This window comes from Lactuca virosa, chromosome 3 (genome assembly GCF_052849685.1).
Source record: "Lactuca virosa cultivar CGN04683 chromosome 3, Lactuca_virosa_CGN04683_v6, whole genome shotgun sequence".
NCBI classification, from domain to species: Eukaryota; Viridiplantae; Streptophyta; class Magnoliopsida; order Asterales; family Asteraceae; genus Lactuca; species Lactuca virosa.
Genome location: NC_136428.1, coordinates 19,286,762 through 19,358,850, shown reverse-complemented (window position 1 = coordinate 19,358,850; position 72,089 = coordinate 19,286,762). Strand labels below are relative to the sequence as shown.

The following is a 72,089-nucleotide window of genomic DNA, read 5'->3' as shown; positions in this document are numbered from 1 at the left end:
GCCACTGGTACTCAATGTTTAATAGTTAAACTCTAGACATCTTTGTAAAATGGTCAAAATAAATATAGCAATGGTTTAATCGATCTAGATGAAATAAAATAATACAAATTCATAGAATTTAAGTGGAAAATAAATTATATCAAATTAAAATGCCACAAGAACATGGAACAAAACAATTACAAGGAGAGAAAAATAAAGTACAATCTCATAATTAGAACTCTCCATCAATAATCCACCGTTTTGTTAAAAAAAATAGTTTAGAAATAAGGATATTATTGTCCATTTTGGGCCAAAACACCAATGAAACAAAGGAATTCTAATTCTAATTAATTGACATCAACCAATGGACCATTTTTCCGAAGGAGAACCAGAAGCTACTAGCCTGCACTTCCGAGCAAACTTCCAAGAAACTTTTTTTCTCCTTTAGTCAACTAACTTTGGGTTTTCAAACATTAAACACAAAATGCAAATTATAAGTTTTAATGCATGAACTTTGAGAAGTTGAAGGGCGTGGAAGGAGATTGTTAAGGATGTGAATACCTGCATAAGGCCAAGGGCAAATTAGTAATTTAAGACATAAAATGAGAAATGAGAAAAACCTTGAAATGTGTAACGCCCGTAGATCCGGGCTAGTCAATTTAGGGACGATAAGCATCAAAAACGACTTTTTTATGGAAGATTATTTAGAAGGATTAATCTTAACCAAGTTGTAGTATATGTCTCAAGGTTTCCAGATATATAAAGAATGCCGAAATCCGAGTTATAACGAAGAAGTTATGACCTGTCGAAGTTTCGCGACAAACCGGCACAGTGCCGAATGTCGTAAAAAGTGAGTTTTTGATAAACTACTTTTTAGCCTTAGTAATCTAAACGAAACTCGTAGTATTCGTTAAACTGAGAAGTTCGATAAAAAGAACGCCCAAATCTGACTTCGTATGAGGAAGTTATGATTTTTCTAAGTTTCAGCTTAGCAGTAGACAGCTAAAAACTCGAATTTTAGATCGAGTGATTTTTAGCCGCCACGACCTAAACGAGAATCGAAGGTCTCGTCATTAGTAGCACAACGGTAAAAAGTCTGACGAAAACGGACGTCGGATGAAGAAGTTATGAATTTTTAACAGATTTCCTGTCCCGGTCTGTTAAAAATAATAATATAAAAGTTAAAGTCAAAATTAGCCGACGAAGTCTAAACGAAAGTTGTAGAGCGTAATTTTACCTACGCGTGCATATAAAGAACGTCAAAAACGGAGCTCGTATGCGAAAGTTATGGATTTTAGAAGTTTTTGCACAAAAATCGAGAAAATTCGCATAGTCACGTTTTTTCCACGTCACCCTCGCCCAAAATGTGCCACGTGTCCGAAATGGTCGAGTCATCCGAGCAGCTGGCAGTCGCGTGTCACCTCCGGATTCGACCGAAGTCTCGACCCTCACACATCCGACGCGTGTACAGTGACTCATCGCATCTGAAGCCTTCGCATGAGCCACGAGCCACCCACCTCGGATCCGAAGTTCGGTCCAATCAGAGCCCTCCAGCGAGGCCCTCGCATGCGCAACCCACGTGCGAGCAGGTGCTGCCTCCTTCGGATCTGCTGCCGCGTGGCTTCTCTCCTGGCCGTCCGATCAGCAGCTCGCATGCTATAAATAGGAGGGTGCGAACCCTCCCGGCTAGAATTTAGAAATTGGCAATTTTGGCCCCTTTTTCAATATTTTGGCTATTTTCACGTCCCCCGAAGCCCCGGTATCGATTATAACCCCCGGAACACGCCCCGAAGTGCCCGAAGACCCGGAAAATTTATCTTTTCGGTTTTGAAGCCCGACCTTTCGCAGAGCCCGGTTTCTCAATAAAACTCCCGGTTTTATTAGAAACGATCGTTTTAGGAAACGAATTGCTGCCCGATTTTCATTAAATCAGGTGAGTGTGTAGTCATACACATAGATATGAAGTATTTTATATAAAATACGTGATATGTGTATATATTATTTTATATAAAATACGTGATATGTGTATATATGTTGTTTGTTTATTTGAGATGGATGTTGAATGAATGTTTTATACATGTTTAAAATGATTTAAAATGTATATATATTTTATCTTCAAATATGTTGGGTAAAACATGGGTAGATAAAGTATGAGGGATAGAAGTACAGTATAGATGTACGTTGGTAGCTATGAATTTTGTACAGTATAGATGTACGTTGGTAGCTATGAATTTAGTACAGTATAGATGTACGTTGGTAGCTACGGATTTAGTATGTTGGCAGCTATGGACTTAGTGTCTGTTGTATAAACCTTGGCGACGATGTGACTTTGTGCCTATTAGATAAACCTTGGCGACGATGTGACTTCGTGCCTATTAGATAAACCTTGGCGACGATGTGACTTCGTGCCTATTAGATAAACCTTGGTGACGATGTGACTTCGTGCCTATTAGATAAACTCTAGCGACTATGAGACGTAGTCCCTATTAGATAAACCCTGGTGACGATGTGACTTCGTGCCTATTAGATAAACCCTGGCGACTATGAGACGTAGTGCCTATTGTATAAACCCTGGCGACTATGTGACGTAGTGCCTGTTGTATAAACCTTGGCGACGATGTGACTTCGTACCTATTTGACATAAATTGCTGAAGGAAAGCAATGTTGTCACCCCGGTGTTTGTTTTATTTGACATAAATTGCTGAGGAAAAGCAATGTTGTCACCCTTTTGACATAAATTGCTGATAGAAAAGCAATGTTGTCACCTCGATGTTTGTTTGACATAAATTGCTGAGGAAAGCAATGTTGTCACCATTTTTGTTGTTTATTTGACATAAATTGCTGAAGGAAAGCAATGTTGTCACCTTATTGGTTGTTTTATGTTAGGTTGTTTTGTTTGACATAAATTGCTGAGGGAAAGCAATGTTGTCACCCTGATGTTTGTCTTGTTTGACATAAATTGTTGAGGAAAACAATGTTGTCACCCCTAATGAAAATCCTTAGGCTAGGTCCCTTGTGATAGTCGTTTTAGGGACGTAAGGTGAGGATAACGGGAATGGGTAATTAGGGTTGTTTTTGGTTGATGAAATTAATAAATTATTTGTTGATTGATAAACTTAAAGAGTTTATTATTTATTGTGGGTTGAAAACCCTATATGCTCACCAGGCTTACAAGTCTGACCTACTCAGCTTTTTATATTACAGGTAGTGGACCCCGAGCATAGTCGGATGATGACAATGAGTGATTTTTGGATTATAGGCCAGTAGTTGTAAATAACTGATGTAAGGCTTATAATGTCTTGTTTATGCTTTTGATCTGTATCGGAACATGACATCCCGAGGTTTTGATATAAAAGGAAATTATATATTTCTTAAAGAAAGGTTTTGACAAACTTTTATCATGTTTTGTTTTGGGGACCAATTCCGCAACACTTTTAATCAAATGATTACTTTGAAATTATTTTAAAAGCATAAATTAAATCGGTCTTTTCTGGCCGTGAAATTGGGGATGTCACAAAATGGTAAATGGCAACTGAGATTTTTTTTTCTGCTTACCTAATCAAACCAAGAAAAATGACCACAATGGTCATTTTGACTAGCATTCCAAGTATGGACCTAAAGGGTCAAAATGACCAAAACGGTCGAATTGCGAAACTTCTTACGTGTAAAGAAATGTTTCAAATGACAAAAATTTTTACTATTTTGATTAACCTGATGAAAATAACATGTCAAAAATTGACTTAAATGGTCAAAATGACAAAACCAATCTCAAAGGGAAACTTTGTACCATTTGGTTATATAATGGATCTTACTAGCAGGAGTATGGAATTTATGTTTACTATATATAGTGGATCTTGAGGTGCTTAATTCGAACTCAAAGCAGTTGATATGAGGTTTATTACAGATCATATTCAAACAAAATCTAAAATCATCTATGAGCGTTTGACCACTAGTCACTAGAAGGAAAAAATAAAGATCCAATTCTACATAACCTACTAAGATCAATGTAAGACTCAACCTAAAACGAAAAACACAAAAATAATGAAAAATTGAGAATCATACCATGTAAGGGAATTTTTCTTTATATTGAGATACTGATCAACCGAATGAAGGGTTCCTCTTATCATCAAGACATTCTTCAATTCCATAGTCACATCTCTTCCCAACAAATAATTTTCACTTTTCTTGATCATCAACCTTGATTTAACCTTTTGTCTAGGATTCATCTTTTGTTGTAATGTGAGTAAACAAGAACACCAACCCTTTGCTAAATTGAACCCTAAAAACAAAACGATTGTAGATGAAAAAACACAGACACGACGGTGGAATCAAACTCCAGACGAACACACATACATGAAGGTAGAGGCGTTGATTTGTGTACCAAACATCATCTTCAGAATAACTTAAACAACAATTTCACTTACTTGCTGTAGAAGAACACACAGACAAGACGGAGCTACCAAACGCCGATGGAGGCGTCGATGGTGGATAGTGTTATAAATGGACGGGAGCGTCGACCTGTGGATGCCTTCGTTGGAGGGGATAGCTGATGGTGGTGACGAAACCAATCACTGGTGGTGGGTTGTGCACTGGCAAGAGATAATAGTAGCGAAATAGATAAAGTGATGGTGGCGAGAGACAAGAGCGACGAAGTAGAGAGATAGAGAGACTGAGTACTGGCGATCATGTTGATTGGCAGACCAAAGACAATGTGGTGGAGTATATCGATGAAGAAATAGATGAAGGAGAAAGAGGGGTCATGAATTATTTGGGAGAGATCGAGAGGGAACTCCTGATGGCGGGTTAATTTGGAGGTTGAAGAAACGAACCACAATTGTAGATAACGGGTCTTTGAAATTTTTTGGGTTGGGAAAAAATATTTTGGGGAAAACGAAAATCAAAGGGAGGGGGATATATATATATATATATATATATATATATATATATATATATAATCTTTAAATTTTGATTTACTAATTTCGAATTTAGGATGAAAATTTACATTTTTTTAAATATTTTTGTGTTTATATGTGTCATATACGAGTGGTGTGTCATGAAAATTATACTTGTGTTATATGTGTTTAGATGGGTAAATTCATGTCTTACTCGTGTAAGGCACACAACATGAATTTGAAATACGTGTCGACACAAACACACATGATTTATAGGTTATCCGTATAATTAAGGCTTATGGGTTATATCATTGGGCTCATGCCTTGTGGATTAGGGATTAGGATGTAGGATTCAGAGCTTAGGGCTTAAGGCTTATGCTTGTGGCTTCTAACTTATGGCTAAAGGCTTAAGGCTTATAAATCATGGTTTAATGTGTATGGCTTGGGGCTTTTGGCTTATGACATGTGGCTTGTGGTTTAGGGATACCACTTATGGCTTATGGTTTAGGGCTTACGAATTAACGAATAATATATATGCTTTTATTCCAATCATGATATTCAAATCTTATATTGTATATATATATATATATATATATATATATATATATATATATATATATATATATGTGTGTGTGTGTGTGTATTTATGTATATTTATGTATATGTGTATTTGAAAATGTATTTATATGTGTAATTGATGTGTATGTGTATGTATATATGTATCTATACATATATGCGTGTATATATATACACACACACATGTGTATGTGTGTGTATACGTATATGCATATATGTATGTGTGTCTTAAGAGAAAAGCCTTATGACCTACAAAATAAGCCCTAAGTCATAAGCACTAAGTGTCAACACATGCACTATGTAGTAAGCTCTACACCTTAAGCCTTAAGACCTGATCCACAAGGCGTGAGGAATAAGCCATATACCATAAGCCCTAACAAATAAGCCTTAAGTCGTAAAATTTAAGCCATAAGCTCTAAGCTCTAATCTATAATCTCCAATCCTTAGTCCCGAAACCATAATCCTTAAGCCTTATTGTTTATGTCTTTATGACTTATGAATTAATTCTTTTGGATATGGCTTATAAATTGAGCCTTAGGGCTTACATATTAAGTCTTATGGCTTATCCCTTATTACTTATTGCTTATGGCTTGTCTCTTAATTATACATTATGGCTTATGGATTATATCTTATATGTTAAGGCCTGGGGCTTAAGGCCTATAGGCTACATGTTAGGACTAAAGGCTTAAGTCTTACATATTATGGATCATGATTTAGTGGTTATTGCTTATGGCTTACGAATTTGGCTTATAGCTTAGGACTCAAGGCTTGGGGATTATGGCTAATGGCTTCCAACATGTGCCTTGTTAATTAGGGATTATAGTTTTGGACTTATTGAATTTTTCGTTAGGGTTTGGGTTTATGGCTTAGGGATTATGACTTAAGGCTTAGGGATTATGGCTTATTTCTTATGAATTAGAGCTTAAGGCTTAGGGTTTATGGATTATAGCTTATGATTTAAGGCTTAGGGCATATGACAAATAACTTAAGTCTTAAAGGCTTATGGCTTAAGGCTTAAGGTATATGCCAAATGGATTAGTTCATAAGCCTTAAGCCTTAAGCCATAAGCCATAAGCCATAAACCATAAGCCATAAGCCATAAGCCATAAACTATAAGCCATAACTACATACACCCTCATTCGCATACCTACACCCATACCCACCCCCACACACTTATACATATATACCCATTCCCACAAGACAACACTGATGCCTACACTACTCAACCTCCACGTTACCTCCACCTCCACATCCACCTTTACACCCTTACCCACCCACCCTACCAATACATACACCACCCACCCATCATCTCCCCACACCTACCTTGCCCAAATATACACCCCCACCCCTGCCCACCCATCCTCACGTTATAACCTACACCACCAACACACACCTACTCATACCCATCATGACCCATACCATCACACCCTACACCCACATGCTCACGTACACCACCCACCCATCATTAGGGTTTGCATGATCTTCCCGTACACCCTGCGTATGAGGTGTACGCCCAACATACTAAGGCACGCACGCCCTAGTACGCTTAGCGTACACACGTACGCTCAACATACTCCCGAAATTCAAAAATTACCAAAATGCCACTATGGGCCCGTTTGCACTCTTTTCTTTCACTTAGGGACCAAAATGCACTGCATTTATTTATAGGGTAAAACTTAGAAGTACCTCATCATTGGGATGTTACACACACCCACATGCATTATTCTCTAAATAGGGTTTAACTTTCATTGTAATATTTGACCATTCAAGTTTGGGTTTATTCTAATTTTGAGTTGTTTAGTTATTTCTATATTTTAAATGTTCTACGTGTTTCAAAGATATTTATAACTTCACACACTAACTCCATGCCCACACACCTACCCCCTACCCCACCTCACACCCACCTACACCCACGTTCTACCTACTCCTAGATATACACACGTTAGAGCTTATGATGTATCGCTTAAGGGTTAGCAATCACAAGTTATGACATATAAACCTTTGCTACGAAATGAAAATCCATAAACATTTTCTAAAATGGAATTATTTTAAAAAATGAAAGTATGGTATCTTAGAACATTTAAGAAAAAAAATTACTTTCATGGAAAACTAAATTGTAAAAAAAAAAGAATTACTTTTATGAAAAACCAAAATGTAAAATTTTCGTAATAAAATTAACAAAAACAAAATTACATTTTTTTCCGATATCCCTAAAATTTATGCAAAAAATTCAATTTTGTAAGTTTCCCTCTCCCCCCAAAATTTGGAATTTTAAGTTCCCTCTTGAACACGGAAAACAAATTGCCCCAACCCTAAGTTAGACCGAGAATCATAATCGAGATGCTGCGGAAATTGCTAATTTTCAGTCGAGGCCATCAGGTTCCTTCTTTCTCCGATCAGAATCATTTTCTAACTACTTTGTCACTTTTCCTTCATCATCTCTCTTTTTCCTCCAATTCCTCATGATTTGTCTAGTCTTTACACGTTTCTAAGCATTTGATGGTGTTGTCCGTTGTTTCTAAGTATCAATTTGCTATAGGGCTTGTTAGTTTGTACAGTCTATCATATATCCATTACTGTTTTGTTGGGTAGACTTGAGTACCAGAGAGAGAAAGTTTTGATGCTGCACTTCAATTTTTTTATGGACTGTTAGGGCGATTTGTAACAATAGCTTCTTTATTTCATGTCAGTTTTCATTATGTTCCTTTCTGTTTGCTTGTGTGAACTTATGAGTTGATGTAGTTTCAATGAAAACCAACTTGTTAGTGTCTTCATTTTACTCTGCTTGAAACGATGACCACCAAGTGTTTGATAAAAATTCTCAATGAGTTCTTATTCCCCCACAAAGTAAAGTCCCTTATATGTATTCCTTTGTGCCAACTCTGTTTCTTGGTCTTACAGATCCTAATGACCATTTGAAATACTGACTTGAGATTATTGTACAGGTAAAACATAGTGTCACACCCCGACCGACGGCGGAAATTGTCGGGGTTACGACGTCATAACAATTGGATCACAGTCAACCACATATATCGAACACTAAACATATTTAAATCAATATATTACAAACCTTAAAGTGTTGGAATTGAAATTACATATTCATAGTTTAAACACACAACAGTAAATAAAAACAGTTCAAGATTATTCCCAAAAGAAAGGAACTATAGTTTCCTTAGAACTGATGTCCTACCTCCGGCTCCTTAGTTACCTGAGAATACACATTTTTAAAATACGTCAACAAAAATTGTTGGTGAGTTCCACAGGTTTTGACTCCTTGAGTTTTATAAAAAGAAATCTTTATAAAACATGGAATGTTTAACAAAATAAGTTGTGCAAAACATGGTCAACAATGTTACCGATATGCTTCGTGTGAGACCCGATACTTGAAATCCGATACGACTATCCATGTAAAAATACTTATGATAAAAGTAAATATTAACATATTTTTGTGAAACAAAATATTTAGTATTTATGTAAATAAACACTACCAATCGGTTTAACATATTTTTGTGAAATCAAATATTTAGTATTTATGTAAATAAACACTACCAATCGGTTTAACATATTTTTGTGAAATAAAATATTTAGTATTTATATAAATAAACACTAACAATCAGTTTAACAATCTACAAACAATATTTATACTACCTCATCCTAGTGTGTATTAGTATATTTGTATCCAGGACTTTGTTATAATTCTTGATTGTTTGAGTTTGAAGACTTTTGGTTGTAATGCTTAATAATGTAAAGCTACCAAAGTTCTATCAGGACAACGGTCGTATGTGTCTTTATACGATCGGTACAACGGTCGTATGTGTCCCTATACGAGTTTAAACAGTTCGTCGACTGTAAGTGACCATATATATGTTTATACAGTACTCCGACTGTAAGTGAATAACAAAGTTTATACAGCACCCCGGCTGTGAGTGACCAAAATCGATGTAGTCCAAATCATCATATCTTATGAGGTTTTCAACATGATCATATTAGAAATACTTGTTATAATTTACACTTTTATAACTATTAAAGTATGTGTGAACTAAACAATATCATAATTGGTGTACTTCTTATTTACCACAACACTTTGTATATATATATTTGAAAACCAAACAGCAAGATAAATCAAAAGGGCAAATCTGTCCACGTTTTTAGAATAATTATAGAAAAATCATTTTAAGTCGGAATCTGGATCTGTAAACTCTCAGAGCAGAAAAAATGAGTCTACTTTGTCCATAATTTTTACCCTGAACTTAAGTGGTTCTTATCCAGAGTGAAAATGTTCATTTTTACCGACTGGTCCGAAAGTTCTGAAATGATAGGCAGTTTTATAAAAATCATTATAAATTGTAGAAAAATCGTATGAACGCGTGCGAGTAGTCCTTGGAAAGGTATTAACCTGAACTATTTCCATATTGTATAGTTTTGAAATCCATTTAGTTTAAGGAGGGCAAAACAGTCCGTGAACAGACCATAACTTTTCTGTGAAAAGCTGAAATTTAAGCTTATATATATTTAGTGATATAACTTGCATTTTTAGCTAGCAAAGCCTTTAAATCTTTCAACTATAATTTATTTAGTGTGAATTCTCCCCCAAAACTTGTAAAACATAAAAGAGGGGCCGTAGAAAACTCACTTTTGTCGCGTAGAGTTATTCGAGTTGAGAATGGTTCGTGCGGTTTACGGTTCCACTCAAGTTTGTGATTCGAGTATTCTTTTGGATGTCTTAACACATAAAGACATATATTTACATGTATGTTAGACTTTTATCATGTCTTAAATCATTTAAAATCAGTGGGTTTGATGATAAAAAGAAAGAGTATAAATCAAGAGTATAGATCAAAAGTATGTTGCCAAAAGGTGGTGGAATAACACAAGCTTTTAGAGAGGTAAAGGGTAACTTTCTCAGGGGTTTTAAGTGTTTGAAAGTAGCTACATATGGTGGAATTTAAATCTCGAAAATGGGCAGAAAGATGAAGAACTTTTGGATGTTTGTTTGATGCTCCAAAACAGCCACTGTTTTGGCTATGTTGCTGTCACGAAAACTTCAAAGCAAAAGGCTAAGAAAAAGGTAGTTTACTCACTGTTTTGAATCTATAATTTTGAGTAGCATAACAACTAACTTCCAGGGGTATTTGGTGGTGAAAATATCAAGCAAAATGGAGGTGTAGATGGATGAAATGGTGGCTGAAACACAAAAGGGACATCAACCCTTTAGTTCATGGTTTTGATGGCTTTGGAAGGAAGTTCTTGTGGCTAAAAATGAGATGAAGGTTGAGAGTATTTCCCTGGAGTATTGGCTGGTGAATTGAGGGTAAAATGAAGAGTAAATTTCGTGGTTATGATGGAGGAAAAAGTGGAAGAGGATAAGGGGACAAAACCTAGACTAGCTTGTGAGTGGATGTGAGTTTAAGTGATGTTATCTTGCCTAGCCACTTGCTTGAGTGGTTGCTTAGAGATAGGGTTAGTTAACTAACTAAATACTAGTTAGTTAGTTAACTAGGAGTTCTAGAAGGTCTTCTAGTTAGTTAAAGATAATAATACATATGTACAAATACATACATGTATACTTAGTATAAAATAACAATGCAGTTTTTGTGTATTTGAACTTAAATGTTTATGTTTTATTCTTTTTATTCAAAAACACTAAAATACATTCTAATTATGCCTTATAATAATTCATTTTATATTTTTATTTATTTAAATATAAAATTTATTGACAAGGTATAGTTTCGTGATATTTAACCGGTTAACGATATCGTTAAAAATGTTTCGTCACTTTGGTTCGTATATTTGTCAAATTTAGATTCTTCACAACTATTAAGCACAAGTTTTACATAGAACTTAACTTATTCATCAAGTGAAGACATGTTGATACCGAAATTAAGTTTGTTGCGTTTAAATTACGTTATATGCAAATTTTCACAAACCGGTCATGGTTCGTAGTTATACGTCGTAACGAAAATTATTATTAGTTACTTGTTTTATATTTCACAAGAACTTATCTAAATACAACAGGTTAAATTCCTTCAACCATTTTTGATAAAATATTCATAATACTTAAAAGTCAAAACATAGCATCGTACGATCGTTCCTGTTTTTACCAATTGTTACACATAGTTTTTAGCAGGGGCAGACCAACCCTTATAAGAATGGGGTCATATACCCCCAACGGATTTTTGAAAATTATCCGAACTCCTAATTTACACTCCCTTTGTTGTTATAACTCATAAGATGGTGGTGATGGATTTTAGTTATCTTTTGTTTGTAAATGTTTTTGCTGGTATGTCACTAGTTAACCCACCCTTATTAGTTATTTGGAATGATAGTTTGTGCCTTTCATTATGGCCTCATGCTTAATTATAAAAAATATGACATGTCTGTTCAAAGTGAAGGACCCTTGTACTCTAGGAGGAGGGTCAGATACAGTATTTGGCACGACAGTTAATCTGGGGAAATTGAATTCCCAGTTTGAGGTAGTGTTTTACTTTGAGCATTTGTAGAGTGGAAGTGAAAGTGATTGTGCATATGTATTGAACTGCAGGAAATAGGTCGATTAGTGTCAAGTCCTGTTGATGGGAAGATTGAGAAATCTGGTGATAGGATGGGATTAGCGGAGAGCGAACCATCAACTTCAACCATGTGTGTTAATGGGAAACCTGATTTCTCTAAGCTGAAAGGGGAGATTTGTCTGGACAAACTTTCAGTTAGAGAACTTCATGCAACTTTCAAGGCTACATTTGACAGGGAAACTCCTGTGAAGGATCTCCATAGGGCTGTCTAATTCTTGTGATGTTTTGACTACCACTTTCATAAACGAAAACAACATAATAACAAAGAAACCCAAAGTAGAAGAAGACTGTAACGATAAAAATAACCTTAATAATGAGAATGAGAAGGAGAAGGAGGATCCATTTGTTATATCAGTCAGTCAAAGTCAAAGTGAGGCCCTTAATGGTTGGGCTTGACCAACAACTAAACGAAAAAAAAAAGAGGCAAGTGGTAGATAATTGATCCTTAGATGATAATATTTTAACAATTATGTTTACTTTTACTATTGTATAACTATTAGTTATTATATATATATATATATATATATATATATATATATATATACACACACACACACACATAAGTAAATTAGGAGGTCTAATAATTATCAATCTGTAAAAGTAATAGTTTTGATCAAACCTATTAATTGGAACGACTGTTTGACAATGGTTCTACTTAATTTACTATTTATACACCAATTAAGGTCCTAATGTTAATTATATTTAGTGATCAATACGTGTAGTTGGCTCAATAAGAGCCGAAGCAAGAATTAGGTGCTTCATTCTATAATGTGATTGCAAATATCATGTGTTTCATTCTATAAACCAGTTATATTTTTGGTTGAACCTATTCGGTTAAACCTGATTTTCTCTTGAACCGGTTTGTTGAACCCGATTTCTTTTGATCCGGATCGGTTGAACCTAGTTAGGGAACCACATGGTTTTTTATTCTAAATTTTCCACTAGTTTCATCCAACCCACTTGTATTGACCATTTGACCTGATTCATTCATATAGTCTATTGGTGGTGCCCCCAACAAAGAATATTTCTAGATTCGTCACTGGTTTTTAGATTTATGTTTTAAGTTTTGTAGTTTTTCTTACTTTGTTGATTGTTTCTTGATTTTTCACAGAAAATCCGTATGTAAAAGATGGTGATACAGTAAGCGACTTCTCCATTGCTTCTTTTTAACTTTTCTTTCACAACTAGTTTACTAAATTGTAACAATTGCATTGGTGTTATGATTAGATAGTGGACTTTTGTTGTGGTTCAAATGACTTTAGTTGCTTCATGAAAGAAAAACTCCTCACCATGGGAAAGACAAGGCTCCCTTTAACGCCACCAGGTTCCATCACCTTTGTTGCCTTCTCCACCACCACAACTGCACAGACGCAACACCGCGCCCCATTTACCACCAACATCGTGAGTCGTGACCACTGTTTACCGCCATCATAGTCACTACTATCACTCACAACCACCACCTAAATCTATTGGTTTTATTTTAGGTTGTAGAAAATGACATGCAAATATGTGATTCGGAAAATGACGAAAAACCCTTCCATGTCCAGGTCTAACAAAATTCAAATATCATACTTCCTAAAGTTTTGTGCCGCCATTGTTTTTTTATTTTTATTTTTAATTCGATTATTGCAGCACATAGACGAATTGGGGTGACAACACTCATTACAGTAAGTTGTAACTCTTGATACTTTCACAACCAAGGAACCATCAGAACCCTTAACACCAGTATGTCATCACCTCACAAGATCATCATTGTTATATTTTTTTGTACTAATTTCTGCTTTTTCATTTGGGACTTTAACTTGTGAAAGCCGATTCAAAGGTTTGTTTATGTTAACTTCTTTGTGCATTACACTTTTTTCCTTCATAAACTACTCTACTAAGTTTTTAATGTAGTCATTTTTTGTTTCAATGTTGGTATAGGTACCAAATATGATATCAACTCAAGACCATGAACTTCAAAACTCAAAGAAATAGAAACCAACTTATATCTCATCTAATACCCTTCTCAAGAAGACAAAGAGCAATACCAACAAAATGAATGCCTAGTTATGTCTTGTTTTTGGTTTATGATGTTTTTGCTTTATTTACCATATTTTAATACTTGCAATTAATACAATTTTTTTTTCGTATTTTAATTACGAATTTAATGTATGAATTTGGATTTCAATTATTAATAATATCGAATTTTGAATTTTGATATTGTTTCATATTGTCGGGTTTTTGTTACTTTAATTTATATTTTTTTGATGTGTCTACAATATAGAAAAAGTAACAATAAAAATTGAACTATTGTGGTTTTAATATAAATTTCGCCATGATTTATAGTTTTTCAATGTCTCTAAAATTATACAATGGTGACTTTACATCATTTTTTGATATGTGGCTAAACGGTTAACAATAGTCATAATATAAAGTAATTATGAGTGTACAATTGTTTTAAAATCATGTTTTTCTAAAGTTTTTGTGACGATAAATTGAACAATAACAACATAAAAAAAATTGATGTGGCAAATAAATACCATAACTGATTGTTTTTGTGACTAATTATTTGCAAATCGTTACTTATGAAATTAATTACATGTGGCCATTTAAGGAACATAGTCATGTTCACCGTAATTACATGTTTTTAAAAGATACCCAATAGTCCTTAATTTTAATAGAATGTGTGTCTTTATAATACTTATGATCGTGTTTCACTTAATTGTGTGTCACTATACAATAGGTAATAGTCACCAAAATTGATTGTTTTTGTGACTAATTATTACCAAATCGCCACTTATGGAATTAATTACATGTGGCTATTTAGCGAACATGGTCATGCTCACTGTAATTACATGTTTGCAAAAGATACCCAATAGTCTTAATAAAATTTAAACTGTGTGACAATATATTAGAAAAAAACCACACTAAAACATCATGAATGTCGCAAGTTGGTGATATACAGTCACCACAGTTACTAAATAAATGTGTCTATTGACGGTTTAACGCTACAATATTGGATATTTAAGGAAAAAATTTCCGTACATATTTACCACACTTTTATAATACGGCCACATGTTTTCATATCATACGGACACTACATTTTAAAGTGACCATAAGACCCATACGATGACGTCACCTTCCGTCACACTTTCAGTGAAAAAATAAAATGTCACTATATGCATATGGTCACACTTTTTTGGTGTGACTGTAAGTCATTTTTCTTGTAGTGACAACAAATTGTTTGATTAATAAATACTTAATTTGACCACCAATCTTAAATACCTAATACAAGGAGAAAAGAGGTTACCTGTTAGTGAAGGAGACCCACGTTGGTTGTTGTTTCTCAACACTATGAATCCACCTACAGAGGAGGGTGGTTGGCTTAAGGAGGGTGATCTCTACCTGTAGCTATGTCTTATAATCTCATTCTCTTTGTCTTTCGATTTTAATTTGGCTCCTGCAATGGTGGTAATCGTATGTAATGTTGGTAGTCATCACGAAGATGATGAAGAGTTATACCGAACGATACTGATCTGATTTGGAGTTCTAGGTCGGCGACATGGTATTACTAAAGGTCTCACCCTGGAAAGGTGTGATCCGCTTCAAGAAGAGGGGAAAGTTAGGTCCCCGATACATTGGTCCCTTTCAGATTATTGCTAGGGTTGGCAAAGTGGCATATAGACTGGATCTCCCGAAAGAGCTCAGTTAGATTCACAAGGCTTTTCACGTCTCCCAGTTACGGAAGTGCATACTTGATGAGGAGGCGGTAGTGTCATTAGATGATATTCAGGTCGATGAGCGTCTGAATTACGTGGAGAGACCGGTGGCAGTCCTGAAGCGGAAAGTGAAGGTTCTATGGAACAAGGAGATACCTTTGGTAAAGGTACAATGGGAGCACAAGAGGGGATCTGAGTGGACTTGGGAGCCGGAGGCTGAGATGCGGGAGCATTACCCGGAGTTGTTTGCTGCATCAGAATTCGATGACGAAGTCTAGTTCAAGTGGGGGAGAATTGTAACACCCCGACTCCCAGGTATAAATTTTAAAGTTTAATATTCATGTTTGAATCTACTCGACGAGTTGGTTGCCCCCAACTCGTTGTGTAGAGACGGGATATTACCGAGTGGTTTATGGAACCTACTCGACGAGTTGGAGGACCCCAACTCGACGAGTAGAGGCTGTGCATGAAAAACCCTAATTTTTAGGGTTTAAACCCTATTTAAAGGCTCATTAGCCACCCTTTGCCTCTCTTATCGCCCCCCTCAACCTCATAAAACCCTAATCGTGTATTACTCCTCATTTTGTGTGTGTGAAAGCTTGGAAGGTGGTTTTAGTGAAAGAAACTTGAAGACTCAAGAGCTTGGATCAAGGAGAAGCTTGTAGATCTAGTACCTACTCCGTCTTGGCTTCCATTTGAAGGTAACAAGTTGTTACCCTGATCATTCTAGTGTTAGATCTCCTCATTCAAGGGTTTATGGCCATTTTTAGCATATTTGTGGGTCATTTCCGGTATTGAGCATGATCTGAAGTTGTAACTTCAGATCTGGACCCCTCTAAGTCCTCATAGTCATAAAATTATCGAACTTATCAAGTTTTGGCCCTTCTCTTTGGCTTAAACCTCTTCCTTAGCTTGGTTTTGGCATTTTGGGCTTTACATGCACTTAAAGTTTGCAACTTTACGTGGAAACTATACCCTAGGAAGCTGGATCTACAATTTGGAGCCTTGGTTTTGCTTAAAAACGTCTGAATAAGAAGAGGACTAAAGGGACTCGACGAGTTGCATGGTCAACTCGACGAGTTGCATGGTCAACTCGACGAGTCAGATGAAGATTTCCCGTTTTTGATTTCTGCATGGACTCGGCGATTCAGTAAGATGACTCGACGAGTTGGTTAGGGTTTTCCCGACATTTTGGACACTGCATGGAGTCGACGAGTTGTCTGGAAACTCAGCGAGTTGACTGGGGAATTCACGACTTGCTGAGTTCTGAAGGAACTTGGCGAGTCTGTAGACTGCACTCGACGAGTTGGGGCAACATGGACTGTTGATCTTGACCGTTGACTTTGACTTTGACCAGGGGTTGACCAGTTTGACTTTTGAGGATATTTTGGTAAATTGGGTATTTATGGAATGGGATCAATGGTGGTTGTAGGTTTTGGTGTTTGGATCTGTATTTCGGGAGTTTGACATTTCAGTTCCGATCGACATTGTGAGGTGAGTTGTCCTCACTATACTAACAGGGTCGAAGGAACCAATGTCGGCCCTTTTCGAATTTGTATGCGGGTTTATTGCATGTGGATGTGTTAGTGACCTGTTAGGTCGGTATTTGGTATATAGGATGATGTTATGTTAGTGACCTGTTAGGTCGGTATCTTGGTATATAACATGATGTTATGTTGGTGACCTGTTAGGTCGGTATCCTGGTATATAAGATAATGCTATGATTAGTGATCTGTTAGATCAGTTTGACTATTTTATATGCTAGCTTATGATATTATGTGTTGATTGTGTATGTGGGGTTGGGTTGAGGCGGACTTTCTTTGTGCTCTAGGCCAACATACCCAGGGCGGCCCGGATAGACTGCAGACCCGGTAAGGGCGTACTAGTCAGGCCGAAGGGCCAGCGAGCGGTCCGGAAAGGCTGAAGGCCCGCGAGACGGCCCAGATGTGCCGATGGGTCGAAGAGCGGTCCAGATAGGTTGATGGCCCTGCGAGGCGGTCCAGTCAGGCTGATGGCTCATTATGCATGATGTTTGTTTACTTGCTATGATATAGCTATGATTTGTATGGCGTTCGTATTTTGGGGGAAATTCACTAAGCTTCGGGCTTACATTTTTGGATTTTGTTTCAGGTAGTTCCGATGATCGCGGGAAGGCGAAGGCGTGATCGTGCACCTCCTCACATTTTTATGATTATGTTTCTGGGATACTCTGATATGAAACTATTTTGAAAACATTTTGTAATAAATACTGGTTTTTGAATGTTTGAAAAAGTTTTAAATTGGCTTGAACTTTATGGATGTTACATTAGGCTCTTTATATAAAATCATCTATATATAAAATCATCTACATGTGGTATAGGTCACAAATAAATTACCATGTCACATTGACTACGAAATTGTACATTTTGACTACGAATTTCAAACATTTAATAAGAATTACAATTTCACATATGAATTGTCGTTTCACCATGAATTGTCATGTCACTCTAACTATGAAATTTTACACTTTGATTACGAATTTCAAACATATAATAAGAATTGTCATTTCACCATCTTGTTAACTCTAATTTTACTTTTTTCATGTATCGAGCTGCATACCGAACTGAAATAGTACCTCCTACTCAGTGGAAATTACCAAACGATGTAAAGTATGAATTTCTGACCTTCAAATCAGGAGTGTGATATGTCCATCGATAAATCTTATTACGAAGAACACAACAAAATCTTTTAGCCCAAATGAACTTCGTATGTAAAATTTATTAAGCTTCAAAGTTAAAAAAAAAATGGATTTTTAAAAGCCACATCTGCGAAATCCACGTAATCTGCAAAAATGCTAGTATTATTTGGCTATTTTCTTTTTGAAAAAGAATTATGTTATGTTAGATCATTTTCTCAAATTTCAAATTTTAGCAAACATATCTACGATTTGACGTCATGATAAGAATTAAGAAAAGTTAGATTGGTTTCATTATCTTTCCTTTTGATGGTTTGACAAAAGGTTAAAGGAAAAATCTCATTTTCCACCAAATCGAATAACTTATGCCACAAGAAAAGAAAACGTTGGAAAGATTGTACATCCGAATTTTATAACCTCGCCAACTACTCTACTATTAGAAACAATGTTACGAAAAGTCTATACATCAATTTGAAAAGAATGTAACCACTAAACTGCGACCGAGATTAAAATTGTCATATATATTTTCTTAATCCAAAATAAATACAATCTTTAATTATGTATATCAACATACAAACATTAACATTTGATTTGTATATATGTAGTTCAGTACCAAGATTTCACTGTAAATCATATACATAAAATACCCCTAAATAAGGATAAAAAAGAACTGTGTAAAAGGAAAATCGATATTACAAACGCTTATTAATATGAAAAGGAATAATTTCCATTAAAAAGTCACCCTAAAATTAAACTATTATGCTTATTATATTTGCTAATACATCCCGAAAATTTAGGTTATTCAGATATATTTTTCTTTAAACAATTGAACATTTAAACAAAAAAGCAAGAAGCTAGTAAAAAAACAATTACAATGAAGTTGCATTAATTAAGGTTGCTGGGTGTGAACAACATGTTATTACATGTTATCACACCCAAAGTGTCGACCTCATCATCATACGCATAATTTTGGTGTTATAACACCCAAGGTGCAAATGGGCAACGCCAAATAACATGTAATAACACCTATCATTTTCTATTTAATTTTTATTTTTTTTCGATGTTTGTAATTTCCATTTTTCTATGTTGTTTTATTTTTTTAATTTATGTCATAATGATTTTTAAAAAACATATAAATTAAATAACACATAATTAAAATAAATACTAATTAAAAACTACATTACAACGAAAATAAAAATAAAAACGATATTACAACGAAAAAAAAACATTGACCGAAAAAAAAACATTACAACGGAAAAAAAAAAACACTAATCTTCGTCTAAATATTTCTGCTCGATCTTCGCCTTCATTTTTCGGAATGCGATCTTCCTCGCTAGTTTGAAGAATTGTCAAATCTTTCGCAATGCGATCTTCCCCAGCTTCACGACGAATGAACTCCAAATGATCCTGTTGCAACTCATATCTTTTACGCGCGATTTCGTTGTGATCGTCAAAATTTTGTTTCATTTCGGCTTTGTAACGCCCGTGTTTCTAGACTAGGCATTAATGATGATGTAATAGTTTAGGTTAACCTTTGTAAACCGTTTTGAAAAAATAAAAATGTATTATTTGAGTATTATGTGTTTTATGCTTACTTGTTGTGATTTGATAAATTAAAGATAAAAATAAGCATTAAAATAAAATATTAGATAAACCCGATATCTATGAAGGAAGTTGTAGTTGTTGAAATAAGGATTCCGGAGATATAAAGAATACCGAAATCCGAGTTATAACGAAGAAGTTATGACCTGTTGAAGTTTCGCGACAGAACCGACACGACGTTGTATGACGTAAATAGTGAATTTATGATAGAACGATTTTTAGCCTTAGTGATCTAAACAAAAATTGTAGAGTTCGTTAAACCGAGAGCGTGCATAAAAAGAACGCCAAAATCTGACTTCGTATGAGGAAGTTATGATTTTTCTAAGTTTCGACATAGCAGTATGCAGCCAAAAACTCGAAATTTAGATTGAGTGATTTTTAGCCGAAACAATCTAAACGAGAATCGAAGATCTCGTCGATCTTAGTGCCACGGTAAAAAGACAGACGAAAACGGACGTCGGATGAAGAAGTTATGAATTTTTAACGGACTTTCCTGTCCCGACCTGTTAAAAATATAAATTTAAAAATAAATTCAAAATTAGCCGACGGAGTCTAAATGAAAGTTGTAGAGCAAATTCTCACCTATGCGTTGTTATAAAGAACGTAAAAAACGAAGCTCGTATGCGAAAAATACGAATTTTAGAAGTTTGGAAATTCGGAGCACGCCCAGCGTACTCGTGTTCATGGTCTGAGTTGGGCCACGTAGCCTAGTCCATCGCATGGTCAACGCGTGTACGTAGCTCCGATGTGTCAGAGATGATCCACCCGTACGCCCAACGTACGAGGACATTACGCCCAACGTAACCCCGACGTTCAGCCACTATAAATAGAACTTAAGGCTGCCCGATTTTTGTTTACTTTCTTTACATCTTTCACCCTTATACTTTCTCCTAAATTTCAAGAAATATCCTCGAAGCCTATTGTATCGTCCTAGCACCCGAAGCAAGTTCCAGAGCCTCGAAGATCCCGAGAAAAAGAGTTTTCGAGCCGAAACTCTGTCCGCGTGAAGCCCGGTTTTCGAGAAAACATCCCGGTTTCATCAAAGAATATTATTTTTAGAGCCGAAGTACTGTCCAATCATCGTCTTAACATGTGAGTGTGTAGTCACTTTCATTTTACACATAGATATGAAGTATTTTCTATAAAATACGTGTTATGTGTAATTATATTGTTTGTTTATTTGAAATGAGTGTTGAATAGATGTTTTATACAAGTTTTAAACTGTATATATATATATATATATATATATATATATATATATATATATATATATATATATATATTTATCTACAAATATGTTGGGTAAAACATGGGTAGATGAAATAGTTGATGTGTATTAAAATGATGAGAGGCCTCGATGTTGTTGTTGTTGTAGTCATCTAGCGGAGTATAGATGATGACCACAGACCTTTCTAGACAGTCCAGTGGAACGCTAGCAGGTTCGCAACCTGTAGGTGTTGGTGAACTATATGTTTACTGGTGTACTCCATCCCCCTCATTGTTGCCTTATTTGACATAAATTGCTGAGGAATCCCTAAAGTAGTGTTGTCACCCCGATGAAAATCCTTAGACTATGTCCCTTATGATAGGTGTTTAGGGACGTAAAGTGAGGTTAACGGGAATGAGTAATCAGGGTTATTGTTGGTTGATGAAATTAATAAATTTATTTTTGGTTGATGAATTTAATAAATTTATTATTATTTGTGGGTTGAAAACCCTATATGCTCACCAGACTCCCAAGCCTGACCCACTCAGCTTTTTATATTACAGTTAGTGGACCCACAGCATAGTTTGGATGATGACGAGGGATTTTTGGATTATAGGCCAGTAGATGTAAATATTTGTTGTAAGGCTTATAATATACTGTTTATGCTTTTGGTCTGTATCGGAACATGACATCCCGAGGTTTTGATATATAATGAAAATATATATTTCTTTAAGAAATGTTTTAATAAATTTTTATCATGTTTTGTTTTGGGGACAAATTCCGCAACATCTTTTAAAAAGATTACTCTGATTTTATTTTAAAAGTATAAACTAAATCGGTCTTTTATGGCCGAGAAATTTGGGGATGTCACAGTTGGTATCAGAGCATTAGTTTAAGCGAACTAGGAATTTGTAGGATTTCTAGACTTAAACTTAGAATGCTAAGTGATGATCATGAGATGAGTGTCTAGCATATTTTAGCATATTTTAGGAAAGATTCCTAAAATGTTTTTATGTGCTAAATTCTATATGTTTGCCATATATGTCATTATTTGTTCGGATCTATGGTCTATTGCCGACCGGATCTGGAAACTTTATGTGTTTAGGATTCTAAGCGTACGACTACGATATTAGAACTAGCATGTAAACATTTCGGAGTGATAAGGAGAATTTAAATATCTATCATGAATGAAGAACTAAATTCTCCTTATTTGGTATACAGATTATAATGGCAAGAACTCGAAGTGGAGCTGAAAATGCAAATAGAAACCAGCAACCTCAACCCCAAGTGATGGAACAGGTGCCTATAGCAGGAGCTGCACCAGAACCCATCACTATGGCTGGAGTACAAGCCAGGATTCAGGCAATGATGGCTGAACAAAGGGAAGAAATGAGGCAACTATTGCTGAACAACAGGAGTGAACCTTCAATACCTGTTGAACAGCCTGAATTGTGATAGTCAGTCTGGGGAAGGAAATTACAGTAGATCTGTTGGTCAAAGTGAACCGCTTGTGGTTAGGAGAAATAACCACGAGGATGGAGTGGAGAGAAATGGATGCAAGTATAAAGACTTTATGACTTGCAAGCCATCGACTTTCACTGGAAAAGAAGATCCCGTCGGAGTAATGGATTGGATCTCGGAAATGGAATTGGCTTTCATGACATGTGGTTGTCAAGGCAAGTTACAAACCATATTTTCAGTGCGTCAGTTCAGAGGTGGCGTTGTTCTCTGGTGGAACACTCTGGGGAAAACCCTAAGCCCTAACGAGCCACTGCAATTGACTTGGGCAGAGTTCTTGGTGCAATTCAAGCGCAAGTACTGCTCGACCCAAAATGTGCTTGAGCTGGAAAACCAATTTCTAACACTGAAGAAGAGAAGTATAACCATTGATGAATACACCAATAACTTCATAGACAAAATGAAGTTTGCTTTGCGTATTGTCCCAGATGAACTGACGAAAATAGACAGGTACGGAAAGCGACTTCCATGGGAGTATGTAGTGCCAGTGCGTCAGGCACTTACTTTGGAGGCAGCTATCTGGGCTGCCAAGTATGTTGAAGATATTTTTGGATTAGTATCTAAGCCCGTAACTATATTTGGTAAGTACTTGACCCGGTTGTGCATGGTCCTTTTGGGTTGCCTTCACCGAAGCAACATGTTAGGATGATTTATGAATAAAGAGGTTATTATGATTTATTAATATGTTATATGAATAATATATTAAAGGAGAAATCATATAGTTTAATTAATATTAGACAAGAATTAATTGAGAATTAATTCTGTGGCTAAAAGTGATTAATTAAATAAAAGGGTCTAGAACTGTCAATTGTGTGATAGTTGATTTGGGTTGTGAAACCTTTATGGTTAAGGGGTTGATGAAATTGTGGGTAGGAACCCATCTAGATTTCATCCAAGGCCTTATTCTGGAAGGTTCCTTGGATAGCTTGAAGCCTAAGCAGTCCATTAGGGTTTTTTGATTGAAACCCTAGCAGCTCCAATATAAATAGAACCCATAGGCTACAGAAATCGGCTACCCTTCTTCTAAGAGTGCAAGAGCCGAATTCTAAGAGCCTCCAACCTCTCTCCAAGATCATTCTTTTGCTATTGGTGTTTGTAAGCCATTAGAGGAGTGACACTTGTGACTCTAAGCTCCAAGAACAAGAAGATTGAAGCAAGCAACAATAGGTAATCATCTAGATCTGATTTGTCACATTAATTTCGAATTATTCTCACTAGATCTAGGGTTTGAAAGTCTTGGATGATTGCATGTACAATTAGAGAAACCTAGATCCAAGCATTAGGGTATGCATGAGCACATAGGATGTTCTTTTGGCTAAAACCAATCAGTGGTATCAGAGCCTTGATTGGTTTCTATTGTATTGATGCTTTGTGTCTTCATTCAATCTTTAAAATCGGTTTTTCTGCCCCCTGACTTACAGACTCGGCGAGTCCCATAGTGGGCTCGACGAGTAGGGTGAACTCGACGAGTCCATAAAGGGACTCGGCAAGTCGGAGAGTCTGGCAGAGGATATTTCGGGATTATTTGTTGTTTTGGTTAAGGATCATTACCTAAATCGTTTTAAACAAATAAAATCCGGATTTTATTACATTTTTTACAATATCCTTAACAAAATAAGATATAATTTCAAATCATTTGAATAATAAATTTCCTATTTGATAATATTTGATTATTTGAATTTTATTTGGTAAATTATCTTGTAAATAATCTTAATTAGGTCAAATTTAGATAATCATTAAATTAATTGTTTAATTTAAAATTATTTGCTATTTGATCCTTTATGTTTTGAAAAGTTCAAAACTTGTCCTCAAGTTTTGAAATTTAAATTTGTGATTAAAATGTTTAATTTGAACTATTTAAATTTCAAACCCTAGAATTTTACAAGTTTAAAATTAAACCTTATACATTATAATATTATAAGATTAATATGTATATAGGTATAACTTAAAATGCTAGTCTTACCGTTAGTAGGCCTCATTCACGAAGCCGATCTATAAGGGGGGTATAAGGTTATGGCCTATAAAATGACCGTTTAATGGGTGCTCACTCTCACCCACTGCTTCCATGATTGGTGGAGGGTCGTTAGCCGAACAGGTAGGATAGGGCAACCACCTCCTCATTAATAAGTATAATGAATTATAAAAGTAACTAAATGTTTTTTTACAAAATTCTCAATCTTAGTTACTTTAGGAAAAAGTGAATTTGATGCAATTCCATGAAATTACACTTTGTACCCTTGCTAAGACGTTAATGGAGCGTGTGTGGTTAACCGGCACATTAATTGGGTTCTAAACAAAGGTGGCAAAGGGTGACTCATTGTTTTGTCATAGTTCGATGGAGCGTGTGTGGTTAACCGGCACATCGAATAGGTGACTGTAACAATGAGGGCACCATGTATATTTGCATGGTTGTTCACACCCGCTTTGTGATCCTCGGCATCCCAGTCACAAACTAGAGGGGCATATCGAGATTTAAGCATGCCATTGAAAGGTTCAATGAATCTCAAAGGATCTAGGAGTTTTTCAATACATTTAAAACTTAATCTCTTTTTCGTTTTTCATGGTGGAGAATTAGTGAATCGACATTCACTTACCTTCAAATTATTTGCTTGTTAGATTATGGCATCCCTTTTCTAATTTGTGAATAATATTGTTGGTTCCTAGCCCTAATTTCTCATTTGGGTGTTTAATTGGGGAATTCATTTCTAATCAAACTTTGTTCTTTTTCCTTTTTAGATGTCGAACGTCAACAACAACGCTTCTGGTTCAAACTCCTCTGGCTCGTTCTCACTCATGAACTTGTGTGGGAGAGTGATCTTTGATGGGTCCAATTTTAATGATTGGATCCGCAACATTTGCATGGTCACTCGCTACGAGGACAAAGAGTATACCCTCGATGAGAAGCTGGAGGTGATTGACATCAACACTGCCTCTGCTGAAGAGATCACGGCCATTGAGGCCCACGAGTGTGATGCCACGAAAGTCCATTGCATCATGCTAGCGACTATGACTGCAGAACTCCAGAAGTCCTATGAGGACATGTACCCCTACGAGATGCACCAAGATCTGCTGGACCGGTACCACCAGAGCGCTAGGCAAGAAAGGTACGAGATCATTACCTTGATGATCACTAACAAAATGGGCAATGGAGAGTCCCTTACCTCTCATCTACAAAAGATGCAGAGATATGTCGATCACCTGCTAAAGTTGAATGTGAACTTTGATGAAGAGCTGGCAATTGATATTATCCTTCACTCGTTGCCTCCCTTCTATAGCCAGTTCCGTATGACCTACCACATGAATAAGGAGGAGGTCTCTTTGAGCAAGCTTCAAGGCTTGTTGAGGACTGCTGAGAGGAACCTCAAGGACAAATGTGTTGCATCAACTCCAACTCCCGTTGTTGCCCCTGTCTTGGCAATAGGACAAGGGAAGGGTAAGAAAAGGAAGGCTCCTTCAAAGAGCCACCACAAGGGAAAGTCCCAAGATGGTACCTCTTCTAGTGGAACCAAAGTTGGTTCTGTTAAACCCAACTCTAACCTTAAGGAGGCAGAGTGCCACTACTGCCACAAGATAGGGCATTGGAAGAGAAGCTGCCCAAAATATCTGCAGGCCATCAAGGATGGGAAGATCAAGCCATCTTTCGCAGGTATTTAAACAATTAAATCTAATGGTTTATCACAGGCTAATTCTTGGGTTCTTAATACAGGATGTGGTTTTCACATATGTTCTGATTTGCAGGGACTAAGAAGAAATAGGGATGTGGAGCATGGAAGGATGAATCTGATCATGGGAAACAGAAGATCGTCGCCTGTCACCAAGATTGGAGTATATTCCTTAGTGCTTAGTAATGGATTAGATTTAGATTTAAACAATTGTTGCTATTCGCTAGATATGGCAAGAAACATCATTTCATTTCATGGTTTATATAGGCAAAGTTTTAGATATTCATTTGATAATGAAAAGGGTTCTGTTTATGCTTATCTTAATAATGTTTTATATTTTGAGGCATTGCCTTGTAATGGAATATATGAGACTGTGATGGTTGTAGATAACTTAGGGAATGATGTGTTGTGTGTGGATTCTTCCAATAGTATGGATAAATCATGCTTGTGGCATTATTGTCTTGGACATGTAAACAAGAAACGCATAGCCCAACTCCAAAAGGATGGAGTGTTGGAGTCATTCGACCTTAGGGACGATGACGTGTGCGAGTCTTGTTTACTTGGAAAGATGACCAAGTCACCCTTCACTGGCACTTGTGCGAGGGGTGAGGGTTTATTGGATCTCATACATACAGATGTATGTGGACCCTTTAGATCCACCACAAGGGATGCGAACCGCTTCTATGTGACTTTCACCGACGATTATAGCAGATATGGGTATATCTACTTAATCAAGCACAAGTCAAAAACCTTTGAAAAATTCAAAGAGTTTAAACAAGAAGTGGAGAATCAGTTGGACAGGAAAATCAAGATGCTTCGATCTGATCGAGGTGGAGAGTACCTAAGTCTTGAATTCCACGATGTCACAACTAGCATTCTAGCTAGGAAATTCTGTACTCTTGTAAACATTATCTACTGTAAACTCGTAAACCCTAATTCATGTTGTGCTTGAAATTTAACCCACTTTCTTGAAATTTAACTTTTGGGCCATAATGGGCCTAGAATGGATTGGTTTACTTTAATGGGCCTCATTGGGCCATAACAATCCAATAAGCCCTAAAGAGCCACAAATCCATTCTTTCATGCAAGATTGGGCCGTAATCCACTCCAAAGGCCCAAATGGGCCGAAAACTATTAATTTGGGCTCCATATTATGGACCCTAACACCAAGGCCCAAATCTTTCCTTTCCTTCTCTCTCTCTCGGCCCAAGTTAAAAAAAAAGGAAAAGAGATGTAATTAGGGAGGGTTAACTTTGATGCCACCTCCCTATTATCCAACATGTATCAATGTTATAATCTACCATACTTCCATGCATGTCAACTCATTATATCTCTCTTCCCTTCTCTCTTTCTTCTTCGGCCGAGAACACAAGGAAAACACACACACACATCTTCAAACTCTCATCCCAAATACTCTCAAGCACATCCTCTTCTCCATTCAAATTTTCGAGATCTTGGAGCATTTCAAGGAGGTTCTTCCACAAGAATCATCATCTTAGGTAAGTTGAATGCTTGGATCCATAATCTAGTCTCTTTATTTCATCAAGAATATCTTTAAACTCACACAAACTCATGATCATCATCCTAGAAAACTCTAAGTTTGAGATCCACCCAAGAAGGCTTACTAGGACCAAAACTCTTCCATTTCTTTCTTCAAAATCGAAAACATCAAAGCAAGGTGAGTTCATACCCCTCTATTTTCGGTTTTCATATGTTTTATGGGGGAGAATGCAAGTAAAATGTGAAGATCTATGTGTATTTGCATGATATGTGTGTTTTCTTGTGTTTTTGTGATATATTTGTGCTAAAAATGAAAGATATTTCGAGATATATAGTTCAAGAAGGAAAAATATGTGACCTAGTTCATATTTCACTTAACATGTCAAGATAAACTAATATACAAGTTTTAAAATAACACACTACAGCATAAAACTCATTTTTGGACTATTTTTGTCAAATAAACAAAAGTTTGGGAAAAAGTTGTCATTTACGGTTTTTACAAGGTTCAAAATGCCAAAACAGTTAAAATGGAAGGTTCTATGAACATTATGTTTTTCAAAGGACTAAAAATGAAATTTATGGCTTATTGGGCTAAATTTTGGGCTTTTCGGCCCATAGGCCCAAAGTTGCGAAAAAAATGGATTTAAGGGGGGCTGAAATGGTAATTTCTCAAAACAGTGGGTAGAAAGGTAAATAAATCTATCTCTGGGGTTTAAGATGATCATATTTGTTAACAAGGATTGAAAATGCAAAGATTTTTGGAATTTGGGTAAAAAGTGTAAAAATTGCGAAAGAAGTGGACTAAAATGCAAATCTTTTAACTAAAGGGGTTGAAACATTCATAAATTTACTTTTGGGCTTAAAACATTATTTAAATAAGTGTTTGGGTCAAAAATGTCAAGAAAAATGGTTCAAGGACCTAATATATCATTTTTTTATAAAAAGGGCTAAAATTGCGAACTTTACAAAATAAGGGGCTGAATAGGTCAAACTAATGTTTTTGGTCAATTATATTAATAATAATAATAATTGGGTCAAAATATGCAAAACTTTATAACTTATGGGTTTTAAATAGAAAAATAACTATTTTTATAAATCTATAAATCGTTATAAAACAAATTCGTGATTTATACGACACATCGATTAAACAACTTGCAACATTAATTCTATATAAAACAAGTAAACGTTCAAATGGTTGGGCTTGAGAGATTCTAATGGGCCTTCGTGACTCATTAACATGGCTTTTGGGCCCAACATAAATAATACATGTTATTGGGCCTCCTGTGAGCCAATTACATGCTTAGGGGACCCTCAATGGTTTTTACATGCTATTGGGCCTTAGTGGCCCATTAGCATTACTAGTAAGGTCCAAATTAATCATATGCGAAATGGGCCAACGCGCTTTTCGTATACTCGACAGCCTTAAATAACATACGAAATTAGTAGGGCCTAGTAGTCCTCTTCTTCTCGTCTGTTAGGCTTACCTTCTCTTCAAGTAAACTAAAATCGGATCATTAATTAAGGTTAAACGAATTCATGTGGATTGATTGAGTAATAACGGGTGACAGCAATAGGTGTCGGTCGTAGTCTGTAGTTGTAATCAAAGTCTCCTGGAGGGAGAGCGAGAGTTTGTGTATAGATCTATACGGGGGTGACTCCCCCACACCTAAGTTGTTCACTACAGTTAGACTCGGCCAGTCTAGGGTGACAAAGTCTTAAGATCAAATTTCGTTGTTCATTAGAATGCCAAGACAGACGAACTAGTCATTATCATGCATGGTTATAACAACTCACGTAGAAATCCGACATCATTAATCATGGGAAATCATATTCATTCGATGTAACGATTCAATAATGCAAAACTCACGTAGAAGTTGGCTGAGGATGTTTACATGGCTCAGCAAGAGGGTTTTGTCAATGCGAAGCACACCAATAGAGTGTGTAAGCTTGAGAAGTCCATTTATGGACTTAAGCAAGCGTCTCGCAGATGGAATCTTTGTTTTGATGAGAAGGTCAAAGAGTTTGGTTTTTTGTGAAGCGATGATGAATCATGTGTATATGTCAAAGCCAGTGAGAGTATAGTAAGCTTCCTTGTATTGTATGTCGACGACATACTACTCATAGGAAACGACATCCTGACACTGCAGTAAGTTAAGTCCTGGCTCGGGAAGTGCTTCGCTATGAAGGACCTCAGAGAAGCTACCTATATTCTGGGAATAAGGATAGTGAGAAACAGAAGTAAGAGACTAATAGGACTTATTAAGAATACTTACTTGGATAAGGTACTAAAACGTTTTAGTATGGAGAATTCAAAGAAGGGGGAGTTACCAATCCAAAGTAATGCCAAGTTGAGTAAGACTCAAAGTCCGAGTACTAAAGTCGAGATAGCAGAAATGAGCCGAATACCATACACTTCCGCAGTTGGCTCGATTATGTATTTTATGACTTGTACTCGCCCTGATGTAGCCTTCGCTTTGAGCATGGTCAGCAGATATCAAAGGAACCCTGGCAAAGCACATTGGAACGCAGTCAAGAACATTCTTAAGTACCTTCGGAGGACCAAGGAATGTTTTCTAGTCCTCGGTGGCAGTGATGACTTAAAAGTGCAAGGGTACAATGACGCCAGTTTTCAGACCGACAGAGACAACTACCGTTCGCAGTCGGGTTGGGTCTTTACCCTTAATGGAGGAGCAGTGACTTGGAAAAGTTCCATACAGGAGACCGTAGCTGATTCAACGTGCGGATCAGAGTATATAGCGGCGAGCGAAGCGTCAAAGGAGGCGATATGGTTGAAGAACTTCATCGGAGACCTTGGGGTTGTGCCAGCCATACAAGAGCCTATGTAAATTTTATGTGATAATGAAAGAGCAGTTGCCTTGACCAAGGAACCGAGGGATCATGGTAGATCTCGACATATCGACAGAAATATCATTTTATTCGACATCGAGTGGAAGAAGGACTCCTCGTAGTGAAGAGGGTATCGTCAGAGGATAACCCAGCAGATCCGTTTACGAAGGGACTGAGCAGGGTTAAGCACTTGCAGCACGCTAGGAGCATCAGGCTGAAGGATGATATTAGTTTAGATTAGATAGTTTATAAACGTGTAATAGATAAATTGTAATTAACATTCGATGATTAAATAAATGAGTATTATTTATTAGTAATGTTACTGTCTTATGTTAATCATTTACCTATTGTTTCATTTTGCATGTTTTAACTTCCTGAATAACAAGATTATTCAAACCGTCCACAGTCGTTCATATGTTGGAAGTATGTATGAATGAAAACTGTCATGAATTGGTGTGTAGATTGTCTAAAGTGTATTATACATAGCAAAAGTTTACTACAACGTTCATGAGTGCTTATGAACTTGATTTTAGCATTGGAATAAACCCACGCTTGCTGGAATCACTTCATGGAATTTATCACGAGTGATCGCAAGACGATAATATCATATGGTCTTAAAACCTAGATATATGGTTTATTGTTCGCTAATTGGTTGTACATTGATAATGCGTAAACGCATCAGTAACTTGATGTTATAAAACGCATTGTTGTGTATCATTTGATTAGTGAATAGTAAATTCATATAAGTCAAAGTTTATCTATTCCTTTTATCCTAAGAGTATAAAAGCAATATCAGGGCCCCTCGATGATTTGATTTGACTTATGTGTCGGCCCCAGTCAGGACTGAATTGATGTGTTCAATTAAGTTCTATGTCAAATGAATCAGAGATTGAGAAACTAACTTCTGGACAATAAGTATGACTATGTTCCATGTAATTGTCCGCACGATATCTAGAACAGAGGATTATATGATCCCTTATCTAAAGGACAGGTTACTGATAAGATCAGAGTTCGACAGCGTCTTTGAGAGCTACGATTGCTAATCGGATTGTGCTTGCATTTGTAGTTACTAGACTTATCCAAGTGGGAGACTGTTTGATTAGTGTCTAAGCCCGTAACTATATTTGGTAAGTACTTGACCCGGTTGTGCATGGTCCTTTTGGGTTGCCTTCACCGAAGCAACATGTTAGGATGATTTATGAATAAAGAGGTTATTATGATTTATTAATATGTTATATGAATAATATATTAAAGGAGAAATCATATAGTTTAATTAATATTAGACAAGAATTAATTGATAATTAATTATGTGGCTAAAAGTGATTAATTAAATAAAAGGGTCTAGAACTGTCAATTGTGTGATAGTTGATTTGGGCTGTGAAACCTTTATGGTTAAGGGGTGGACGAAATTGTGGGTAGGAACCCATCCAGATTTCGTCCAAGGCCTTATTCTGGAAGGTTCCTTGGATAGCTTGAAGCCTAAGCAGTCCATTAGGGTTTTTTTGATTGAAACCCTAGCAGCTCCAATATAAATAGAACCCCTAGGCCACAGAAATCGGCTACCCTTCTTCTAATAGTGCAAGAGCCGAATTCTAAGAGCCTCCAACCTCTCTCCAATATCATTCTTTTTCTATTGGTGTTTGTAAGCCATTAGAGGAGTGACACTTGTGACTCTAAGCTCCAAGAACAAGAAGATTCGAGCAAGCAACAAGAGGTAATCATCTAGATCTGATTTGTCACATTAATTTCGAATTATTCTCATTAGATCTAGGGTTTGAAAGTCTTGGATGATTGCATGTACAATTAGAGAAATCTAGATCCAAGCATTAGGGTTTGCATGAGCACATAGTATGTTCTTTTGGCTAAAACCCATCAGATATGATTAAAGGGAGAGCCGCCAGCAAGGTTGAAGTTGGCGAAAAGAGAAAGTTTGAAGGAACTTCAGGTTCCAACAAGAAGAATAAGTTCTCGAAGTCTGGTTCGAGAAAATTCAGAGGAGGAGCCGAAGCGAAGTGGTTTGACAAGTGTAAGAAAAACATGTTGGGAAATGTAGCGAGGAAGTCACTTGTTGCAAATGTGGAAAGCCTGGGCATTATGCCAATGAATGCACCTTTGTTAAGAAAGTCTGTTATGGGTGCAATGAAGAGGGGAACATTTTGAAGGATTTCCCGAAGAAGAAGGATGCAACAAAGCCCAATCTCCGACCAAAGCCAAAATCCAGAGCTTTCCAGACGACATTGGAAGCTGCAAAGGATGCAGTGGATGTCGCATCAGGTACCTTTCTTGTAAACGAATTGCCTGCCCAAATTTTGTTTGATTCTGGAGCCAACTACTCCTTTATTTTGCATGAATTTGGTAGAAAACTAGCTTTGCCTATTGATGGACTATTTAATGCTTTAATAGTCGAGGTTGCTAGTGGCAAGTTGTACTTGTTAGCCATCGTATGAAAAACATCTTCATTGACTTGAATGAGAATAAGTTCCACAAGGAATTATTGCCTATTGAGTTAAATGGTTTCGACATCGTGCTGGGAATGGATTGGCTTAGCGCCAATGATGCCGAAATATTGTGCAGGAAGAAGATAGTAAAAGTAAACCGACCAGGGAAATAGTCGTTTATGGTGTATGGAGACAAACACAGAGTAAACTCTAGAATCATTTCACTAATGAAATCCAGAAAGTGTGTGGCCAAGGGATGTACATCATATCTAGCAGTCGTGATCGGTGCTAAGAAGGAAAAGAAGGAGGTGCAGAATATTCCGGTGGTGTGTGATTATCCAAAAGTCTTTCCCGAAAATCTTCCTGGATTGCCCCCTGATAGACAAGTGGAGTTTAGAATAGACTTGTTACCAGGAACAACACCAATAGAAAAAGCCCCATATTGATTATCACCAACGGAGATGAAGGAGCTTATGATGCAACTTCAGGAGTTGTTGGACAATGGTTTCATTAGACCTAGTTCATCACCCTGGGGAGCTCCGGTGTTATTCGTAAAGAAGAAAGATGGGAGCATGAGAATGTGCATAGATTACAGAGAGCTGAACAAGGAAACAATAAAGAACAAGTACCCGTTTCCGAGGATTGATGACCTGTTCGATCAGTTGCAAGGTTCGAGCTATTTCTCGAAGATCGATCGTAGGTCAGGATATCATCAGCTAAAGGTGATAGAGCAGGATATTGAGAAAACGACATTCAGAACAAGATATGGACACTACAAGTTTTTTGTTATGTCGTTTGGACTAACCAATGCTCCGACAACATTCATGGATTTGATGAACAGGGTTTGTAAACCATTCCTCGATAAATCCGTGATAGTGTTCATAGATGCTATTTTGATTTATTCAAAAATCAAGCATGAGCATGACAAGCATCTGCTTGAAGTGCTAGAAGTTCCGAAGAATGAGAAGTTGTATGCAAAGTTCTCCAAATGTGAGTTTTGGATTTAAGAAGTCTAATTTTTGGGTCATGTGGTTAACCACGAAGGGATAATGGTTGACCCAGCGAAGATTGAAGTTGTGATGAAGTGGGAACAACTGAAAAGTCCCACGGAGATCCGAAGGTTTCTAGGATTAGCTGGATATTACCGAAGGTTTATCCAAGGTTTTTCTTCGATAGCTTCTCCATTGACGGCTTTGACCCGCAAAAGAGCTACTTATACTTGGAATGAGAAGCATAAGGAAGCTTTTGAGAAGTTAAAGAAGAAATTGTGTGAAGCACCGATTCTATCTTTACCTGAAGGAGTTGATGACTTTGCAGTTTATAGCGATGCATCTGGAGTTGGGTTAGGTTGTGTTCTGACCCAAAGGGATAAAGTAATAGCATATGCATCGAGGCAATTGAAAGAACATGAAAAGAACTACCCTACTCATGATTTGGAGTTGGCAGCGGTAGTATTTGCCTTAAAGATATGAAGGCATTATCTTTATGGCACTAAATGCAAACTTTTCACTGATCATAAGAGTATTCAATATCTCTTTAATCAGAAGGAATTGAACATGAGGCAACGACGCTGGCTAGAGTTACTCATGGACTACGACTGTGAGATACTTTACCACCCTGGTATAGCAAATGTTGTTGCTGATGCTCTCAGTCGGAAGGTAAATCTTGAAAAGAAAAGGGCAACAACGTTGAGAATTGAAGTTGTCTCAATAACTGTGGAAAGTATAAAGAAATCTCAAGAGGAAGTTTCAGAGAAAAATGACCGAAAGGAAGAACGTTTGGGCAAAACGTTAGTGTTCGGTACAAACAACCAAGGGTTGAAGGTATTCCAATACAGGATTTGGGTATCTAAGACGGGAGGAATACGAGATCTTCTGATGGAAGAAGCTCATAAGACCATGTACTTGATTCCTCTCGGCAGCACGAAAATGTATAGGGATCTGAAACCCTACTACTGGTGGCCGACGATGAAGATCGATGTTGTTAAGTATGTGGCCGAGTGTGTGACCTGTGCGAGGGTTAAGGCACAACATCATAAACCGTATGGGAGTTTAGAACCTTTGCCTGTACCCATGGGTAAATGGGAATACATCACTATGAATTTTGTAACTAAACTGCCCAGAACAAAAAGCGGTCACGACATGATTTGGGTGGTCGTTGATCGATTCACAAAAAGTACACATTTCATAGCAGCCAATGAGAAGTGGTCTATGGAAAAAGCTTGCAAATGTTAACGTAAAAGAGATAGTGAAAACATATGGTGTTCCCCTGACGATTGTGTCAGATCGCGATAGTCGTTTCACGTCGAGGCTTTGGAGAAGTGTACAAGAGGAATTAGGTACGAAATTGTGTCTAAGTACAACTTATCATCCGCAAACCGATGGTCAGAGCAAACGAATGATTCAAACATTGGAGGATATGCTACGAGCATCTACCCTGGAATTCCAAGGTAACTGGGATGAACATTTACCTCTGGTAGAATTTTCCTATAATAATAGTTTCCACTCAAGCATCAAGATGGCACCTTACCAAGCTTTGTATGGAGAGAAGTGTCGAACGTCGTCGTGTTGGCTGGAAGCTGGGGAAAAGCAGTTTATGGGACCTTAAATAGTCCATCAGACTGCTGAAAAGTTGAAAGTGATTAGGGAAAGGATGTTAGCAGCTCAATATCGTCAAAAGAGCTATGTTGACAAGAAAAGACAACCGATAATATTCGAAATTGGAGATTCGGTTTTACTTAAAGTCTCACCATGGAAGGGACTTACAAGATTTGGTAAAAGGAGAAAGTTGAGTCCAAGGTTTATTGGACCGTTTAAAGTTCTTCAGAGAGTTGGGAACCAAGCTTACAAGCTAGAACTACCAGAAGAACTAGATGGTATTCATAACACTTTCCATGTGTGTTATCTGAGGAAGTTCACGGGAGATGTTCCCGATATAATTCCAATTTCTGAATTAAGGTTGGATGAAAGCAAGAGGTTAATCGAAGAACCAGAAGCAATCGTTGACCGTAAGACTAAGAAGCTGCGACGCAAGATGGTCGATTTAGTGCTTGTGCGTTGGAAACATACGAATGGGCCAAATCTCACATGGGAAACAGAGAGTGACATGATGAGTCGCTATCCGCATTTGTTTGCTGATGTGTGATTCCGGGGACGGAATCATCCTAAGGGGGAGAGAATTGTAACGCCCGTGTTTCTAGGCTAGGCATTAATGATGATGTAATAGTCTAGGTTAACCTTTGTAACCCGTTTTCAAATAATAAAAATGTATTATTTGAGTATTATGTGTTTTTTGCTTAATTGTTGTGATTTGATAAATTAAAGATAAAAATAAGCATTAAAATAAAATATTAGATAAGCCCAATATCTATGAAGGAAGTTGTAGTGGTTGAAATAAGGATTCCGGAGATATAAAGAATACTGAAATCCGAGTTATAACGAAGAAGTTATGACATGTCGAAGTTTCACGACAAAACCGACACGACGCTATATGACGTAAATAGTGAATTTACGATAGAATTATTTTTAGCCTTAGTGATCTAAATGAAAGTCGTAGAGTTCGTTAAACCGAGAGCGTGCATAAAAAGAACTCCCAAATCTAACCTCGTATGAGGAAGTTATGATTTTTCTAAGTTTCGACTTAGTAGTATGCAGCCCAAAACTCGAAATTTAGATCGAGTGATTTTTAGCCGAAACAATCTAAACCAGAATCGAAGATCTCGTCGATATTAGTGCAACGATAAAAATACAGACGAAAAAGGACGTCGGATGAAGAAGTTATGAATTTTTAACGGACTTTTCCTGTCTCGGCCTGTTAAAAATATAAATTTAAAAATAAAGTCAAAATTAGCCGACATAGTCTAAATGAAAGTTGTAGAGCATAGTCTCACCTACGCGTGTATATAAAGAACGTCAAAAACGGAGCTCGTATGCAAAAGATACAATGTTTAGAAGTTTGGAAATTCGGAGTACGTCCAGCGTAAGGGAGTACGTAGCTCCGATGCGTCCGAGATGATCCACCCGTACGCCCAGCGTACTGAGCCGCAACACAGTACGCCCATCGTAACCCCGATGTTCAGCCACTATAAATAGAACTCAAGGCTTCCCGATTTTTGTTTACTTTCTTTACATCTTTCACCCTTATACTCTCTCCTAAATTGCAAGAAATACCCCGAAGGCTAGTGTATCGTCCTAGCACCCGAAACAAGTTCCAGAGCCCCAAAGATCCCGAGAAAAAGAGTTTTCGAGCCGAAACTCTGTCCGCGTGAAGCCCGGTTTTCGAGAAAACATCCCGGTTTCATCAAAGAATATTATTTTTAGAGCCGAAGTACTGTCCAATCATCGTCTTAACATGTGAGTGTGTAGTCACTTTCATCTTACACATAGATATGAAGTATTTTCTATAAAATACGTGCTATGTGTAATTATATTGTTTGTTTATTTGAAATGAGTGTTGAATAAATGTTTTATACAAGTTTTAAACTGTATATATATTTTTATCTACAAATATGTTGGGTAAAACATGGGTAGATGAAATAGTTGATGCGTGTTAAAATGATGAGAGGCATCGATGTTGTTGTTGTTGTTGTTGTCATCTAGCGGAGTATAGATGATGAACACAGACCTTTCTAGACAGTCCAGTGGAACGCTAGCAGGTTCGCAACCTGTAGGTGTTGGTGAACTATACTCCATCCCCGTCATGGTTGCCTTATTTGACATAAATTGCTGAGAAATCCCTAAAGTAGTGTTGTCACCCCGATGAAAATCCTTAGACTAGGTCCCTTATGATAGGTGTTTAGGGACGTAAAGTGATGATAACGGGAATGGGTAATCAGGGTTATTGTTGGTTGATGAAATTAATAGATTTATTTTTGGTTGATGAATTTAATAAATTTATTATTATTTGTGGGTTGAAAACCCTATATGCTCACCAGGCTCCAAAGCCTGACCCACTCGACTTTTTATATTACAGGTAGTGGACCCAGAGCATAGTTTGGATGATGACGAGGGATTTTTGGATTATAGGCCAGTAGACGTAAATATCTGTTGTAAGGCTTATAATGTACTGTTTATGCTTTTGGTCTGTATCGGAACATGACATCCCGAGGTTTTGATATATAATGAAAATATATATTTCTTTAAGAAATGTTTTAATAAATTTTTATCATGTTTTGTTTTGGGGACAAATTCCGCAACATCTTTTAAAAAGATTACTCTGATTTTATTTTAAAAGCATAAACTAAATCGGTCTTTTCTGGCCGAGAAATTTGGGGATGTCACAGGCTTGCTCTCGACGTCTACTTTCGGCTTCATCCGCGTGTCGTTGAGCACGCCTTGCTTTGTCGTGGCCTATCGGTCGTCGAGGCGGGGATATATCTTCAAGGTCGTTCAAGTCGTCCAGTATCTCATCCGTGTCCGCATTGAGGTCGATGTTCGTGCGTGCGTCCGAAACATCAACAGAACCCGAGTATCGCGACCTCTTTGATTGCTGTTCCGTAAATGTGTCCGTTTTATTCAACTTTGGGTCTTCCTTGACAATCTTTCAAATTTTTTCGTGCTAAAAATGTAACCAGTCTCGACATGATATTGCTCCATCGCCGCTCTATAAACGTCAAAATCGGTCGCACCACTTTGCTTGTGCGAGGAAAGTTTGTTATGGATGGAATTGAACTTGGTGCACTTCTTGCTTATTTGAGTCAATTTGCTACTCAACATGTCGTGATTGCGGTATTTTTCATCTTTATTCAAAATGATACGAAATTTCCCGATCACGGCTTCCCAAAAAGCAACTTTTCGCATATCGTTTCCTTGCGTTGGATTTTTTGATGTCCCGCACCAAGTCATCGTCAACGCGTATTCCTCCTCCGTGGTCCACCATGTTAGAGGTTCCTCTTCTGATTGCTCTACCATAACCGCTTTCCCTTTCCTTCGTGCTCTCCATTTTTCGTCCGTTTTTTTCCGCTCATCCCCCCCCCCCCCCCCCGCCGCCGCCGCCGCTTGCGTCTCGGGTACTGTTTGTTGGGTGGATGGTTGTGTGGTATTTTGTTTTATTGTAACAAATGGGTTGAAAAGGTTTTGTGGAAGGTTTGTAGGGAATTGTGGTTAGGGTGAGGCGGGATTGAAAAAGTTGCATTGAGTGTTGAAGATGTTCACGTACATTTCGTATTGTGCAAAACCGAGAGGCGGATGTGTATTTGTGTTTGGAAGAGGAGTGTTCGGGTTTTGATCCATAGTATCCAAAAGAGAAATTTTTTGAAGATTTGAAATATGGTTTGATATGAGATAAAAAAATAAGGTATATATATATATATATATATATATATATATATATATATATATATATATATATATATATATATATATAGGTTTAGGTTCTATGGATAACAAAAAATCCTAAAAAAAACCGTAAAAATAAAAAAAATGCCTAAAAAAAAATACTTAGAGATTACAAAAAAAAAATTTCAATTTTTTTATGAAAAAATCGCAGCTTTTAGTATAAAATCGTTGAAATTTTTTTTGAAAAAAAAAAACCAATTTCTTTTTTATAAAAAAAATTTGATTTTTTTTTGCAGCGATTTTATACTAAAAGCTGCGATTTTTCTATAAAAAAATTGTGATCTCTAAGTATTTTTATGATTTTTAGGGTTTTTTAGGGTTTTCCAAATAACCCTTCCCTATATATATATATATATATATATATATATATATATATATATATATATATATATATATATATATATATATATATGTGTGTGTGTGTGTGTGTGTGTGTGTGTGTGTGTAAAAGAGGTAAAAAGATTGAAAAAATTATTTTTTTTTTACCATTTTACAACGGTTCAAAATCGAAATGTATACGTTGGAATTGAATTTGCATCGAAAAAATTGTCGTTTTCAAGCGTTACCACAGTAACGCGTTATACCATAACGCGTAATGACGCATTTAGGGCGCGGTGTTTCAGGCGTTATAACGCCGTTTTTGCTAGTCCACGTCGGAAAAACGACAACTGTCGTTGCCCACTACTAGGTGTCTAAGTTTTAATCAAATCCGTCAGGTTAAAAGCAAAGTTTTGTATTTCTATTAATCATTCAAATAAAAGACTGATAAACTATAAAATCGAACATCTCCTTTTTAAGAGTTTTGTAACCAAAGATAGTGTCTCGTCATATCACCCACACACCCACCATTTAGAGAAAACAATCGCCTTCATAACCAACATTTTTGTCTTCATTGCCCATAAAGAATCAACCCACGTCACTACATGTTGAACGTTGTTAAAGCCCACCAACTAGAATATCTTACCACCAGCTTACACTCAACCAAATATTTCGAGAACTTTCACATTTTAAGAACAAGGGTTTACTATCTTATGTATGTTTATGTATCTCAAGATTCTTTCTGTTTTTTTTTAAATGTTTTTGAGAATCTTTAAGAATGGCTACAATTTTGCAATAAGAATAATTATTTTTTGATGCATATTTTTATTATTTAGAATACATACTGTCATATTATTTAAGAATGTTTAGTTCGCATAAATTCCTTTTGAATGAATGTATTCTTTTAAGAATGTACAATTCTAAAAGAATGTAGATACAATAATCAACAAAATGAACAAAAAGAAAGAAATATTTATTTTAAGAATTCTAGTGTTCAAAATTTATTATACCTTATTCTTGAAGAATAGATAAACAATAAAAAAAAAATTAAAATCTCCAAACAGTTTACCAAGGCCAATGAGTATACTTCCACCGCACCATGCGGTAGAGTGATATGGCAGCGAGAGAGTGCAAGGAACACCACACGCTTTGGGTGAGAGGCGTGCAGTGAAGGAGTGAGAGGAATATCGTGCAAGGAAATTCTACTACATATGTTTCTCCATTTTTTTCTTTTATATATATATATATATATATATATATATATATATATATATATATATATATATATATATATATATATATATATTAAAATTCATGATTTTTAATTCCTTATTAATAGATTATAATATATATATATATATATATATATATATATATATATATATATATATATATATATATATAATGAGAGGAATAAGAGATAGTTGAAGGTGATGATTTCTATCAGAAAATGTGATGAGAAAATGACGTGATGATCACGTGGAAGTGTAAAAATAAAAGGTGGTGAGAGGATGAGAAAATGACATGATGATGATGTGGCAGTGTAAAAATAATAGGTGGTGAGAGGGTATACCCATAAACATTATATTAAAAGATATGGTAATTAATTTAAAATATAAAATATATAATTTTTGTTTTTCGAAATCTAATTTAAATTTTGTCCCTTAATTCCCTAATTTCTATGAGTTAGTGTTAACCAACTAATTTACCTTTACAATTAATTAAGTGTATTTATATAGTATATCATATCTCATGTTATTAACATGTACCAAAATATTGCAATCTTTAATTCTTATAATTAAATGGATAATTAATGGTTATCTATCTATCTATCTATCTATTTTTTATAAACGATGTTATTCAAATGAATATGGTTCAAGATATGTCATTTTCTTGAACTATATTCATTTGAAACTCCTAAACTTTTCACATTATGCTAATTAAATGACTATTTAATTGAAATATTTTGCCTATATAAGAAATACTTGTTTTTCTTCTCTTTTTTCATTTTACTTTATCTTCTCTATTCATTTTAGTTATCTAGAGTGCATAAGAATGAAGAAGTTTCAAATAGGTATGCTTTCTTATTTCTACATCTTTTTTCCTTTTATATTCTTAAAATTACATAAGAAGTTTGTTGTGTACACGAGCCAATACAAAAGTTTATCATTTTCATTATAAATTGATAGAATCTAGGTCAATTGTTGTCAAACATCATCTAGGTCATAGAATCTAATCCAATTTCATCATAAATTGCAATAACCCCAATTTTAGGGTTTCTAGGGTTCATGATAGTTTTCACCCAAATCCTCAAATCCATCAATGAGATGATTGGATTGAGATTGGGATCCTCAAAACAACTCAAGGAAGGTTAGAAACAAAAAACCAAATTAATGAATCAAACTAATTTTAACATTGGGGTTTTCCCAAACCTTGAATTAGAAATATAGAGTTAGAGGATGAGAAATTATACCTCTCAAGCTTGATGGTCCTTCATATCTTTAATTCCTAGTTTGATTCCTTAACAACTACTCTAAATTTTCCTTTGCTTCATAGAAATAGCCATTTCCCTCTTCCCTTCTATCAATCACGTTATTCACAAGCAAATAGGAGAGAAGAACCATTAACTAGCTTTGAACTTTCCCAACTTGCCACTTTTGGTCCCTCCTTGCAAAAGCTCTTTCAAAATAACTTTGAAGCTTCAATTAATCTCCAAAATGGTCCCTCTCCATCCTAATCTTTCACAAAATACATTAAAGTTACTAAGTTGGTCAAATATCTAGTCAAACCTAAGTTTCACCTGGTTGTCATAAGTGGCCCTTTAACTTTTAGGATGTTAAAATTTTTACTCCAAACTTTCTAAACTTCATATCATCTAATGATATGTTTACTCCTTGATGCTTTAACTATATACATAATCGTTCTTTTATTCAGTTTATTTATTTAAGAACCTGTATTAAATTTTTAGGATGTTACAATCACACTGCATCCCTTGTAGATTTATTCTGCCTTGATTATTTATTATTTACTCTAATGTTTTGAGAATACTTTTACTGTTATCATCTTTTGGGATAATGAACTAATGGTTTTGAAACACTTAAAATAAAATTTTAACTCAGTATTTTTGGAATGTTACAAGTTGGTATCAGAGCCTTGGTTTGAGGGATTCGGGCACACTCTCGGTGTGTCTAATCGTAAAATGAGGAATTATTAAAATATTTTTGAAAGAAAATAAGTTTTCTAAAAGATTTTTATAAATAAAAAGGGGTGTGATGCATGCAATCAGCCGAGTTCAAGTAAGTGATTCCCAGAATACCCATACATGTTGATATGTTATATGATATGTAATGTTTGTATGCTAGGATAAGGCTAAGGATACCTTCAGGAACTGTATGATAGAATGACCTGATTTGTGATGCCTTTTGGGATAGGAGGAATTGGATGCTATGTTAGATTTGGAATCTACATTGGTGAAATTGATTGTTAAGTGTATGTTTGAAAATTGTATATAGTTAGGATCATATAGCCCTAGAATGACTGATTTAGCCTTATTTCATGTTCCTCATCTGTTTGTGGTCTTAGGCAAGATTCATTTATTTGACGGTCTACTTGATCCCGTATTGTGTAAAATTTACATGCATAAGGCAATTGGTAGTGTGAGTGGAAGTTCCTAGAATTATAGTAGCAAGTGAGTTTAGGATGTCCTTTGATTGTTTTGTGGCTTTTAAGTATTACTTCGTGAATGCTTCTTGCTTTGTGCTTTGTGGGACTCTTATTGACGTTAGTTAACTATTAAGTGAATATGTTGAGTTACATGACGTGAAGGTTAAATGATTTTAGAATGATTGATTCGACCCTATTGCACAGCTCTTGTCTGAGTCTAACCGTTGTAGAGTTTGGTCTTTTAGTCGAAAGATTATTTAACTTGTGTTGCATGTAATTATATTCAAGAAGCAGTTAGCTGACATTGGTAGGAGTTATTCAACAGTTGATGGCAGGATGAGGTGGGGATCCTAAGAGAGCCTACGAACTATTTTAGTGGGAATGGTGCGCCGTTTAGCGACTTTTGGGAATACCAATTGGAGAAGGCGACTTATAGGATTCGGGATAATTCTTGAGGAAATTATTGATAGGTGTGGAACTTAGTATTGGTCCCGTACTATTGAAAGCACAGGATCCGCACTCGAATCGAGAAGTCACGGAGATTCTAGGAAGCCTATGGAATTCTGTGTGGTTTCTTTTTAGTATGGTGATGAGCACTCATGGAGGAGGTTCTGGTTCAGACTCAGGCTCTGGTGTTGAGCCGATTGATGAAAGGATATGCAAGTGAGTTATGTTTGAGATCACTCGCGGTATTTTGGATACAACTCATGTGATTTTTGGTACCATCAAGTAGGGGATCATGGAGCGAATAGACGAGTGGCTTAGGGCTTTTCGTACAGAGATTGTGGTTGGTCATATCGGAGCACATACACTCTCTTTTCGGGAGTTCAAGGATTGTGGATCCCCAAAGTTCTTTAGGGAGAAGAACCCTATTACAAGTAGGTGGTGGATTATTGACATGGAGGATACTCAACGAACTAGTTCCTACTATAAGTGATCAAAGGTGGGATTTGCATCCTTCCTTCAGAGGTATCGAGCCCGTGATTAGATTTCCACTAAGGTTTTGCAGACTTTACAAGAGGAATTGTCCTGCATTATTGGGTATATCACTGACAGAAATTTGACGAACAACTTACAGTCGTTCAGACAGCTAATAGGATTGTCGAGGTGACTCAGGAGTGGGAGCTTGGTTTAGACGTGCAGCTGGGAAAGAGGAAGTGGACTCATAACCCTACTCTTCTAGCAACATCTATAAAGTTTGATGTTGCCTTTCCAAACACTGGAGGCCATAAGTACCACGAAATTTCGTGGAGGAATCCACGAGCATGTGCGTTGCAAGTTCAAATGTAGTAGGTGCAGACGGAAGGGTCATGTTCGACAAGATTGCACCACAGAGGTACAATTATGTCATCGTTGTCATCAGCTTGGTCACATTAGGGAAAATTGCATAAGATTTTTAAGTGGGAGGCTCAGACCCCATCAACCGTGATTGTTCAGGAGATGGAGTCAAGACCTCAAGACCTCGCGGGTATGTATTGTTGGATTAGTGTCTAAGTCCATAACTATTTTGGTATGTACTTGACCCGATTATGAGCATGGTCCTTTTGGGTTGCCTTCATCATAGCAATATGTAGGATGAATTAAGGAGATAAAGGTTTAATTATGATTTATTAGTATATTATAAGAATAATATATTAAAGGAGAAATCATATTGTTTAATTAATATTAGTCAAGAACTAATTTTGTGACTAAAAGAGATTAATTAAACTTAGGGGACTGGAATTGTAATTATAGGATAATTGCAATTGGGCTATGGATCACCTTGGAATAATAGGTTGGACGAATTCTATGGGGAAGCCCATTAGAAATCGTCCAAGGCATGTTCCAGAAGGGGTCCATGGGCTGCTTAGGGCTTAAGCAGTCAAATTAGGGTTTCCTTGTTAGACAACCCTAATAGCCTAAGTATATAAGGAACCCTTGGGCACCAAAAACGTGGCTAACACTTATATTAGGGTTTCCAGCCGTTTTTGGTGCCTCCTCTCTCTTCTCTCCTTCATCCAATTACTTAGTGGTGTTTGTGACTCCATTAGAGGTGCAACGCTTGAGGCACTAAGCTTTCTGAAGCCAAGGATTGATTGTTATTGCTATATAACAATCAAAGGTAAGATCTAAACCCTAATTTCAGTTATAGTTTATTAGATCTAGGGTTTATGGCTTTGGATTACCAATTGCATGTTCATTAGACAAACTAGATCCAAAGCTATTAGGGTTTGCATGTACACCATAGGATTGATGTATTGCTCGAAACCCATCAGTGGTATCAGAGACTAGGGCTGTTTGTTAGTGAATTTGATGCTTGATTGATCGAAAATTTCATGAAAAACGAAGTTTTTTTGCCCTCTGCCTTCCGACTCGGCGAGTCAGTGGATGAACTCGGCGAGTCAGGCCGACTCGGCAAGTCCAGTCCCTGACTCGGCGAGTCCATGGATCTGGCAGCCTGTTTTTTCGATTTTCTTGCCTATTTTGCTGTAGGATAATTACCAAAACAGTTTTTATCAATAAAATCCGGATTTTATGTATATATGGTAATTATCCTGGCCAAAATAGAAGATAATTGTCAAAATTTAGATAATCATTTGTTTTATTAGATAATGTTTGATTTTTTGTAATTTAGATTTGAATTATCTTGTGAAAAAGTTTCAATTTTCCCCTTTAGGTTTTATAGTTTAAATTTGAACTTAAAAGTTTTGTTTTTGAAATTTAAATAGTTAAACCCTAATGTTTTGAAAAGTTTCAAAACTTGCCCTCAAGTTTTGGAATTTAAGTTTTTGATTAAAAGTTTAATTTTGAAATATTTAAATTCTAAACCCTAATGTTTTGAAATGTTTCAAAACTTGCCCTCAAGTTTTGAAATTTAAAATTTTGATTAGTTGTTTAATTATGTAATATTTAAATTCTAAAACTATAGTATTTTGAAAAGTTCAAATTACACCCTCATGGTTTTGTTAAGTTAATTAAAAGTTTAATTAAAAGAGAGAGTTAATAAAACCACCTAGTATTTTAAAAGTATAAAATACACCCTATACTATGTATAACATTAAAAGTCTAATATTATATATATGTATGAGTAAACAGTCAATCTTACCGTTAGTAGGCCTCATTCACGAAGCTGGTCTATAAGGGATGTTTAAGGAAATTGCCTATAAAATGGCGATTGAATGGGTATCCACTCTTACCCACCGCACTCTTGACTAGTGGAGGGTCGTTAGCCGAACGGGTAGGATAGGACGAAACCTTCCATTATAAGTATAATAAAGTACAAAGTAACTACATGCTTTTACAAATTCCCAAATTCTAGTTACTTTAGGCAAAATGTGAAATTGTATGCTAATCCATGGAATTACACTTCGTACCCTTGTCAAACCTTAGTGGAGCGTGTGTGGTTAACCGGCACACTAATTTGGTATTGACATTGGTGGCGAAGGGTGGCTCGATGTTTATCATAGATCAATGGAGCGTGTGTGGTTAACCGGCACATTGATTAGGTGATAGTATCATTGAGTGCATCACGTAGATTCGTATGGTTATTCACACCTTATTTGTGATCCTCGGCATCCCAGTCACAAATAGAAGGGCATAATCGAGATTAAACATGTCATTGAAAAGTTTAATGAATCTAAAAAGATCTAGGAGTTTCAATTCATTTAAAAACTTAAACCTTCTTTTTCGTTTTTCATGGTGGAAATTGGTAAATCGTCATTTACCTACCTTCAAATATTCTGCAACTAGATTATGGCATCCCTCTTCTAGGTTGTAGAATATTGTGTTAGGTCCTAGCCTTGATGTTTCATTTGGTTGTCACATCAAGGACTCTTATCAACTAACTTGAATTTTCTCCCATTTTGTAGATGTTTGAATCTAACAATGGTCTTCCCAAATCCATTGGAACAAGCTTTCCAAATGAAGATGACGTTCCACGATACGATCAAGGAAATGAGAGTCATGCTTCACTTCCTCCACCTCCTCCAATTATTCTCCCTAACCAACAAGTTCAAAGGCTTGAAAATTTCAAGCTCACTCAAGCCCTTTTGGCAAGTAAACACGAAGATGGGAAACCTGTGTGTGCACACATCTTAGAAATGAAGTCACACATTGATAGGTTAAGGATGATGGGTGTCGATATCTTAGAAATGTTGGCTGTTGACTGGGTTCTTCAGTCACTTCCTGAATCATATAGTGAGTTCGTTAGAGAGTACTATATGACGGACCATGACGTGACCCTCATTGATTTGACCTATTTGCTTATAGCTGCTGAATCAGAAATGATTTGGCGTGCTGATCGAGCAAATTTGTCTGGCAAATCTAACTCCCAAACTTCAATGGACATTGAAAATGGTGACATTGGAAATCCAGAAAAGGTAAATTCTGAGATAGTTCCTTGTGCCATTCCAAAAGAGTCCATCTGCTTCTACTGCCAAGAGAAGGGGCATTGGAGACGAAGCTGCCCTGTTTACCTGAGAGATCTAAGAGATGGGAGAGTCAAGACGTATGGCTCTACTTCAGGTAAAATCGATTAACTAACTATATAAGTTCTTATTCTTTGATTCTTAATACATGATGTGATAAGATTACATTTTGAAGTTTTGCAGGATCGAAGAAAAGAGAGGAAGCTTAAGGAAAAAGCGTGTTGAATCTGATCATGAAGAAATGGATTTCGATCGCATGGATTCGAAGATCAGATTTTTGAGCTGCTACTCTAGAGTTAGGATAGAATGATAAGAAATATGTAATAGCATAGTTTTTCAGTTGAATTGCATTGTAAGGACAAATTTTTTCCGCAATAATATAAATTTTGATTTTGTCTTATTTATTTATCCTTGCAGTGGCATGTATGAAAAATTGATGTTTGAATGTTTCTACTATTAGTAATAATGGATTTGATTCTTAATTATGTTATTTGTGGAAATGTCGAGAATTTGCCAAATAAAGGAAGATTCTCATCGCCCAAGTTTCAATTGGACAGAAACTTGGAATCATACAACTTGGTTGCATGATGAATGAGAAACTTCATATTTAGAAATTAGACTATTTTTGACAAAGTGTCAAGAGAAGGACTGGGAGATCAAGTACACTAGGTTGTGCGTTGATCAAGTCCACCACAAGAGTGATAAAGATATTCGTCATGATTTACTAAAGTTTAGTAAATATGGTTATACTTATAAGATTAAGTATAATTCTGAGTTGATTGAAAGAGTTTCAATCAATAGCAGAATGAATAAGAAGAATCAAGTAGGCAGAAAGATAAAAGTTTCTTCATTCTAAGAAGAAGGGAGAGTACCTTTTATTGTGTTTTATGATAAGTCTTAATGATTAAGAACCATATCTCAATTGATCCTCTAAGTGAGTCTTTGTGTATTTGTATGTCTAAGAAGAGGAATCGAGAATTGTGGAAATGGTTAAATCAAGAAGTCAATCATACTTCGTTCCAATATCAAGTCTTAGAGTCAAGATTGTGACTTGAATGACAAGTCTTAAGTAGGTTTATAACACTCGTCAAATGTGGAGTTTGGAAAAGTTTTCTTATTCTTGCACATTTGAAATTGGTAAGTTGTGATGTCTTGGATAAGACAAAGACCAACCAGGACCAATTGTGTGAAGTGTTAAACTTGACAAAAGGCTACACTAACTCTTGAATATTTGTTTGTCAAGAAATGTTTCTTGACAAGAGAATCTTATATGTCAAGGAGTCAGTGGGAGTCTTAATGGTCTTGAAAAGTTTCAAGAACAAACTAAGAATAAACCTAATTGATCATCACTAGCACACGACTTGAGGTATATAACCTATCGTATTGACATTATCTTGTTTCTGCGCCATTCCAGTTGAGTTAATTGTGCATGTGAGTTATATGAGTTCTCATTTGAATGCATAAAGACAAAGCACCTTGATCAATGGAAAGTACATTGATATGTAGGGGTGAGTTTCTCGGAAGACATGGTGGGCATTCGTGCTACCATGAGGCAAGGAATCGAGTTTGAACGAGTTCGGTCCATATGAGTTTGGATTTGTCGCAAACTTTGGTTTTGGCAAATTCACATGGATAGGAACACATACACTTTAAAATCTAAGTGTCATGAGGTTTCCCTCCTTCATGAAAATGATTGTAAGGAAATGCTTTCACTAAGAGAGATTTTAAGAAGATTGCAATTGTGGAAATTGTATTCTCAAATTCTATTATGATTACGACATCCCTCTTCATAGTTCAAATTGTGAGATTTGGCAATTAGTCTGAACATCTAGGACTTAGTAACATAAATTCTGAATTATTTAGACACACATGTGAGCTATCTAAGGCAAAGGTGTATGAGCTTAAAAAGCTTAGATAAAGGCTTATCAAAGCATTAGGTATTAGAAATATGAACTTAAGGAATTCAATAAGCATTGTTTTCTGGAAGTTCAATTGTTTTCTGAATACATGTTAAAGCTAGTGGGAGCATAAGTGTTATGCTAGTAAGAAAATAATCATCATGTTAGTGGGAGCATGATTATTATGGTAAGTATTGCAAGTTAGAAATATTAATTATAGAAAACAAAGATTCACTTTGCAAAGTTGCAAAGGTTGAAAAGTTGTTTTGCTATAATTAAGGGAGAGAATATTATACTTCGTTTCAAAATTCTAAAGCTTAGATCGAGAAATGTTAATAAATTTAGTCAAGGATACATAGTGCATTCTCAAAATTCGATTATGATTACGGCATCCCTCTTCATAGTTCGAATTGTGGGAACATGGCACATAAAATATTATGGCAGAAGGCTGATAAAGTATCACGTCTTTATGTGAGACATTATGCATCGTGTCCAATACGCTTCGGGTATAGGATCGATTGCATATGCTATAATATTTGACCATTCTGAAATTTTCCAAATGCCTAGGGCATTAAGAGGGAAAAATGACTAGAATCGGTTTTGACTAAAATAATTAAACAACTATCAAAGGACGATCTGAGGTTCACTGAGGATTTGTCGCTTGTGAGTAGCTGGAAGTATAGTACTGGATGGACTATATTGACATTATTATGAATAGATAAGATTCTATTAAGAATGAGTTGTCATATGGCAAATATGGAAATGTTTCCATTAATGGGAGTTGGATATTAAGAAATATGTCTAGATTAGAAACTTTTATGCGAGAAGGATGTTCAAAGGAATGTACTTTGAATGTGAGACTTCACGTCTATGGAATTGTCTTGTAACAATTTCCGATAGAATACCTTGTAATTTCATTAGTCGGGTCTTGGTGACTTTTGTGTTATGACATTACGAAAGAATCATTGCATAAAATATTAGAATCTGACATATTCTAAAAGTGGCAAGAATTTGGTATTCTTACACTAATGATAAGGATTAGGGATTGTGAAATGGTTTTCATTGGAAAAGTTTTTCAATTGATCTAATTTTACAAAGTATGGACCATAGGAAACCAAAGTGTGCATGCTTGGAGCATGGGACAATTGTGGTTATAATTCGAGTAATAAGTTGATTTTCTGAAACAATAAGCAATGAATAATGAGTAATCAATATAGTGTTTAAATAAAAGTGTTTTATTTACGCTCAAAAGTTTTGGGGCCATATAGGATTAATATTGTTATTGCGTTTCACTTTGCATGTTTTGACTTCCAGAATAACTGGGTTATTCAAACCTCCACAGTCGGTCATACGTTGGAAGTAGGTATGAAGCAAGACTATCATGAATTTGTCTGTAGATTATCTGAAGTGTTTAGACATAGCACAGGTTTCCTGCAGAGTTCATGAGTGCTTTAATAAGATTAAAGTACTGGATTAAACCCACGCTCACTTGAATCACTTCATGGATTTATCACGGGTGATTAGTGAGACGATAACATTGTATATTCTTGAAACCGAGACGTGTGAGTTGTTATTTGATGGTCGGTTGCACATTGATGATAAGTAAACGCACCAGTAACTTGGTGTTATAAAACTTACTGTTGTGTGTGATTCGATTAGTAGGTTCAAGCAAGCATTTGAGTCGAAGTTTATCCATTCCTTTTACCCAAAGTGGGATAAAAGCGATATATGTGGGCCCCTCGATGATTTAGTGATGACACCCTAAGCGCTTGGCCAAGTCGGGACTAAGTTGATGTGTTCAATTGTAGTCTGTTGTCAGTCGTCATAAATCAGATGTCGGGAAACAATACATAGACAGAGAGAATGATTTAAATCCATGTCTCACGTCTATACGATATCTTGAGAATAGAGGAATATATGATCCCTTATCTAAAGGACACGCGTATCTGATAAGATCAGAGTTGACAACGGCTTTTGAAAGCTACAATTGCTGATCAGGTTCTGAAGTTATGCTAAATAGTTATTAGACTTATCCAAGTGGGAGACTGTTGGATTAGTGTCTAAGTCCATAACTATTTTGGTATGTACTTGACCCGATTATGAGCATGGTCCTTTTGGGTTGCCTTCATCATAACAATATGTAGGATGAATTAAGGAGATAAAGGTTTAATTATGATTTATTAATATATTATAAGAATAATATATTAAAGGAGAAATCATATTGTTTAATTAATATTAGTCAAGAATTAATTTTATGACTAAAAGAGATTAATTAAACTTAGGGGACTGGAATTGTAATTATAGGATAATTGCAATTGGGCTATCGATCACCTTGGAATAATAGGTTGGACGAATTCTATGGGGAAGCCCATTAGAAATCGTCCAAGGCATGTTCCAGAAGGGGTCCATGGGCTGCTTAGGGCTTAAGCAGTCAAATTAGGGTTTCCTTGTTAGACAACCCTAATAGCCTAAGTATATAAGGAACCCTTGGGCACCAAAAACGTGGCTAACGCTTGGATTAGGGTTTCCAGCCGTTTTTGGTGCCTCCTCTCTCTTCTCTCCTTCATCCAATTTCTTAGTGGTGTTTGTGACTCCATTAGAGGTGCAACGCTTGAGGCACTAAGCTTTCTGAAGCCAAGGATTGATTGTTATTGCTATATAACAATCAAAGGTAAGATCTAAACCCTAATTTCAGTTATAGTTTATTAGATCTAGGATTTATGGCTTTGGATTACCAATTGCATGTTCATTAGACAAACTAGATCCAAAGCTATTAGGGTTTGCATGTACACCATAGGATTGATGTATTGCTCGAAACCCATCATGTATCATATACGTTTTCTTCATACACTTATTATTTCTGCTTATGATCATGTGATTGTGTGTGTGAGACGTTATGTTCGGTTTAGCTAAGTCTCCACCTATAGATTGTAGTTTCTTTATGGTTTCCTAATTTCTATTATATAAGGATTTTTCATATGCCATTTTGCATGTAGGGAATCATGTTTGAAGAGTATTAGGTTGAGCCGATGGTAGGCATTAGTTTGGGAGATAACGATCAGTGATGGTGTGGGCCCTAGGTGGGAGTGAGTTGAGTGCTCTGCTTGGAGGTTTAGAAAGAGGAATGATTTTAATGGTTTCAGCACAATGGGTTGGAGGATATTGCAGTGTATGTTAATTGGATTTTCAGAATTCGAGATGGTTGAGATATTTCACAGTTGAGAGGCATAAGGGATTGGACGAAACACAATTAAAAGGTAAGTTGCAGTCAGATTCACACTTTCAGGGATGTGCATGTGATCCTTGCATCGGTAGCTTCTAGGAAAAGATCTTGTTGTAGCTGGATGTCCCTTTTGGGATAGCGGCGATAGAATTCAGAGGTGCTTGTTCCGCTCAGGTTGAATGACATTTGATTGGTTGGTTAGCTCATGGAACCGATCGCTATCGTTAAAAGGGTAAGAACTAATGTGATCCATCAACTTTTGGGTGTGGTTGATGCTTATTTGTATGTGTCTTACCAGTAGCAGGTGAGTTGTTAGATTGGTTAACTAATAGTTTCGATGATGGGTTTAGTTGTTCTTTGTCATCAGATGAGGTTATGGGGTGGTTCAGATCCACTTGTTATGATTTTGGCAAGGTGTTGTTGAATCCAAGTGGGGGAGAGCCGTTTTGAATTAATGGGAATATCTCCAAGTGTGAAGCAAGGAGGGGTTTCATAATCTAATTCAAGTGATGAGCCAGTTATGGTTATGATGTGAGTCAGGGTTTATGCCATGAATAATTTTCATTCTTCGGTTGCAATTATCAAGCAAAAAGTTGAGGATTCAGGATTATCTCATCCGAGGACGTGAAGCAGCAGCAGTGGCGCATGTCGGATTCGTGGATAGGCTTGGGTTAAGTGTTGTGTTAGGACCTCTATATCTGTTCTTATCTGATGAAGGCTTTGGGGTTCGAAGCACAACCTGAATGCCTAATTGAGGTTTAGCAGAATGGGGTTTCGACCTATGTTGCCTTGGCTCGGGTATTTTATGGATGGCTGGTAAGACCATGGGTTGGGCCCATGGCGGTTCTGGAAGTGTTGTAATTCTATGATTTGGTTCGTAACATCCATTAGGATAAGTTAGGTCATCGCAGGAGTGGTTGTTAGAGTTGTGGCGATGTTTTAGGCTTGTATAGCTCTCGATTAGGGGCGAGGACCGTTTGGCTATGTTAGTTTGGGTGAGGCCTGTCTGGTTAGGATATCATAGGTGAGTGGACCACTTGTGAATTCGAGGATATGCTCAGAGTATATGGTGTTGGTCGTAAGTCTACATACCAGTGATGGAATTTTGGCAAGAGCAGTGTGATCTGTGATCTTAAGTGTTCCAGCGGATTAGATGATGTCACAGTGTATCGTGACTTGGTAGGTGTATGACTCATGAGGGTGGGACTCGGTAGAATCTGGCATAGTTTGAGCATTAGAGCATGTGTGCCAGATAAGCTAGGGTAGCCCTTATCAGTTTGACTTTTAGGTGGAGTCTTGTCGTGCGACAGTGTCCGAGATTGCCAGTCTCAACAAACGGTTAAGGATTCGGCATCCCAATTTGCTAGAAGGTTAGCATGAAATTAGGAGATATCGAATGGATTGAAAATATGAATAAAGGTTAGTAGGATGTGAGTTGTATGTTGGTTTGGCACCAATGATTGTGAATATTGTGAGGGTCGCCTTTGCATTCGATGAGCAAGGATTTCGGCATCAGCAAATGGTCAGGATTTCTGTTTCTTAGTATCAGTGTGATAATTCAGGGTCGGAGAGATTTTTGTTTATTTTGGATTGCGGATTAGAGTTATTATGATCATGTTTTGAAGGATTATGTTTTCATAGGATTCGGGCATGGAATGAGGTTTCTAGTTTTCGGGAAGAGTAATTGAATTTTCTCCTTGTGGTTAAGGGTGGCGGGTTAAGGTTCATCCCTTCGTCGGGACATGTGAAATTCGTTAAGGCTGGGTTTCGATAACAGTATAAGAAGGTGATTGTTTATGTAAGATGATCTCTCGGTTCTATTTTTGCATTTAGAAAAGTTTGTATGGTGTCAGGTGGTGTAATAAAGGGAGTTTTAAGGAATGATTTTGAGAAATAAATCTAATTTAAGTGGGGAAGAGTTGTAACATTCGAATTTTTGAGGTCTGAATTTTATAAAAATAAGTTATAGTGTGAAATTTTGGTTGGCCACGACATGGTGAAGGTATCACCACGACGTGACAATTTGATTTGGAACCACGCATCTTTAATAAGTGTCACGACATGGCGATAGTATGGTTACGTCATGGAATTTGTTCTGGACCAAGCCCATGATCTTTTAGGGTTTCCTTCATATTTAAATCTCATTAGCTTGAATCTAGGGTTCCTTGTCAGCGTCCATCACCCTCAAACCCTAGAAATCCATAACCCTAAACCCTCTTGGTGATTCTTGGCTTATTTTGGTGCTTTTGGTAGCTTGAAGAAGAAGAATAAGGTGTCTAGTGTGTTGATTCAAGAAGCAAACATCATCATCAACCTCTTGAGAGTTCATTAGGCTCTTTTAAGTGATCAAGTTTCCGTTTGGTGCTTTTCTCTCTAAATCTAGGTTTTATGTCCTATTTTGGTCCCTTTCATAAAGTTTGTATGGTTGGAAGAGATAAAGGTTGCAACTTTATGGCTTATTTAAGTCCCAAGAGTATTTTATCTCATAGATCTAGAAAATGGTGGTGATTTGAGAACCTTGCATGAAATCTAAGTCGTATTACATCTTTTGACCCATATTTGGGAAAGGATATGCATGGGGTATGCATGTCCATAAAGTTTACATTTTTAGGGTTTATTCAGGTCCCTAAAGTGCTTTTGGAAATTTTGGGTTGAATATTTCATGAATTAAGTGCTTAATGGTCTAGTCCCATGCTTTAAGTTGCCATTTTGGACTTTGGAATCTAGATCTAGACTTAAAGGGTTATCTTAAAGGATAAAGTAAGAAACTTTATCCATTAAGAGCTTGGAAAGGACCAGATCTGAGCTTTGGACCTCTTAAAATCGAAAGAAAATGGATTAAGCTTGATTGAACTGTTCAGACCAGTCTTAACGGCATGGAGACTAGGGATTCATCAACTGTTTTGGCATTTTGTGCCCACTACTTGGTCAAGGAAGGCCACGACATGGAGGGCCACTGTTGGCATTTTTGACTTTATCTTTGACTGTTGACTTTTGACCTGGGTTGACTTTAGTTAAGATTGCTGGATTTAGTGTGTAGAGTAAGGATTAGTCTCGGTTTGGCTTTAGGAAGCTTAGGTTGGCTGTTCTATTGCTGAGGTAAGTGTTGGGCTTCAAGTGAATAGTTCATGTGAGTCTTCTCACTATAACTCTTGGGTATGTTGCTGGTATGATTGTATACGTGGAGCCGATCTGGGCTCAGAGTCATTCTGGACTCGAGGTTGATTTGGACCCGATGGAGTTGATTTGGGATCGAACTCATTATGGACTTGGGGTTGTTACGGACCCGATACAGCTACTTGTTGTTATATATGTGTTGTAATGTGGTATTTTAGGAGAAATCACTAAGCTTTGTGCTTATGGTTTATATTTAAAATGTTTTCAGATACTTTTGATTTAAAAGGAAGGGACCATCTTGATCTCACTGCATCGCTTGGAGATTTAGTTTGTATTGACTATTTATGATTTTGCTCTGATGTTTTGAGAATACTTTTACTCTGGTCATCTTTTGGGACGATGAATGAATGGTTTTGACATACTTAAAATGAAATTTTTACTCGGTATTTTTGGGACGTTACGTAGAGTATGGAGATTGATAGTATTTTATAAGTTTTTATAACCTTTATGTTGTCTCATGGTTAAAGCTTAAGATGCAAAAATCCAATCTATATGGAGTCGGTGTTGAGTGGGATCAGATTCAAGAACTAGTGGCCCGTTCTGGTTGTAATGCATGTCAAGTACCATTTTGTGTATATTGGGACCCCGATTGGGGTAAATGAGAGTAGATTAGAAACTGGGAAGTTGTGGTGAATAAACTCAAAGCACGTTTATTGGGTTTTAAAGTCAATTTCATGTTCATAGGTGGGAGATCTACTCTAGTTAAATCGATTATGGGTAGTATTAGTATATATTACATGACAATTTTCAAATCCCTTGAAAGGATTATAAAAAAACTTTGAAGCTTTGAGGATTAAGCTTTTTTGGGGTGGTGAGGGAGGGTGTTAGAAAAATGGCCTTGGTAAAGTTGGAGAAATGTTTAACTATCTTTGAAAAGGGTGGTCTTGGTTTGGGAGGTTTATCAGGTTTTAATAATACTCTTCTACAAAAATGGTGTTGGAGGTTTGTCTCTAACTCTAACTTTGTTGGGTTAGAATTATAAAATCAATACATGGGATAGATGGTGAATTTACTATAGCCAAGAATGGTGGGAGTAGTGTCGGTGTTTGGGCTAAGATTGTTGTTGCGATTTATAAAATGAATGCTAGTAATGTTGTCCCGTTATCTTCCTTTGAGAAAATAATCGGAAGAGAGAACCTGATATCTTTTTGGCATGATGTTTAGATAGATGCACAACCATTTTTTATAAAAATTTAATAAGTTGTACAATCTTGAACTTTATCAAGATTGTTTGGAAAGATAGATGGTATAATGATCATTGGGTGTTGAATTGGAGGAGACAGGTTTGGGGTATGTGTGAAGAAGAACTATTAGGTTTGATGTTGGAAGTGGTTCAAGGTGTGGTTGTTATAGAGTTGATGGATCGATTATGGTGGGCTTTGGATTCGAAGGGTGAATTTCGGTAAAGGTACGAGGCAACACATAATAGACGTGATCATGGTGGGTGTTGAGCATCATACGGGGTGGTGTAAGGTACATCCCAAGAAAGTCAATATTTTTGTGTGGAGATTGATGTAATATAGACTACCGACACAGTTGAATTTATCAAAAAGATCTTTGGAGTTGCAATCTATTGTGTGTCCGTCTTGTGGTGTAGGGGTTAATCATCCACTCACATTATTTTCAAGTGTGAAGTGGCGGTGGTGATATGGTCTTTAGTTTCTCGGTGGTGTGCGTTGTCACTCCCGTTTTCATCTTCTTTTAAAAAATGGTTGACTTGTATGGATGACCAAAATCTATGCCTTACTAACACGTATCGTTTAGAAGTGATTGTAATTACAGCGTGTTGAGTTATTTGGATATTTCAAAATTCAATAGTTTTTGAGGGGGTTCAAATTAGAAAAAATACATTGTTTGATAATATTGTTTTAAAATCTTTCTATTAGTTAAAATTTTGAGTTTTTTTAATCCGACGTTAACTGGAATGTTTGGCTATGGAACACTTTGTGATTTCTTTTCCTTTCTAGCAAATTGCTAGAATCCCTATTCTAATAAATAAATAGTTTTAATCTCTTTTTGCCAAGTGTCACTCTATTACAACTCATTAATATTATGTCATGTGTCCTATAGATATATTAGATATATTAGGCAACTCATTTCAAAATCAATTTTACATTTTTTATTAATATGTTAAATTTGAAGTTATAATAACTTTAAAATTTTGATATACCTCTTAATTAATAATTTATTTAAAATAATTGATTAATAATTATAAATTTTTTTATAAAAATTTAATTAATTTTATAACCCGTGTTTACTACGGGTTATAAACTAGTTGTGAATATACAAGTTGATAGTTATTCAAAAAAATTTATATGTAAAAAACATTTTGATATTACGTGGAAAACTAAAGGTTTAGTTACAACCTTTAATCTGATGTGGTCGTAAACACATGTTCGATGCGCACCCGCACGAGACCGGACTCTAATTTCTTTTACCTAATTTCTTTTACCAAAGTCCTTTTTTTTTCCACAGATTCCTCAAATACCGGAAACTTTGTCAACTTTGACCTTTATCCTCATTTTACCTTCTATAGCCGGTAGCCCACCTGGTCTTCTTCTTAACACAAAGACGCACATCACCACCACCACCACACTCTGCCATCACCACCACCCTCTGCTACACACTAGCACCACCATTTACTACACACAAACCACCACAACCGTTTTCCGCCATCCAACGCCACCCTTATCCCTCCATCATAGCAACCGTTAACCCACCTTTACCACACACAATCCACCTGAATACATCGTCTTCTTCACACCACAACCCTACCATTAAACTACCTTTATTTATACCGTGAAAACAATGAAGCACAAGACTCACACGGTATCAGTTACAGAAAAGCTATCCTTGAACACAATAATATGCAGCAACTCCCTTAGTTCTTTCTTCGGCCCCAAATCAGCTTGCTCCTATTCGTAATTGGAAATAAACAAGATCAATCCAAATAAATTCATAAGTTTAGAAAAGAAATTTGCATCAGAAAGAAGGGTTGTTGTGAATCATAATCGCACACAATAATTGCAAAAAATAAATCACCCACTAAAAGCCCTCATTGGAACCAAGCCCCTGAATAAAATCCCCCACTGAAAATGAATGTTTTGTTTTTTTAACCTAATCTGGTCAATTCAAGGTAAACCCCCACAAAGACGAGAGATTTAGCTTGTAGAACGGTGATCAATGGTGGGTTTGAGAGGTTTCTGGAGGAGTAGAGAAGTGGTGACGGATGGTCGGAAGTAAATGGTGGTTTAGAGAGTTTCGGTGGGGTAGAGAGGTGGTGGCAGAAGCTCATAGTTTGATGGTAGCGTTAGATTGTAGATAGACGGTCGACAGAGGCTTTAGAAAGGTTTTGATGGAGAAGAGAGGTGGTGGAAGATTATCCACGATGGATGGTGACTGTAAGAAAGTTGTTGGCGGCGGTGATGGTGGTTACAATGTATATGGTTCTTGATTTTAGAGAAGATATAAGAGGAGGAGATCGACGGTTTTGCTGCTTGAGAAGGGAGAAGAAAGAAGAGATGATGAGGGAAGGACCGCCTACCTCCTCTTGACCTGATAAAAAACACTAAGTGAAAAAACTTACCCAAATGTGAGGATCTATTGAAAAAAAATCGACATAACCGAATTTTTTTGTGTAAAATTGAGGTTTTTATATCAAAAACTCTACTTTATATATATATATATATATATATATATATATATATATATATATATATATATATATATATATATATATATATTAAATGGTTAACGCGTTGGACTCTCAATTCCCGTCTCTTCGCATTCAAATATAAAAAGTTAAAAAACAACTCAGTTAAGCTGATTTTGCCACCGAAACTTTTTATCCATCCACAGAAAATATGAAAAATTTTGACATAAATGCCCCTTATTTTAATTTAGAAAGAGAAATTCTTTGAATTTGCTTCCAAATAACACACGCTACTTCTTCTTCTTTGTTCTTTCTTCTTCCTTCTTCACTTCTTCAAATTTTGCCATTAAATAGATTATTACAATCACAAAACATCATGCGATTTCCCTCTAGCAAAACAAAATCCTCTTCAAACCGATTTCTATAAACAAGGGATACACTAAATTATATATACTTCATCTCCTTTCAATCAATTAAACCAGGGTTTGAATCGATTAATCTGCATCGATAGTGTGAGAATCAACTCTATTTTAATCAGAGTTCAAATCCACTGTAACGTTATTTTTTTGTGGTGTGGGATTTCTTCATCTATTTTGTAGTTGGGTAATTTCTGTATGTTTTTTGTGTATACGGTTTCTTCATGTGTTTTTTTATTCATGCGCATTCTTCCGCTATGTATTTGTGTATGTTTGTTTTTGTCTAGTTTGTGGTTATATTCTTCAAATGCCTTTTGTTCTAGTGAATTTAACAAATGGATACAAGAAAACAATTGTTTTTTCTTATTCGTTTTTGGACGAATCAGTAGGATCCTTAAGAAGCATTATAATCAGATTGGAGAGTACTGAGTACTGATGATCAGGTGTAGTTTTAGTGATTCAACTGTGTTCCTTTAAAAAAATAATTGTTTCCTGTAGAGAGCCTCCAAACACAGGATACTGAGTTGCTTGAAGTTAGTCAAAAGGGGGATATTTTTTCCCTAGGATTTGTGCGTTTTGTATAATTGTGTAATCAAGTGACGGAAACCTTTTATGACTTGTTCTTCAGTTGTTCTTTCTCGTTGCAGATCTGGTATTTGTTTTGCTTATGGTGCAAGCTAGTGTTGAAGCTATTGTCATTCAGGATTGCCTTAAATGTTTACAAATTAAAAACCAAGGGTATAAAGGTCAATTAAATTATTTTTCAGTGGAATAATCAAGGAAGAATCAGTCCCCTTTATTTATTGATTATAAATAACAAATACATGAACGGATTTTAACATCATTTGAATATAAACATAAGATAAAATAGGTGAAAATTAGGCACCGAACCGAAAGTCAAGTGGAAACCCAAGTTTTGTTAAGTTGTCATTGTCTCACCAATTACTCGAGTTCTAGAAGAATTATGTTTCAACTTATTATTATTATTATTATTATTATATATATATATATATATATATATATATATATATATATATATATATATATATATATATATATATATAGTTTCTGCCGAGAAAGAGGCACATGTGAACCTTCTAACTGACCCGTTGGAAGGAATATCAACACTTAAACAAACTGATGTTTTAGTATTTGGATGGGCTGGAGGAAAGCATGCACGTGTGGATCTAACAGATATTTCATCTCTTGTGGGCTTGGGGAGTGGGGTTTTCACTGTGGGGCAAGCTGTTTTAAGAGATGCGTCATGCAAAGTGGCAAAACATGAGAAAGCGTGCATGGAAAATCAACACACGTTTATACCTTTTGCATTTGATACTTTCGGTTTCCTTGCACCAAAAGTTGTGGAGCTACTCAATAGAGTCCAACGGGTCACGCATAGTAATGTTATGACCCCAAGATCTATAGATGTTTTTAAAAGAATTAGTTTTGTCATCCAAAAAGAGGTTGCGGCACAACTTGTTACTCGTTTAACCGCTACGTCTATATAAAACTTTCTTCTTTATATATATATATATATATATATATATATATATATATATATATATATATATATATATATATATATATATATATATATATATTTGTTTGTTGGTGTATCCCACATCAGTACAACCCGGTTCAATAAGTGTCTATATATGTTGGAGCTTCATTTCTTTCCACAATGGTTTTTTTTAGAAAAACGGTTTTGGACTCCACATATATCTTACATAGTATCAGAGTTGGCGTCTCCCACCCTTGTGGCTTGACACATCCTTGTTTATCCTCATGGTGTCTCCGACTCTGAAGGGGAGTATTAGTGCATCTCACATCGGTGCGACACGGTTCAATAAATGTATATACACGTTGGAGTCTTCAAATTCTCAAGAAAGGTCCGACTCTAAAGGAGAGTGTTATTATATCTCACATCGGTACAACAAGGTCCAATAAATGTGTATATATGTTGCAGTCTTCTTTATATCCACAAGGGCTATTTTAAAGAGACAATCTTAGACTACACAAATATTTTGGAGAGACAATCTTGGACTTCATAGTGTTCAAAACCGAATACCCAAAATTTCAGATATTCTAATTTTGGTTTTGAAAATTTCGGAAAGTGGATAATGATATCCGAATGTATCTAAAATTTCAAATATTCGAAGTTTTGGATATGGATTCGATACTATATCGGATTTCCGAAAACTCTTAACTTTCTAAAAAAATTCTGTTTATTTAGACGTTATACACTATAAACCAAATTTGTTTTCCTTTTCATTTGACTATTAGTTAAACAATTATGTGAATATTGTAAGTCGCCACAAAAAATATGTTAAATAACAGATATTTAAAATAAAATAAAAAGTAAAAAAAAAATTAAAAAATGAAAAGACATAATAAAGTCACTAAACTACATCCAAGTCTCCAAACTCTCCCGATCGATTATACTTTGAGTATATTTTGAAGTTTTGGCTATAGATTCGGATAGTATATCTAATATTCGAAATATTCAAAAATTTAGAAAAGTACTATTTGATAACCAAATCCGAGAAGTCGGATATTCGATTTTCGTATGTCCTAAAATTCAAATAAGACAAAACTTCAAAAATGGTCCCTGTGGTTTCCGAAAATATCAAGTTTAGTCCCTAAGTTCAAAAAACCTCACAGATGGTCCATGTGGTTTCAAAACTTTTAATGTTTAGTCCTTCCGCCTAACTCCGTCAGCTTTCTACCGTTAAGTGAGGGGTATTTTCGTCATTTCAATATCCGGGGACCATTTATGAGGTTTTCTCTTATTATCTTAATTTTTTTATTAAAAAAGAAAAGAAAAAATGAAAGAAGTTTGATCTCTCTCTCTCACACACACACACTCTCTCTCTTTCTCTCTCTCTCTCTCTCTCTCTCTCTCTCTCTCTCTCTCTCTCTCCCCCCATTGCTTTGAGACTTGTACAGTACGTATTCTTATAGCTTCATCTTCCCCAAAAAGGCAAAGCAACTTTGACCTTGAATAATCATCGTATCCATCAGATTGGGCAAGGAACAGACGAATGAAAGGCAGATCGATGGGAGGTCCGGTGCGGCTGGGAAATCACGAGGAGGGAAAAGGGTGTCCGTCGAGACCGATAACCCCTTGTTGGTTTACGCCTCTTCTTAATTGATCGGGAAAGGGAAGAAGGAACACGAATGGAAGCAGTCAAAATGGTGGTCTGATGGTTAAATAGATCGCAAGAAGGGAGTCGATCTCCGGCAAACTCCCCTTGGCTATTCTCTCGTCGTCGGCGATCACAAATCGAGGGGAATGGGAAACACTCGATCGAATGGAGAAAGAAGAATGGAAGCAGAGGTTGTTCGGTGGGGGGTTTGGACAATCGCCAAAATGAAGGAAGAAAACGAAGGCAACTTATGATGTTGGGTGACTATTACAGCAAGGGGGTTGCTCTGGTGGCCTCCTTGGTCGTTCCTTCTCTGTTCCATTTGAAAAACACGAGGGAGGAAGGGAAGGAAACAACGAAGTAGCAGCGGAGGGAAGCAGCGATCCTCAGGGGTGTTTGGTTGTTTCCGATCAACAGGAGGAGGGGTGGAGGAGGGTTGACCCCATTTCGTCTTCTGGCTGCTCCGGTGACTAAAACGGAGAACCCGATTCTTGATTTTGTGAATGATTTCATTGGGGTTGCTAATCGATTTCATGTCTGTTACTCAGGCTCAATTTCTTGGTGAACTTTTAGGGAGGAAGAGAAGGATGGGATGGGGATCGGAGTGTTTACCAGAGGAACCGGTGGTAGAATTTGGTGGTGACAAACGGTGAGGAATGATGCGATGGTAGGGGCAACGAAGAATGATTTGATTCACGAGAGAGAGAGAGAGAGAGAGAGAGAGAGAGTGTTTAATATTAAATAATTATATTTATTTTTCTTTTTTTAAAAAAAACTAAGGCAAAACTTCATAAATGGTCCCTGTGGTTGTGAAATGACAGAAATGCCCTTCACTTAACGGCTAAATGTTAACGGAGTTAGCGAAAAAAATCATTTGTTAAAAGTTTTGAAACCACAGGGACCATTTTTGAGGTTTTGTCTTCAAATAATTTCAAATCGGATTTTTAGATAATGATAGATTTTAACAACTATATATATATATATATATATATATATATATATATATATATATATATATATGGTTAGGTTCATTTAAGACCATTAAATTTTGTAAGACATGAGGACACAATCTAATTCACTCAGTTTGGAGATAAAAAAATATTTTTAAAATGAAAAATAATTGAAAATTTTCGAATTTTTTTAAAATATCATTTTCGTCATTTATTTTCCAAAAAAATAAAAAAATATTACTGTTTTTTTTTCTTTTGGAATATATGTGAAATATTCTAATAGAATATTATAGTATAAAAATTACAAAAAAAAAACTGTTAGAATTTTCATATATTCTATTAGAATATTAGATTACAAATATTCAAACAATTTTAAAGATATTATTAGTGATTTTGCATCTCAAAAACTAGAATAAGTATTTTTTTTAAAATATATGGGTTTTTATAATCGAAAATGTTATATTTAGAAGCTACTATAATTAAGTTTTTTTCAATTATTAAGTTAATATAAAAACAGTTGATGAAAACTAACAAGAAAAAATATGTTTAGACCAGCCCTGCATATGGAAAATTTAAAGTCTTTTTTTTTTTTAACAAAAAGTAGCAAGAAAAAATAGAAAAATACTCGGACAGAGAAAAGTGAAGTTTTCTAACAAAATTTGAATTTTTTCTAAAAAGTTAAACCAAAAGGCTCTATTTCAATTGAAGTTGATATTTTTTTTATGAACGGATGATGACAGATCTATCTTCTATCTATCCTCCTTAATAAATGAAGGTTTTTTTGCCACATGTTAATCTTTTATGAGTTTTGACACTTGTCATTTTGTGGTATTTTTGAAATAAATATTATCCACTTGTCAATTTTTGATTTGTTTCAATTTTTAAAATTTCTTCCTTTCTTATTATAAAGTTGTACATCAAAAAATATTTTTTGTTTACATTTCAATTTAATGTTTAATCTTTTTTTAAATCAACCCGTGTAATACACGGGATCACACCTAGTTTCTTAATAAAAGAGTCTTTTAAAAGGACATGTGTCCTCTTTTGAGTCATATGTCTTGCCACATCTCATTCCGCCAAATATTTAGTCTCTACTTTTCCCGCCCAGAAACTTAATGCATCATTCTACGATCAATTCCTAAATATCAGCATTTTAGTTTTTGATATGATATCCCAATAAATCAGCAAATAGATTTGAATGTCATGGCAAGAAATCAGGGATCCTGTTCATTTCTAAATTTAAAATCGTTGGGTAGGTTTTTGATTCATATAACCCTGATTTTTGGTCGCATTTACTTGAAGTTACAATTTTGATTTGTGGCGAAAAACTCTTATTCTCAAATTTCTTTGTGTTATCTTCCTGTTCAGGTTCACTTTTCATCCCGATTTTAGTGAGTATTTGCTTCGTCATAGGATTAGGGTTTCTGTAATATCTGTAATATGTGCTTCTTTTTCTCCCTAACAAGGTTTTTCGACTGTTGTTCAACTGGGTGCGTTTGGGCTTAGGACGATAACTAGCAATCAACAATCATAGAGATTTTCGGATGATAACTAGCAAGAAATTAAAAGTCAGTGTATCTATTTATGCAATTCCAACTCTGCCTCCATAGTTATTCGACGAGGATTACTGTTAAGATTCTGCTAAAATTAAACTTTTTTAACCCTATACCGATGACGATTGCTGCTAAGATTGGTGGTTAGTTCTTCGATTTTTTTTTTCTTTTTGTGTTTTGATTTGTATCGGCAGATGTGTTCCAATTTTTTCAATTTTGTTCTTGTGTTTGTTTATTTTGTGTGTATGCATGTAACCTAATTTGTCGTCATTGACCAGAGGTCCGAAAGGACTTGATGTGCTTGTAGTTTCATGTTTATCTTCCTTTAATTCCTAAATTGCATATCCATGTTGGTGGTGGTGTTGGGTATAACCTCCATTATTTTTTCTTCTCTTATCTTTGCCCTAGCAATCACCTTCTTCAATGTTCTTCTCCCAATTTAGGTTCTATAGTTGAGAAACAACTAAAAATGTAAGTTTTTTTCTCGGTTTTTACTATTATTAAATTTTAGCTGTTTGTCAATTTCCTAAATACTAGGTGGGGAATTCAAATGGAAAGGGGAATGGGCATACAAGGGATTATGTCACAGAAGAAGGGCTAAGTATTTGCCTAATTGGAGAATATGTCATGGAAGAAGGGTTCTAATGTTCTAAACTAGTTTCATAATCTCATATTGAGTTTTCAAATGATTTTAAATATGTTTTGTTGTTAGTATGGATTTCTCCAAAAAGTTCTAAAAGTATTGCACGATGTGAGTGGATTCATGAGACCATCCAGGCTAGGTTTTGAAGTGAACTCGATTGTGATTAAGCAAATGATTTTGAAGTGACTTGGACGTGATTTTACATTTAGATTTGTACCTTTTCTTACAAATATAGGTTCTATGACAATTATTTTTATATGTTATTTTTATGATTTTTGTGTAATTTTTGTATTCTTGTGCATGCATATAGGATCTTACTGTACTTTAAAGGGGTAAAGTAAATTTGAAACAGAAACTCATCTTTATGGTAGAAGCTTTAATTGTCAATTCTGCTATTATTTTTTATTATTTTTTTTTGACATACACACAGCCACATACACCATCTATTTCTGCAATAAGCAAGTAACTATGATAAATCATTTTTTCATTTTTTTTACTTCTTTTCAAGTATAACAATGTTCTAACAAGTAGATAAATAAGTACAATGCTATTATTAGATAGAATTTGAAATAGTTGATATCTTAAAATGGAAACTTGTAAGTAAATAATGAAAATACCTCTTCGTTGTAATACACTTTCACACCCTTTTAGTTATAGGTACTTCTATCATTTTTTATTATTTCTTTTTTTCTATTAAGTACTGAAAATGAGAAGGGTAACATGTGTTTCATCTTTCTTGCTACGATATAGCAAAAGAAAACAAATACATGAATTTGTCTTTTGAAAATGAGAAGGGTAACATGCGCTCATCTTTCTTGTTACGATATAGCAAAAGAAAAAAAAATACATGAATTTGTCTTTTGTGAGTACTTTTAAACCTGCACATTTGATGTCATGTTTCATTAGATCTCTCAGACCATAAATTGAATTGTGATTTCCATTAAACTTATTTCCAGTTTTCATCTTTAGAGATATGATATACTATATTACTATTCTTATCGAACTTAATATATGCACTGTTTACATTTCTCCATAATCAAGTCAAAAGTTTATCAAATTTAAAGTTCCAACTGATTTTCTGTGCAACCTAAAAATGTGTAAATTACTTGAATCATTTTAGACGTAGAAGGGTTTAATGCTAGAAATTACTCTTTGTCATGATTGTGATCAACAAATTGTTTTTTATAGTATCTATAACCACTTTTAATATTTTTTTTATCTATATAATAATTTTAAATATATTAATCGTGGTTTTCACGGGTTATAACCTACTTCGGTATAAAGTAATCTCAAGTAAAATATTGCATTGAAGGATAGGTGTGATATATTATAGGACAAAACAGATTCATTAACATAATAGGAATCAAAATGAAAGTGAGTAAGGGGACTTTTAAAAACAAAGATTGAATGACGTAAGCAATGACATAAGAAGCCATTATTAAAAAGGATACATTATTGAAGACATGTGGCCTTTCAATATAGAAAGTATTTGTAATTATTTAGGTTTTGTCTTTTATAATTATTGTATGCAAAGTGTCGGTAGTATAGTAAAATAAAGTATGTAAGACCTTCAATACTCTAGGGGGCATTAATGTAAATAGGTTTGTCATATTGCAATCAACCGATTGCAATTCTATTATTGTACTCGGCTCCTTTGAGCCTATAAATAGGGCATTTGCCCATATGGAATGAATAAGCTAAATTTGAGTGTTATAGATTTGAGTTGATCTCAATCTTCTTCTGTTGAAATAGTTTTCTATTTCTGAATAGCAGAGCCCTATCTAAACATATCCAATATTATCATATAATCATACCCAAACAATCTATCGTCAATCCATCCCGACGCATCATTCAGGTATAATTCTATCCTAATCATATTATTTCCGTCATGTCTTTAAATTTGGTATCAGAGCTAAGTAACGTTCTTATTATTCTTATTATTAGTTTGCATATTCAATCTATCGTTAGTAAGAATACATATATATGCAGCATCATAAACAAATAATCATTGTTTTTAAATATTCATATCGTCGTTATTAAAAATCAATAATAATTGTCGTAAGAAGATTTTAATATCATTATAAATGTTATCATATCATTTATCATACTCGTCTTTATTTATCATTCATCATCATAAATATTATTATGAATATTCATCGTTATGACTTATCATCATAATCATCATAAAATTAATAGTCACAATAAACTCTACTATCACTATCATTTTTAAAAGCTATAAATTTTAATCGTAATTTTAATCCAAAACAAAATTAAACTATTATTATTATAAAGTTATAATCATGAGTTTTTCAAGTCTAGATAAAAATAAACAAGAATTAAATTTTTTTCGTAAAACATTGAAACAATCTAAAAAATTTCTTTTAGATTTAAAAATAGATTCTAATATATCAATAATTAATTGTATATCCAATATTGAAGCAATACATATAATAAATAATAATATAAATTGGAAACAAGAACAAATAAAAAACCTTGAAGATAAGATAACAAAATTAATTTGTTAAATATGTTTCAAAAAATAGAAAAATCGTTAATAATAACTATTTCACTAGTAAAAAGAAACTAAAGATTTCATTTACAAAATACACACAATTTATATGGAAACTTTACAAGAAAAAGTAGAAACACTAACTAAATTATTTGCAGCATTAGAAATTCCATCCGAAACTCAAGAAAATAATATAGAAATAGAAAATAATTTAGATAATAATGACGCAGAAGTAATATATGATTTTTCTTCAGATGACGAAAATCCTTATTCAAATCCATATAGAAATTCACAAAACAATTTTGGATTAAAACAAAAACAATCATACGTTGAAGATGATTATCAAAGTCAATATATTTATGGACCACCTTCATTAGAGGAAAATTTTTTATATAGACAAGGAATGGTTAAAAATAAACAAAATAAATGGGAAAAAATACCTCCTCAATACATACCTAAATTATTTACATTTCCAACAAATTTAGATATTCTTTTTATTGATTGTGATCAAAATCCTGAAGCAAAAATTCAAGAATGGAGTAATAAAATGGGAGTACAAATTCAGTTAACTGAAGAATTAAGAAATTTACACCCAACACATTTTCTTAATTATATCATTCATAAAACACAAGGTAATGCATATCGTTTTCTATCATCTCTTGATGAAACCGAAACAATGATGATAGCTACTACTGATGCAATGGAAAATTTTAAAAATATATTAAGTCGTCTTATTTAGGAATTCATAGGAAAACAAATTGAAGATAAAGTATCAAAAGAAGCTTTTCAGTTAGAATCATTATGGCATTTAACTAATCTACGAATTTGTAATATGTGTTATCTAGATCCATTTATATGCGAATATTCTGAACATTATTATAATTTAGATTCCACTAGAAAAAAAGGCAGCATTAAATATGTTTTATCAAAAATTACCATCATTAGTAAGCCAAAGTGTAATAAAAGATTTCCAAGAAGCATTACAACAAAATAAAGTTGCAGATACCTTAGGAGCACGAATAAGTATATTAAAAACATGGATGCAGAAAAAATGTTTAGAACAAAAAACAACACAAGACGCAAAAATAGATTTATGTTGTGACATCATTTCAAATAAAGTTAATCAATATGGTTGTAAAGATAATAAAAAAACAACAATATAAAAAGAAAATTTGGAAAAAACAAACCTATAAACCTAAATATAAAGAATATTATAAACAAGGAGAAAGAAAATATTTCCGAAATAGAAAACAATATAAACAAAAATATCAATCTAATTATTGCCCATCAAATAAAAAAGATTGTAAATGTTGGATATGTCAAGAAGACGGACACAAAGCTTATGAATGCCCAAAAAAGATTAAAAAAGAAAAAAAAACAAATATATTAAAAATCGCATATGATCTTGGATACGAACCCATAGAAGATTCAGATATAAATTCAGATATAGATATTTATGCATATACAACTGATTCTGATTCAGATGCAGGTACATAATCCTATGGAAAAAGTATTATTAGAATTAGAACTTGAGAGAAACCTCATATCTAACCTATCTGGAATATACATTGCTAAAGCATACAATGGTATGAAAATACCATCTGAAGTAAACAATGATAAAGTATACAATGATATGAATATATCACCAAAAGCATACAGTGATATGAATATATCACCAAAAGCATACATTGATATGAAAATTCTCATATCATCATTTGAAATATTAAAAACAAACAGATTTAAGCAATCATTCAGGTACCCAAGAGACGCAAATATTCAATCCACAGATATATTGAAATGGAAGCAATCATGAAGCAAATCAAACAACAGTTCAAACAAAAAGAAGAGCAAGAAGCATCATTAGTCAGACAACTTGAAGTAGTCAGACGTGAAAAAGATCAACTACAACAAACAATACAAATTTTATCATCTCATTCAGTACCTAAAGAAGAAGCAGCTAGTAGTTCAACAACAAATCAACCGAAAGAAGAAATTCATGAAATTTCATCCGATGACAGTCAGCCACAAACAATACTCAAGTCAGAAAAACAACCTATAACACAAAATCCAGAAGAATATCCACCACTTCAAGCAGATCACAAAAACATAAAGAAATGGTACGTGATTTTCAACGGAGAAAACAAAGGAATATATGACGATTGGGGAATTGCCAACTCGTATATTCTTGGAAAAAATATCATTCACAAAAGTTACAAAACAAAAAATGAAGCAGAAGCCGCATACAACGAAGCATACAAAGCAGTCATAAAAGATAACGTCGAATGTTCAAAAACAGTTCTCCTAACACCACAAAAACCGATATCCAGCTTTACCCCACAAAAACCTGTATCCATCCCAAGATCTCTTAACCAATTAAATGCAAAAATTGCCCTTGAAGCCATTCCATCAACTAAGGAAAAAGAAGCCATGAAAAAACCATCTGCTCAAAAATTTGCCAAATTATGGAACAACCTCGTTTCATACACCGAAGTCCATTCTTTGATGGGCTTTTACCCAGTAGCCAGGCGCCCAGGTCCTAAAGCAGTTTTCCTAGCCGACCTATCAGATCCTATGACCTTATGGGATTATTTTATTCATGGATTTATCGACACCATCTATCTAGAAGGCACCAATTTACACTGCATCAGCGAATTCTCATCTGCTGTGCAAACTGTCATCAGAAATTATAAAATACGCTTTGCAAAACAAGAAAGAGGATTATTCATTAAAATGCATTCTAGTTACCAAATTTTTGATGAAGACTCTCAACTAATTGTCCCAAGCATTACTTTTGCAATCATGGGAATAAGCAACGGCTCGAAACCAACAAAAGATGATCTACCCCATGAACCACCAACACAGGATCATCTAATCTTTGCACTCGCCGGTGTTTATTTAGCATCATCACGCATAGGCAATGGTAAAGATCAAAAGTCAAGAATCAGAGTGAATTATGCAAGTAAAACCTTCATCATCTATTCTTTAACAGACAGTGAAATCACTCCGGAAGCAGTAAAAGCAATTGAAACATTCGA

General features: G+C 35.4%; 1 long non-coding RNA gene across 1 annotated transcript; it reads right to left on the bottom strand.

Moving 5' to 3' along the window:
• Positions 1-58,503: 58,503 nt before the first annotated feature.
• Positions 58,504-59,763, bottom strand: LOC145162230 (uncharacterized). The gene is made up of 2 exons (XR_013738971.1): positions 59,203-59,763; positions 58,504-59,100 (listed from the first exon to the last, which is right to left on the bottom strand). It is a non-coding gene; the product is annotated as an uncharacterized LOC145162230 (long non-coding RNA).
• Between the last annotated feature and the right edge of the window lie 12,326 nt (positions 59,764-72,089).